This window comes from Melanerpes formicivorus, unplaced genomic scaffold, assembly GCF_026170545.1.
Source record: "Melanerpes formicivorus ecotype bairdi unplaced genomic scaffold, bMelFor1.0.p_v2 SCAF_1, whole genome shotgun sequence".
Taxonomy (NCBI): domain Eukaryota; kingdom Metazoa; phylum Chordata; class Aves; order Piciformes; family Picidae; genus Melanerpes; species Melanerpes formicivorus.
This window is the reverse complement of record NW_027142353.1, coordinates 17,266,545-17,338,633: the sequence shown is the minus strand read 5'-3', so window position 1 is coordinate 17,338,633 and position 72,089 is coordinate 17,266,545. Positions and strand designations below refer to the sequence as shown.

Here is a 72,089-nt window from a genome sequence, read left to right as displayed (position 1 = left end):
GCTCTGCCTCTTGCCAGTACTGCCACAAAGTTAGCTGACAGCTAGCAGCATCACTACTTGTTGGCTCAGAGTCAAAGGTCAGTGCTGAAGCCTCAAGTAACTTTATATGGATGCTACAGGACCATGCCTATGATGAGGGAACGTATCAAGCCCATGATCCCTAAATAGTGCTGTTGGTATTTAACTGTTGTATCTTTAGGCTTGTATGGACAACCCACAAGATTCTTTCAGCAATACAGGATTGCAGGCAAAGAAAAGCGTAGCTCACCCTCCCTGTTTCCATGCCCCCAAACTGGACATTTATACCAAGCCATTTCAGAAAGACATTTCTCTCACCTGGCCTGTAGTGATGGGCATACCACAACACCCCTCACCCAGGCACTCACTGAGTTCCTTCCTGTGACCGTTTGAGGCGGTGCCTTTAACAAAGAGACACCATGGCCGAATGTTTTATCAACAAGACAGGTCTAAACTAATTTCATTGGTGGAAAAGCAAAGCACTGCCTTCAGTTTTGATTCCCAGTGGGACTTGCCTCAGTCTTGCACTTTCTCCTTTCTGCAGCTCGCAGCTTCTGGGCTTTCGGCCAGGCTGACCTTGGAACAGATAAGGCCTCTACTAACACATATAAATGCTTTTACTTAACAACTGCTCTTTTTCTCTCTTTCTACCCCTCTCTGGGGAAAAGGGGGAGAGAAGGGGGTACAGGGGTGGGGAACCCTCCTCAGCGGAGGAGGGAATCTCGTTCCTGTGTGACTTTGTTGTATATTTCTGTGTATATATTATAAATACTGTAAATTCTGTATATAAACCTGCATTCCCTAAACTGCTTTGTAAATACAGCACACAATCCTTTGCTAATCTGGCTGTGGTTTGGTTTTTTTTTTCCCTTTCATTTTTCTTTCCCTTTACTTACGGGGTGGGGGGAAGGAGGCCTTGAGGCTTTCCCCCTCAACCCTCGACACTTCCCTAACACTTAAAAATTATTTTGCCTACATGTAGCTCACTTAAGGTCACTTCTGTGTGCTTCATCCAGATGTCTCTATCTTCAGCCATGCAGGAACCTCCAAGGACTGCTTTAAAAGGCAGTGTGACATGATGCCTCCCAGTGACTGGCACATGTCCCTGCTCTGCCCCACTGCTTCTCTTGTCTCTCCATTCCCTGAGCCCCACAGCCCCATATTGCTGCCAAGTTAGTGGCACATGCCAGGCCCAGCCAGAGCAGGGAGCAGGGCCAGTAATTGGAAAGGGGAATTGTTAAGCACCAAAGCTTATCAGCAGGCAGCAGGGGAGAGTTCAACAGCTATCCTAGTGGGCCTGCCTGAGGTCTGGAGGGGGTCGGCATCTTTTTTACCAGTGGCACAGGGCAGACATGCATGGCTGCTCTGCTTGGAGTGGGCACCATCAATACCAAAGCAGTGGGACAGATGGCTTTCCACTGTGGCTGCTGAGGACAGAGAGAGACAAGTGGGAGCAGAAAACCAGCACAGAACAGCGCTTGAGGTGCCTACACTCAGCTGGCTCTTATGAGGTAGCCTTACACACAGCTTCTGGGTGTCTGAATTGCCATCAAGTGCTGTCACTATGGACACAGAAGTAGCAGCTCCTTTGTCATATATCTATTACTCATTAACTGAATAGTCTAAATATAGCCCTGACTAGCACTAGCAAGAGATGATAGGTGCTCTCTCTGGTCAGGACTTTGCTGCCTGCCTACCTGCAGAGCTGGTTTTCTGCACCGGATCCTTCACTGTGCCACATCAGGTGGTCTCTGCACCTGGGGGGCAGGTGGATAATTTATATTACAGGATGCTACCACATGCACAGGCAAAGCATGCAGCCTCAGGAACAAAGCCAGCTCATCTCATGCTCCAGCCAGCCTGCCCTGCCATGTCTGGTCCTCCCCTCCACCCTGCATTGACTCCTGACCAGATGATATTGCTCTTATCTGCATGTTCTGATAAAGCAGGCTCTTGATGCAGCTGACATGGGTAAAACTCAGGAGTTCAAAGCCCCTCTCCTTCTGCAAGAGTTGTTCTCACTCATTACCTATGATGGGTCTATCAAGAGCTCCCCAGCCCCAGCAGAGGAAGGATATAATCATAGTATGGTTTGAGTTGGAAAGGACCTTAAAGATCATCTATTTCCTAACCCCCTGCCATGACCAGGTTGCTCACAGTCCCATACAAGCTGGCCTTGAACACTTAGGGATGGGACATCCACAATTTCTCTGGGCAACCTATTCCACTGCCTCACCACCCTCACACTAAATAACTTCTTCTTTATATCAAATCTTAATCTATGTTTTTTTTGTTTGAAACCATTAGCCCTCATCCTGTCACTACAGTCCCTGATAAAAACTCCCTCCTCATCTTTCCCATAGGCCTCCTTTATGGTGTCCCCATAATCTTAACAAGGAGGTAAAATGCAAAATACTGCCTTTGCTGGGGGCTGGGAAATGTTCAAAACACATCAGGTATGTCTGATGTGTTCATAGTCTGTGTTTCCAACATCAGCCTCAGCTTGATGACAAGGAGTAGGTATCTCTATACCTGTCAACCACTCACTGCCAGCCAACACTTACCCCCTCACCAGTCAATTTATTCAAAATAGTGGACAAGTGGAGACAAAGGAAGGCACCTCAAATCCCAGCATGGATTTTAGCTTGCCTCCCAACTGTAGCTTCTGCAGGGGTTACATGTGTCCATCCCTTTTCCCAGTTCTGTAAGAATTGAAAAAGATGGGCAAGGGACAAAAAAAAATAATGCATGTTTGCACTTTGTCTGACAAAGGAAAAGGTTAAGGATGTCTAAAGGTCTGTTGCCATGTTCTATGTAAAGGAATATGTGATCTCCTGCATGTTAAAATAAGCTGTCACTTGACAACCTGTTATTGATTTCACTTTTTGACCTTTCCTAACAAAATAGGCTTTTCAATGCAGTAAAAAATTAAATAGTCCCCAAAACTCCTCAAGGAAGCAGCCTACCACAAGACTTTGTAATTTCTCTATGGCAATTCCTCAGCTCATCTGTCTCAGCACGATTTCCTTGGAGTAAATGGAAGATCACACTTCCCTACTTCTTGAATTCCTTCCATTATAATACTTGAAGCTGCACAGCATTTTATAGAGAGACAAAAGCTTGTAAGTGGCACAAGATCCCCATGAGAAGTAAGCTACCTTTTAGTGAATGGTCTCTCAACCATCCTTCCTTGCCCATAGACATTTTCCCCAGTAGCTGTAAAATCTAACTCTCCTTTTCTTCTCTTGGGATAACAGTATGGGGGAAAAAAAGATGCTGGTGAGCAAATATTTATTGGGGAAGCTGAAGGAATCATGTTCTTTTGAGACAAAACTCTTTTTACTTACAGCTGAGTAGACAGAAATTAAGTTATAAGGAATCTGGGCTCCTTGCCAGTTTATCCCCATCTGCTTGTTAGAAAAAAATGGTTTGTTATTTGGCTTGGTGAGGGAGCAAAGAGCAGGAGAGAGGGCAGTGGGTCATGGCCATACCATCTTGCAGGCAATTCCTCAAGCACAGGAGCTGCTTTTGCTTGCAACCTCCAGTGCTAATGCTCCATGCTAGTGACAGAGATAGGGCCAGGGCTGACTTGCCAGCAGAGGTGGGCACCACTGAGTCAAAAAGCCATCTGGATAGAATATAAATTAATGAAGACAGATATAGGAGGCATAGGAAAAACACAGGAATGTGTCAAAAATCAAGAAAGACAAAAAGAAGAGAGATTTTCAGTGTCCCTGTGAGATCAAAATAGGTCACATCACAGAGATAGGGGCTGAAAGACTACTGGAGGCTGTAAGTGATGAATCAGTTAGTAGTTCACAGAGCTGTGTTACTGTGTCACCAGTATATTGTGACAAATATGAAAAATTACTAGTCCAGGGACTATGTAATCTTACCACAGCAGCAACATCAGCCTCTTTCTGAACCAGCATATACCAAAAAGCAAACTGAAATGGTAAGAAGACTCGAGTGACTGGCAAAATGCTGCATGACACCTGCACTTGGGAGCTGAGGAAGTGTGGGACAGATGTCTGATGGATGGTCTGATGCGTGCTACACTGTCGGGTGATTTGAAACTCACTTGAACCACAGGGCAGTGATCAACATCATGATGCTCATTTGGTAGGTAGTAACAAGTAGAGTGCCCCAGGGGCTGATAATGGTGCCAGTATCATTCCTTATTCTCATCAAAGACATGAATGAGGAGGCAGAATGAAGAAATGTAAAGCTGTCATCATCAAACAAATCCGTGGAGACTGATAAGCTAAGGGGGTGACTGATAAGCTGAATGGTAGAGCATCAGTACATAAAAACCTAAGGACTATGCCAGTAGAAATCCCATGAAGCTCAGCAAGGAGATGTGTGAAGTTTTGTGGCTAAGACAGAATAACTCCAAGTTGGGAAGTAACAGCTCTGCTGAAAAGGACCTGGGGGCTATGGTAGGTGACAAGAAGAATATGAAACTATGGTATGATCTCATTGCAAAAACTGCAAATTGCATGTTCAGCATCGTTGGGAGAAGAATGGCCAGCAGATTGAACTGGACATCTGCATGGCACTGGTAGTTCTGCAGTTGGTCTACAGCATCCTCTACTGAGAGCCCTGCCTCAAGGGGGATGTGGAAAAACTGAAGAGGTCCAGCTAAGGGCTGCCACCATGGTCTGGGATCTGGAGTGCAGATGCAATGAGGGAGAGGTGGAAGGAGCTGGGCTGAAGAGGAGCCCAAAAGGGTGATGGATCAACAGCCATCAGCTGCCTCAAGAGCAGGTACAAAGACAACAGAGCCAAATTCTTCTAGGTGTGTGAGAGGACGTAAGAAGGGGCAATGGCCACATGTGGTGGATGGAGAGATTCAGGCTGGCCGTTAGGAAAACCTTCTCCAGGGAGTGCTCCAGAGCAGTTGGTGTCAGCTCCTTCCTTGAAGGCTTTTTACACTTTGGCTGGATAAAGGTGCAGCTGACCTAATCATGTAACGTTGGTGGTGGTCTTGAGTGGGGTGATCTTGAGCGTCTCATCCAACCAACATTTCTGTGATTCTACAGCCTCATTTCTTTAGGTAAAATCTATCACTGTAGGTACTGGCCTACTTCACTAGCACAGATGAAATTTCAGAGAAGATGCAAACAATCAATGACCACATACATGAACAGACACATAACTTGCTGCAGTCTGAACACACCGCCCAGCTCATGGCAATGAATGCAGAGGCTGCATATTCAGCAGCATGTATTTTCCATACAGCGTTTCCCAGTGCACCAGAGGTGCTGAGGCACTGGCAGACTCAGCTGTTGATTGTCTGTAATCACTTCCAGATTCACCATTCTTGGCAGACCAAGCCATTACAGACTGTTCTTCCTATTTTTTCTTTTGGCCTGCAAAATTCCGTGACCAGGCAATGTCTCCAAGCACAAATACAGCACCAAAGGGCTCTACAGTGCATATGAATCCACAGACTGCACTGTCCTATGAATGTCAACCTGACAGACAACCATTCTGCACTCACTCATCAGTATGAAGGAGGGACAGTACAGAAGCTCAGCCAAGCTGGAGCAGCATTGTCAAACATCCACATACAACATACTGGCCAGTGCACCTAGTGTGATCATCTGTGAATACATCAGAATAGTGATCACCCTTTCCATGCTTCAATTTCTTATTATTTTCATTCAGGACTACAAGTGTTCTGCGCATTACAAAGTCATACTATTTAGGAGACCACCTAACCTGAAAGAAACACTGACTTTCAAAAACCTTGGCCTTCACAGATTTTGGGTTGTGCTACCTTTCTATTTTCTCAGCAGCACTGCACTGTGTTCCTTCTCATCCAAATCCCAGAACAGCAAACGCCTCTTTCTGAGCTGTGCAAAGTAACCTTTGCAGACCTATCCATCACATAGGAGTGTTTATACAGGATTTTCCTTTTCAGTATCCTGAGATTTGCCTCATTAGAAAACTCACACATCAGGTGAGATTCTTTTCACTACAGCCTCTAGTTTCTATTCGTGCTTATCTGTGCAGTGATCATGAACAGCATGGCAAGTGATCCTCCCAGGGAAAGTACTGTAATTTCAAGAGAAAAAAGTCACTGAGAGAGACATCATCATCTTTTCACTGTAACTTTCCAAGCATTTCTGCCTCTTTTCTGTGTAAATAACATGCATGTATTTTTTTTCAGATCTGATCAACCTTCTTCACACCAATGGTAAATTAAGGAGTTTGTTTTGTGTTCATCTGTAATCTTACATAATCATAATATCTTTGGCAAGATATGGAAGACATAAATCAGAATACAATGTAAAATTTCCAGCAGTAGTTTAAAATTAATTTATAACATAGAATAACAGTGATAATCTCCTAGCTAATGTTTTACATCAACTTTGGACATCCCAATCACATTGATTGTTAATTTAATTAAGTTTTAGACTAAGCTCCATCCTGTTACTGATTGGGACATATTGACAGGCATTTCTAAAGCGTGTGAAATAATGCTTTAAAAAAGACCCCAGCAGAAATCTTACAAAAATCAGTAGGAGGACCCTCAGCTCCTGGTGAACTCCTTCCCCCAAATTCTCTAAGTGTTCCTAACAAGTCACTTTGCAAAGGACTACTGGGACACCTAAGAAAGAAGTTTAATTGCAAATGAGAGCAAATAATAGTACTAAAACTGTTTGTGGGTGGGAGCTGGTAAAACTACCTCTTGTAGTCTACCCATTAGAAAAACATGTCTCTTCTCATTCAAATCGAGTACTTATTGACCCAGCCCTCTAGAATATAAAAAGGGATTATGGGAAGAGTTACAGCAGGTTTGCTTGCTGATTTTTTTCCCTCATTTGAGAAAACAAAAAGCTTCATGCAAAGGATCTTAATATTTTTGTCAGCATAGGGCAGGTCTGCAATTACTGACCTGGCAAATCAGGTTCTATTTACAGTCACACATCACTGCTATGAAGACAAAGGCATGTGCATGAAACTATAACACTAGATGGGTAATACTGTGTTGGAGTTTTATTTTGGAACTTTTCTTGTTATTCCCAGAGGAAAACACTACCCCATTTTGTGACTTCTTTATTCTCCACACCTCTTTCTTCCTCTTCTGTCTTAGCACACGCTTACCTCATCCCTTGCCCCCTTTTTATTCCACTTTACAGTAGTTTAGTCAAGACCACATGTCCCTCTTTTGCCCATGAGACTTTCATATGGGACAGCATCAGAAGGTTTTTTGGTACTGCCTGCCTGTAATACAACCTTTTTTGACAGTCATTTTCCTAGGTGGCCACACTGGTTTCTCCTGGATCTTGCTGTGAGCCTCCTCTATCAGGGCGGTTTGTCAATGCATCTTCGGTGCCTCTTTTAGGAGCAGAGTTCTCCTGGGCTCCCTTTCCCATTAAAATTCCTTTCCACAAGACTGCATTTACCAATTCTTTGAGCAAGCTTAAGTCTTCTGGTTTAAGTTCATTAGTCCAACACTTTTTGCTCCTTCCTTTCCTGACGCTCAAGAGCTCTGCTGATTTGTGTTCTTTTCCACCTAGATCACCTTCCTCCAGCAGCAGTCTCTTCAACCAGTTTTCCCATGCCAACCAGCAGCAAACCACAAGCCACCAGGTTAGAGTTGCATATACCTCATGTCACTGAAGCAAAAAGATGCTCTTTATTCCCATAATTTCGGGGACAGGCTATGCAGGTGGCTGCCTCCTGAACACATACCTAGGATGGAATTTTGGCTGCTGTAGGATGTATCCTACAGGAGATAGTATACTGCCTGCGGAGACCTGGTTCAAGGTATCAGTTCACTGTGGCTTAAGTGGAATGCTTGTGGCTCTGCAATCAGCCTCCTGGTCTCCATGCAAGCAACTGCACTAGGAGCAGGGAACCAGCTCAAATGCTTCATCTCTGTGCTGTTCTCCGCTCTGTATGAACCCCAGGATGTAACTGGCAGGAAAGAGATGGATCTGTGCCCTTTAAAGCTGTGTTGACATTCCTGTCTGCTTCTTTTCCCTGTAGCAGGCAGTCAGATGTTCAGATGGAGTTACTAATTTTGCACAGTTCTTGGATGCTGAATGTCTCTCTGAAGTCAAGGGAAGTGGCATCAGGCACCAAGCAACACTACAAGTCACACATAAGTTGTCTTAAGAAAGGGCAAAAAACCCCCTCAAAAAAAAACCCCAAGGCAACTAAATCTGAAATGCAAACTTTAGATTAATAGGGAAAAAATATTTTGGTGTGGATTTCTCCCAGAAACAGCCACTATAATTGTCTGTTAGCCTGAAGATCAAGAAAATAATCTTTTAGTTTTATCCACACCATCTTACATAGTATTTTAAACATAATATCTTTCACCATAATTTCCACTTCTAATTGGAGAAATCTTTTAATTCTTTTACTTCTATGTGTCCAATTCCCCCAGAGTTAGAGGGCTAGATGCACTAAATTACTACTATTTAACACATATCCTGCTTCTCACCATTCTCTGTCCTGCTTTTGCTTTTCACCAGCCATTTATTGCCTTCTTTCCTTTCCCCTTTCCATTTCAGGCTTTCAAGGAGAGAGCAGAGTCCAACTCCTGCAATGAAATGCTTCACCTGCAGAGCCTGCTGAGAGAGAAATTGATAAAGGACAACACCAGGCCAGGCAATTTCACTCACAGCGGGCACATGCAGGTGAAGCACTACCATAAAATGGAGCAAGGTTACTCACCCGCTGCCTCCCAGCACAAGTCACCAGCTGATAGCTGCTTCTTTCACGATCTTTTCACCCGTCTCCTGCCAGGCACCACTTGCTTTGTCCCTGACACAAGCGGTGGGAGTCGGACACATAGACTAGTGAGTGCTAGTGGGGGTATGAGCCCAAGTAAGTTCTCCAAAGGTTGAACACATAGCTGAAATGTGGCCCAGCCACAGGGCCACTAGAGGCCTTCCTCAGGCCACCTTGTCACTGGTGGCATCGCAGGCAGGATGCCCACAGTCGCACCCACCTCACTGCATGCAACAGTCTCATAGAGCTGTCCCCACTGCCACTGCCTGATGAGACAAAAGCCCCTTGTAGCATGTGATAAGGGTACCAGCCTGATGCTCAGCATAACTTAGGATGATCTATAGATCATTTCAGTGGTGGCTCCTGTAAATCTATTTCAGCACAAGTTAGGCCTCAAGGGATAAGGACACTATCACTCCAGCATCGCTTTGCCCCAATCCCATTTTCTCTGCTGTGCAAAAATCTCATTTAGTAGGAGACACCTTTTCACCAGCTTAACAGACACCAGGGCTGAGATTTTTCCCTCAGGCAGGTTAACATAAAGACTAGTCTTGAAAGAAGTTTGGTAAGGCAGGGTAGGGAACCTGGCTGTTGCCATCTACCCCTTTTTTCAACACTGGGAGTAGGGAATGAAAGAAATCTGATCTAGTTAAAGATATCCTTGCTGACTGCACAGGGTTTGGACAAGATGACCTCCAAGGGTTCCTTCCAATCTGATGCATTCTATGATAATTTGTCAAGCAAAGATACACTATGACATAGAATCATAGAACACTTTAAGCAGGAAAAGGCCTTTAATATCAAGACCACACATTAACCTAACTCTCCCAAGTCCACTGCTAAACCATGTGCCTAAGCACCACATCTACACATATTTTAAATACCTCTAGCAATGATGATTCAATGACTTCCCTGAGCAGCCTGTTTCAGTGCTTGACAACCTTTTTACTGATGAAATTTTTCATAATATCCAACCTACTCCAGTGCAACTTGAGGCCATTTTCTTTTGTTCTGTCACTAGTTACTTGAGAGAACAGACCAATACCCACCTCACTACAACCTCTCCTTTCAGGTAGTTATGGAGTAGTCTCTCCTCAGCCTCCTTTTCTCCAGACTAAACAACTCCTGTTGCCTCTGCTGGCCCTCTCATAGGACTTTTTCTCTAGACCTTTTACCAGCTCTGTTGCTCTTTTCTGGACCTCCTCTGACACATTGACGTCTTTCTGGTAGTGTGGGGCCCAAAAGTGTACATAGCATTCATGGTGTGATTTCACAGAATCACAGAATGATAGTGGTTGGAAGGGACCTCTGGAGAACATCTAGTCCAACTCTGATGCCAGAGCAGATTGACCTAAAACAGGTTGCACAAGATGGCATCCAGGCGGGCTTTGAATGACTACAGAGATGGAGACTCCACCACTCCTCTAGGCAGCCTGTTCCAGTGCTCTACCACCCTCAAAGTAAAGAAGTTCCACCTCCTGTTTAGATGGAACTTCCTATGTTCAAGTTTGTGCCCATTACCTCTTGTCCTGTCACTGGGCATCACTGAAAAAAGCTCAGCCCCATCCTCCTGGCATCAACCCTTTAAGTGTTTATGAGCACTGATAAGATTCTCGCCCCGTGTTCTCTAGGCTAAAAAGCCGCAAGTCCCTCTGCCTTTCTTCATAAGAGAGATGTCCTAGCCCCTTACTCACCAGTTTCACCAGTGTCAAGTAAAGGGGAACAATCATAACTAAGACCAAAATAATTTGAAATCTAAAAAGGCCTAAGCCTTTAAGGGGAACAGTCATGGTTGAAGATAGATCACAGTGACGTAGCAGGATAAAAAGTTACAACAGATAACCTTTCTCATACTTCAGGGTATAAAACTCCAGGAACTGAAGGGATTATTGAGAAACTCCCTTTCTAAACAGTGCTTCTTAAGGAGTACTCTGTAGCCCTTGTTAGAGATCTGAACACCAGGCAGTGCCAGATGTCTGGTAAAGCAACTCCTGACAAACAGACTAAGTGACCATGAGATAGTGGAGTTTTCAATATGCAGGGAGATAGGGAGAAGCAGTAACAGAACCCTCACTTCGGACTTCCAGAAAGCAAGCTTCAACTTGTTTAAGCAATTTATTCGAAGAGTACCCTGGGCAGCAGCCCTTAAGAACCAAGGGGTCCAGGACGGTTGGACCTACTTCAAACAGAAGCTCTTGAAGGCACAGGAACTGGCAGTTCCCACGTGCCGGAAGATGAGCCGGCGGGGAAGGCGACCGGCCTGGATGAGCAAGCAGCTCCTGGAGGAATTAAGGCAGAAAAAGAGGATGTATTGCCTTTGGAAAGGGGGGAGGCAACTAGTGATAAGTTTAAGGATGTTGTTAGATCATGTAGGAGAAAAATTAGAGTGACAAAAGCCCAGTTAGAGCTTAAGCTGGCCACTGCTGTGAAAGACAGTAAAAAGCATTTTTATAAATATATTAATGCTAAACAGAGGGGCAAGAAGAACTTCCAATCCTTATTGGACCTGGAGGGTAATATTGTAACTAAACATGAGGAAAAGGCTGAGGTTCTAAATACCTTCTTTGCCTCAATTTTCAATAGTAAGGCAGAAGGACTCCAGGATACCTGGCCCCCTGAACTGGTTGATGGGGTCAGGGAGCAGTGTAGTACCCCTGAAATCCATGAGGAATTAGTTTGGGACTTGCTGAGCCACTTGAATACTCACAAGTCCGTGGGACCAGATGGGATCCATCCTAGGGTGCTGAGAGAGCTGGCAGATGAGCTGGCCAAGCCACTCTCCATCATTTTTCAACAGTCCTGGCTCACTGGAGAGGTCCCAGATGACTGGAAGCTGACCAATGTGATGCCCATCCACAAGAAGGGCCGGAAGGAGGAACCAGGGAATTACAGACCTGTCAGCCTGACCTCAGTGCCAGGCAAGATTATGGAGCAGATCATCTTGAGGGTAATCACACAGCACTTACAGGATGGCCAAGGGATCAGGCCCAGCCAGCATGGATTCAGGAAGGGCACGTCCTGCCTGACCAGTTTGATCTCCTTCTATGATCAGGTGACTGTCTGGTGGATGTGGGGAAGGCTGTGGATGTAGTCTATCTGGACTTCAGCAAGGTCTTTGACACCATCCCCTAAAGCAAACTCCTGGCCAAGCTGTCAGCTTGTGGCTTGGATGGCAGCACTCTGTGCTGGGTTAGGAACTGGCTGGAGGGCTGAGCCCAGAGAGTGGTAGTGAATGGTGCCACATCCAACTGGAGGCCAGTCATAGTGGTGCCCCCAGGGATCAGTGCTGGGGCCCATCCTATTCAATATCTTTATTGATGTGGACAAGGGGAATGAGTCAGTCATCAGTAAATTTGCAGATGACACCAAGCTGGAGGCAGGTGTTGACCTGTTAGAGGGTAGAAGGGCTCTGCAGAGGGACCTTGACAGGCTGGACAGATGGGCAGAGTCCAACATGATGGCATTCAACAAGTCCAAGTTCTGGTGCTGCACTCTGGCCACAACAACCCCATGCAGTGCTACAGGCTGGGGTCAGAGTGGCTGGAGAATGGCCAGGCAGAAAGGGACCTGGGGGCACTGACTGACAGCTGGCTGAACATGAGCCAGCACTATGCCCAGGTGACCAAGAAGGCCAATGGCATCCTGGACCGGATCAGCAATAGTGTGGCCAGCAGGAGCAGGGAAGTCATTCTGCCCCTGTACTCAGCACTGGTTAGGCAACACCATGAGTCCCGTGTCCAGTTCTGAGCCCCTCAATTTAAGAAGGACATTGAGACTCTTGAACGTGTCCAGAGAAGAGCAACAAGGCTGGTGAGAGGCCTTGAGCATAAGCCCTGTGAGGAGAGGCTGAGGGAGCTGGGGTTGTTTATCCTGGAGGAGGGTCAGTCTCTCCTCTCCAGGCAACCAGCACTATAACAAAAGGACACAGTCTCAAGCTGCACCAGGGGAAGTTTAGGCTCGAGGTGAGGAGAAAGGTCTTCACCGAGCGAGTCGTTCATCATTGGAATGTGCTGCCCAGGGAGGTGGTGGAGTCACCATCCCTGGAGGTGTTCAAGAGGGATTGAACGTGGCACTTGGTGCCATGGTTTAGTAGTCCTGAGGTCTTGGGTGACAGGTTGGACTTGATGATCTTTGAGGTCTTTTCCGACCTTATTGATTCTATGATTCTAAGTCAAAAACACCCAACATACCGTATACAAAATTCAAGGACTGAAATCAAGACCTAAGATGCACAGTGCAAACTCCATGTACATAAACACTTGACTCCTCGTTTGGCACATGATTTCCAATTGAAATCAGTGGGGAAACTGAAGCCTCAAAAGGATATAATTGCTTCAATACCTTCATAGTTTTTGTCTAGATTTTCAGCAGCTGCATCCCAAAGCAGCTCTACAGCCTTTACCACATTGTTCCATTGTTCTCCAAAATCTAGTTTAACTCTGGCCAAAGATCCTGAACAGTCTCTTCTTCAAGGGGAAAAAAAATACAGATAATTCTTGTTCCCCGTTGATAGAAAACAGTGATCACCAAGAGTGGTATTTAAGCTTAGAAACTTGGATAAACTTGTTTATTTAAGATTACAGTGAAACTATTAATTACTGACCACACTCACTGCTGAACAGGTAACTAGCTCAATTGATGTGGGGCTCATAGAGCAATAAAAAACCCCAAACATTCCCCTTTGTTTTATCCACAAACATATTCCTGTATAAAGGTTTATTTCTTCCCAATCCCTATAACTGGTACTAATGGGGACAGTGTTATTACACACTGAGGGCTGAACAAAATAATTGGCATACCCTGAACCAAACCTGCTCCAATCATGGGAGACGTGAGCCAGGCCAGCAGCTACCTTCCCACACTTTCTTTTGTGCTTGTTTAAAATTCACCAGAGATCTCACAGAAATCTTTCCAATAGCAACTGCTGAAGAGAGTCATAAATGCAGCTGCTCCCAGGGCTGTTAGTGCTCAGGCTGCACTAGCTGCTGCCACATGTCCCCTCTCCCCCCTGGAGGAGTCTGGTTTGTGTTTGCTGCAAAGGCACCACTGCCTCCTTCTTGGTGCACTCATTTCTTAAAAGGTTCTGCCCCATTGTTTAGGCAAAGGAGTCAGCAGAGCTGAGTTTAGCTTTAGATATACAGTGATGGCTGTAAACTCGTCTCAGCATTTCCTTTTTTCAATACAATTCAGCAGTGGTTTTTACCTGACAGAGTTCTTTTTTTGCCTATTTTATTCAGTCACTCCTTTCTCTTTTTAATTTGGCGGGTCAGGTATCAGACTCATTGAATCTTTCTAGCAACATATGAAACAGGAGGGCAAAGGACATAAGCCTCTATTGTAGAGCAAAAGCCTGAAAGGATTTTTTTGTTGTTGTTAAATATTAATTTGAATCCAGTTATGAAGTAGCAGGAGGTGCTGGATCTAATGCCTGAGCAAAGATTTAAAGGGAGAAAAAAAGCCCCCATATCAAACAGACTTGTAAGTCATAAAACCAAAGACAGCAGTGGCGCAGATTAGTTTCTACACACTGTGCAACTAGTCCAAACACTGCACTGTTTACTTAGGTAGTGAACTGGCTGCTGTTCAAAAGGATAGGCTTTTCCTGGAACACTCTGGCTCTACTTTGACCCGAAAGAGAAGCACACCTCATGTGCCATCAAGCCCCGCAGAGTATTCGGAACTTGCAACACAGCTGCCACAATGTTCCCAAGCTGCTGGAGGCAAATGTCTACCCACTGGATGACTGTGTCTTGGGAAAGAAGGAAATGGGCAAGATCTCTGCCCCAGTGCTTCAAGATGGTGCTGTCATTCATCTGCATGGGCTGAGGGGTGCTCATGACATGCTTCCACTTCCACAAGTCCCACAGGTAACATGGTCAATGACACATTGCTCTTGCCAAGGAAGCCTTGCATCCACAAGAGAACTAGGGCACGTGATGTGCTTCACTTCCACCTCAGGCACAGAGCCATAGCCCTTCTGTAACCCTGCCCTGCTGTCATCCCTGAGAAGGCATTCTGCCCCCTTCATTTTTAGGCTTAAAGTTCCCTAAAGGTTGTCTTCCAATCAATTGTAGACATACCTTACCTTACCAGGACTGCAGTGCTCAAATTTCCTCTGCCAAAGTAGCATTAATCTTCACAAAATCTTCACCTGTTTCATCCACAAGAATTTCTCAGACATACTTGATACTCCTTTTGGGGGGGAAATTGTTACCAGTAATCACTGTTAGTGCAGCCATCTGGTACTTCAGAACCATTGAATGATTTTGGTTGGAAGAAACCTTTAAGATCATCAAGTCCAACTGTTAACCTAGCACTGTCCAAACCACTACTAAATTGCACCCCTCAGCACCACATCTCTACATTTTTTTAATACCCCAAAAAATGATGATTCTACCATTTCCTGTTCCAGTGTTTACTACCCTTTCAGTGAATAATTTTCCAGTTCAATTCAGCTTCCACCTCCACTCGAAGAGGTCCTCACTTATACTTTTTGCTTTCTAGAAAAATGACCAAACTGCCAGCCCAGAGGATTTTCCCCAAATATGAAAATTGTAACTCAGTTACTAGTGCTGGTTTTCACGGGAGGGAAAAAGAAATCACTCCTTTACAAATGTCTGTATTTTGATTGTGAGGAGAATTCATCTGCAAGAAGGCAGATTTGGGTTCCAGGCTGCAAACACACAGTTTGTGTTAAATGTTTTTAAAAGAGAAAGTGTTGAAATGACTACTAGCAATACAATGGATATTAGTTGTATCTGGTTAGCACCCTAAACACTGAGTGCGCCTTCAGCAAGTTTGCAGATGACACCAAGCGGTGGGGCCTGGTTGACAGGCTGGAAGGAAGAGATGCCATCCAGAGGGATCTGGAGAGGCTTGAAAGCTAGGCCCATGACAACCTCATGAAGTTCAACAAAGATAAGTGCAAGGCCCTGCACCTGGGTCATGGCAATCTCAAGCACAAATACAGCTGGGCAGAGAATGGCTTGAGAGTGGTCTTGAGAAGGAGGTCTTGGGGGTGTTGGTTGATGAAAAACTCAACATGAACCGGCAATGTGTGCTTGTAGCACAGGCAGCCAACCATACCCTGGCCTGAATCAAAAGAAGTGTGACCAGCAGGACAAGTGATGTGATTCTGCCCCTCTGCTCCTGAGAGACCCCACCTGGAATACCATGTAAAATTCTGGGTCCCCAAACAGAAGAAGGACATCAAACTGTTGGAGTGGGTCCAGAGGAGGGCCATGAAGATGATCAGAGGGCTGGAGAAACTCCACTAAGGGTACAAGCTGAGTTGGGGCTGTTCAGCCTGAAGAACAGAAGTCTCCAGGGAGACCTTACAGCAGCCTTCCAGCACCTTAAAGGGGCCTATAAGAAAGTTAGAGAGGGACTTTTTACATAGGCTTGTAGTGATAGGATGAGGGTGAATGGCTTTGAGCGAAGAGGGTAGATTTAGACTGAATATTAAGAAGAAATTCTTTACAATGAGGGTGGTGAGACACTGGAACAGGGTGTCCAGGGAAGCTGTATATTCCACTTTCCTGGAAGTGTTCCAAGGCCAGGTTGGATAGGGCCTTGAGTAGCTTGGGCTAGTGGAAGGTGTTCCTGCCCATGGCAGGGGGGTTGGAACTGGATGATCTTTAAGGTCCCTTCCAACCAAACCCATTCTATGATTATTCTTCTTTTCTGGCACTAAAATAATACCCACTGAATTGTAACCTGTGTCTGTAAAACCTTTAGTGGGGAAAACAACTGTGTGCTTGCAAGGAGTCTTTATCTGTTCTGTGGCAACTAAAACACCTTCAGGGTTTGGCTTGCAAGGCACTATAGTGAGAAAAGCAGGTCCTGGTATCCTTGGGCAAGGGAGGGAAAATGTTGGGAGGAGGTACTAACTGAGCTATAGGATACATGGGTATTTTAAGAATTTGTTTCTGAAATGAAGAGCTACATTATGAGAGCTGTGAATCCCCCAAAGAAGGAGGCACCCTTCACAGCCCAGTCATAAGCAGCAAAAGGTGACAATGCCACAATAAAGTTTTTCACAACAGTTTCTGATAACAAAAAGAGCTGTAATGTTTTTCTAGGAGTGACACACATTTTCTGAGCAGTTTCTGACTACTCTATATTCTTAGCTTTTTATTTTCTAATTACAAGAATTTCTCAGGAACACACACACACAGAGGCTGTTCTTTTGTTTTAGCTTCTTTTGGTTCATATGAAACAGTACTTTTTCCTGTGTTTTATTTCACAGTCTTGCATAATCTTTGAGTTTCTGGTGATAAAGCCTGTGATACTCGTTCTTCTGGTATTAAAACCACACACCCTTAATTGTAAGCTATGGCTATAAAACCTGTAGCAGGGGAATTTAAGAAGAGAAATTACTAAGCAAATTCCCATGGAAGTTCTCATTAAATTACAGACAATGGGTTTTGCCCAGGCTGGAACTGGATCTCAAGGACCATGGCCATTCCTGGAATTATAACCCATGGTTAGAGCTGCTCTAAAAGAGTTTCTATACTAAACTAATAACACAGCCTACAAACCTTTGTAAAGCAGAAAGGAGGAAGCATCATCACATAAGTTATCACATCTGCATCTGCTGAAAGGCTTTTTGGACCAACTAGCCAAACACCTCTTAAAATCATTCAGAATCAGCAGGCTTTCTAGTCATGAAGACAGAGGATGATGAGGGATTTAAGCAGATCACAAAGCACACCACAACTCCTACTCACCATGCAGCTTGTGGAGTGTTCTCAAGGCAGATGAGGATTAAATGGGCAAAGGCTTTTAAATAGTCTCTCATGTGAAGGAATGGAATTAGGCCCACAAAAGTAATTTGCTTGTAATATTAACTTGGGATGTGGGAGATATGTTTGAACTCCCTTGTGGCAGAAGAGAAGCTGAACTTGGGTCATTTACAACCTGATTACCCTAACTATGAGTAATTTTAAATAAAAAGAGGGAACTGGGATTTCTTCTCCAGCTGCTCTTGTCACAGGGTTTGATATTATAATAGGATATCTACAGGATGAGACAAGTAGGAATTAGACATAGGAATGAAAACAGGGAATGAACAACTTAAATTTTAAATATAGAGGGTTAAAAAAAAACCCTAATGTATACAATATGTTGGAAATTAGCATGCTATGTAGAAAATTGCTTATGCAATTGCTTATGCAATGTAGAAAATACATAAAAATACCCTAAAATAGCCTTACCTGAGGCCTATGTGCTTAGGTGCTCAACCCTGTATCTGGTCAGATGCTGCGCTAATTAACCCTGCTGGAGCTCCATGCTGACATAGGCGGGTATTTCTTGCTTTTTTATGCAGCAGTACATCATGTTGCAGGATAGAGCACAGATATCCCTTCAGACAGCCCTGCTCATTCCTTATGGACCTTACGCAGCATGTTAGCTGCCCAAAGACCTTGGCTACAGATAGGATTGTATGAGCAACAGGTGTACCCCCAAACTCTGCAAGAAATAGAAGGTCTTGTGAGAACCAAGGAAATCAGTGGAAATGCTGCAACTTCTGTAAACACAGTTTTTCATCAGAGGCTGTTGTTTGGAGTTTCTAAAGCTGCACAACCCCAAGAGGCTGGAAAATATTAGGAAACAGGGAAAGGTAAAATGAGATCATAAGATGGTTTGGATTGGAAAGGACTTTACAGATCATTGAGTTCCAATTCCCCTACCATGGGCAGGAACACTTTCCACTAAATCAGATTGCTCAAAGCCCCACCCAACCTGGCCTTGAACATTTCCTGGTATGTGGCATCCACAACTTATCTGGGCAACTTGTTCCCATGTCTCACCACCCTCACAGTGAAGAACTTCTTCCTTACATCCAAACTAAATCAACTCTCCTACTGTTCAAAATTGCTACCACTCATCCTATCGCTACACACCCTGACAAAATGAGTCCTTCCACATCTTTCCTGTAAAGCCCCATTTAAGTACTCGAAGGCTGATAGAAGGTCTGAGAACCAGCTCTTCCCCAGGGTGAATAGCCCCAACTCTCACAGCCTGTCCTCACAGGAGATGTGTTCCAGTTTCCTGACCAATTTTGTGGCCTCCTCTGGACCTGCTCCCACAGGTCTATCTGGGCACCCTGGAGGTGAATGCACTACTCCAGGCAGGGTCCCACGCGAGCAGAGCAGAGGGAAAGAATCACCTCCCTTGACCTGCTGCAAGCACGTTGTGTCTCATATTCAGTTTTTTATCCACTGACACTCCCATCTCCTTCTCCACAGGGCTGCTTTCAATTCAGTCATTGTCCTGTTTGTGCTCAGGATTGCCCTGATCCAAGTGCAGGACCCTGCACTTGGTCTTGATGAACTTCTTGAAGGTTGCACAGGCCCACATTTAAAGCCTATCTAGGTCCTTCTGGATGGCATGCCATCCTTTTAGCACACCAATTGCACCACACAGCTTGGTGCTGTCAGCAAACTTCCTCAGGGTCCACTCAATCCCATTGTCCATGTTGCCAGCAAGAATGTTAAACAGCACCGGACCCAAGACAGGCACCTGAGGAACTCAATGTCTTTTCCTACACTATTGGCAAGAACAGACTTTTTAATGTCTGCTGCATTTTGTGGTGATTTTTTTTTCTTTTTTTTCTGGTAGATCATGTCACTTGACAGCAGCCATCAGTGATACACAAGAAACGTGGATCCAGGTGTTCTGAATGTTGAGCTGTAACACATTCACCACTGATGACATCTGTCTGTCTGTCCACTCCCCAGCTCCAGCAGGTCTCGCTCCACGTTCAGTTTGCAAACAGTGAAAGCTGGTCATTTAAAAAAAAAAAAAAATAAAAAAAAAAAAAGGGCTACAAAATAGCTTTCAGAAAGAGCAAGCTCTGACAAACATCCGTCAAACCAGCAACATCCATGAAACCAGCGCAGCCTGACCGGGACCCAACGGGCGGGGGTCCTAAACAGCCGCTGCGTCTCTTCCATTGCCCGTGAACATTCGCCCGCTATTCATCGCGCACTCGCCGAGGGCTAGGCTCGGTGGGCAGGAGCGGGGACGGACCGGGCGCCGTGGCTCCACCCTCCCACGCCTCTCGCAGAGGGGGGCGCCTGGCTGCCATGGTAACCGGGGCAGGCGGGACGCTACCTCGGAAGCAAACGCGACGAGGCCCGGTCCGGCTAGTCGCGTGCGTCGGCCCCGCCCCCTCGCGCTCATCAGGCAGCCCGCGCGGGCTGACGTGTCGCGCGCTCGAGAAGCCGGAAGTGGCGGCCGTCAGGGCGGGGGGGAGACGAAGCCGTCACTGTTGCCGCCGCGGGCGCGCGCAAGAGGCGCCCAGAGACCCTCCGCTTCCCCCCCTCCCCGCCACAGGCCGCCGCGCTCCTCCGCCCCGGTTCGTGCCGTCGCTGTTCCTTCACGTCCCGTCGTCCCGCTATGGCTCTGCGGCGGCTCCTCATCGCCGTGGCACTAGCGGCGGCCGCGCTCCCCGCCGCCGCCTTCTACCTGCCGGGCCTGGCGCCCGTCAATTTCTGCGAGGCTGGCAAGGAGAAGCCCGAGTGCAAAGTAAGCCTGGGGGAGAGGACTGGGGCCCCAGGTCCGCCAAACTGAGGGGAAGTCGCGGCGTGGCCTGACTTTTATCCTTCTCCTGTGGGGCTGGGGGAGCGGGGAGCAGGTGGTGGTTTGTTTTTTTCCCCGGTGATTTTTGAGGCTGCCTCGTCGTAACGCTCCAGACGTCTCTGGGGGCCCACGGGCCATTGCTGCAGGGACTTCCCATATTCTACTGGAATCGCCCATGGTGAGGTGTCCGCGGTCCCTCTCGCTGGGAAGGGAAGAGCTATCTGTTCGTCTTGTGACTTATGGTCACGTTGCGGAAATAGGAAGCCGCGGCAGCTGATCTCTCGGCTCCATCTAAACACTTGTAAAGCTGCAGAAAGTAAGAATCGCAGTGACAAGTCGTGCTGGGGCTGTGCCTGCGATTCTTGGCAGGAGCGAGCAGCTGACGGCTGCAAGCAGGTACAAAACCAAGGCAAGTGACGCTTTCCTTGCTGTGTCTTCCTATCTGCAAGAAACACAAATGTAGGGGCTTATAGACCTGGAGTCTCAAGTGACGCTTGAACTTACCTTCATGCCTACGTAAGTGGCAGGCAAAGTTCACATAGTGAAATTACTTATTTCTAAGGGTGTGGCTGTTAGGGCTTCTGTACTTAAAATAGTCTTTATTGCTTTGGTTGAGCTCTAGGCACTGTTTGATGCTGCCATGGTGGAGATTATGCCAGACCATACTTTAAGACCTGAATGAGAATGTTCAAGACCAGTTGCTTTTATGATCCATTTTCTTACTATTATTGAAAGGGTTTTTTACAGTTTGTTATCTCTCAGGTTCTATATTACATGAAACATGGGGCTATGATTTTTCACAAGAATCTATTTAAACTGTATGGTTTTAGGGAATACCTTGCACTTACTATCTGTTAGCCATCACAAATCAGTAGAACAGGTAATAAGCCAAAAGTGTAATGATGGAATAGTTGCTCCTGAATCTTGCATGTAACACGTAGCTGTGGATTTTTTCACTTTCATTTCCATGGTACTTCTGTTGTAGTAGTAAAACATTCCATGGACATTGTTTTATAGGATCATAAAAACAGTGTTCAGAAGAGACCTCAAGAGGTCGGATAGTCCAAACTTATGCTTGAATCACAACTACTGGCAACTGTAGGTCAGCTCAGCTCCACTTTTGTTTCAGCAAGCCTTGAAAACATCCAAACGTGGAGCATCTGTCACCTCCCTGGGTGGCCTGTTACAAAGCTGTAATACCCTCTTAAAGAATTTTTTCTTCTTCAAATATAGGCTAGGACTTTCAAACTGCAGTTTATAGTGTTTTGCAACATCCCTGAAAACCATGTCTGTGCTTGAATTATTCGTGCTAGGACTTGGCAGAAAGGTTTATTTTATTTTATTTTAAAAATATTTTTTAAGTCAAGTAAACCAAGTTGCCTACTGTCTTTTATAACCAGCCTGAGACATTTATGGGGTGATGTTTCTCAGATGTACACATACAAGGGGAAAAAACAGACGCAAAATGTTTGTCTCCACATCCTGATAATTTATGATTTTGTAAATGTGAAGTGAGGTGCTTATGTAATGTAAATCTACCACCACTGCCTACCTAATATATTAGGACAACCTCAACAGGAGTTTTATTCCAAAAATCTGTTTCTGAAACTAGCCACCTCTTATTTCTCTACCTCATGCCAGCCACTTTACATACAGAGTCAAACATATGGCGAAGTCTAAATCACTCTTCACATCTTATTCTCTCCATGTATGCTGCAACTGAATCTAGTCCAGTCCTTGGTGAGGAGAAACAGTATGTGATCAGATAATGGCTATATTGTAGTTACTTAAGTGGGTAAAACTAAGCTTCCCCGGATAACCTTAATTTTTTTACCATGTTCTTTCAGACTTCATTAAAGTGGCACAGTTCATTATGATGTCATTAATAATATTGTTCTCTGCCTCACTGATTTAGATCCATAGACTGACTCTCTAAATGACACTGTTATATCTGCTAATTTGTATGGGCACAATCAGTTTTGCTGCTTTTCCTGTTTCTGGTTGGAATATCATCAGAAATGTAATGTGGTCTGTGCAGACTTAAACAGTAGTAACTCTTGCCTGAACATTATGAATCCTTAGTTTAGACAAATACTGATGGCTCCAAGGGGAACTTGCTGTTGTATGGGAAATTGTTTACCAAAGATGGTGATTTGCAGTAATGCATATGCGTCTTATGGAAAATTGGAGTGTTCAGGTAAAGCTCCTCCAATGGAAAATAGTTATGGCCATGGTTGTGTGACCAGCTGAGGCAGTCTTAATTTCTTGCTGCTTGCAGTCAGATTTCATTCTTGTCTTCTGGGCAGTGTGTTCTTGTCCTCTGTATCATCTCAGCTGTGCTATTTGTTAAATCCTTCTCTGAACTTATTAACATGCCGGGAATCTATCCAGCTTTTTGCCAGACTAGTTTTTATTCTGCACTGAGTTAAAGTGCCTTACAGAATTACAAGAAGTGTGCTCTACCCAGAGGTAAGCTGCAGGTCTGCATGGTTTAGGGTAGAGGAAAGAGGGGTAATAATATGTCTTCACTTAGTGAGCTGTGTCCTGACTTGAACATGAACAGCTGCACTATATCATTAAGATACAGTATCTAACTTAAGTATCTGAACTACAGATGCTTGTGAACAGTTCCATCTTTTTCGTTTTTTTCCTTTAGAGTTTCTTGGTTTGGCTAAACTTGAATGCATTTTCATAGGGAGGAGAAGCTCTTCTGTTGATTTATGGTGAGAAAATAGATGGCTTGCTGTTGAAAGTAGGAGGTGTTGTTCCAGAAAGCACTCACCTTCTTCTTGCTGTCTCCAGCTCCTGATTGCACAGGATGACAGTTCAATTTTCTATGCAGCTGAAAACTGCTCCTTAAACATTTTGGGGGTAAATATTTTGCTGGTTTACCCAGTTGAATTGATTTACTGTGCAAGCAGTTAACTATTGAAAACAGCATAAGGTACACACTTGAGAAGCATTGGAACTGCAGGACTAGAATAAGAGAAGGGATTTTGAGACTCAGAGGGAAGAGTGAGAGACCTCTCCTTCTCTGTAGCAGTAATCTACCCCATCTGTAATTAATATATATAGACAAAACACGTGTGAAACCACAGCAGGCTGAATTTCAGGTTCCTACTTCACAGTTGCTACAGTTCTTGATAAACTTAAAAGGTGGTAAATGTCAATACCCTTGCCTTTGCTTTTTGAAGAGCTTTTGTTCAAATTTAAAATGGTATATCAGTCTGAGTACATTGTTTAAATCCTTAGAGTTCAGTTTTCAGTTGCTGCATAGATGAAACTGTTGAGCAGCTTAATTATAGGGAAAAGTACTGATCTGATGTGTACTTTTATTCGTGTTCTTTCAAGACTTTTATTACACAAAAGTTGTGGTGATGACTAATATGGCTTTAACTTGGTACATCAAATTAATATACTGGCAGCTGGTAATTGTATTATTCTTGTGTATGATCTCTTGTGATTGTGTAGTTTGAATAATGTTAGCCTTAAAGTGGTTTTGTCTTTTGGTTCCTGTTTTTGTGATTGCTATAGTGGCTGGCTTACGCTCTCAACAGATAAAGTTCATTTTACAACATTCTGTGCTTCAGGATGTGTAATTATACAAATCTTACATTTTTGGCTTTCCTTTACCATGCTCAAACAAATATATGTCATTTTTCTATATAAATAATTAAACAAGTACTTTATTGTAACTGCTGATTATCTCCACTCTTTCAGTCTGGAATAGAGCTGTTTGTGAACAGACTTGACTCTGTGGAGTCTGTCCTTCCCTATGAGTACACTGCGTAAGTATTTTCCACTGTTTATGTAATTTATTCAGCGTTTCTCCCAAAAAGTTGAGTTCAATTTGTCTCATAATTTTAACTGCATCTTATTACAGTAGTTTGCTAGTGAAGAATGTCTGGTTTGCTAACATAAGTTTACAAATTGTGCTAGTTTGATACAGTATTTTCCCTACAACACAGAAGTGAGGGAAAGACAGACACACAAAAAACCCGTCCAGGTTGAGATAAAGAGTTGAGACCAGAGTTTAATATGAGATAGCATAATGCACAATTACCTTAGCCTGTTTGCAGAAAAAGCGCAGCAGAAAGCAGCATCAAATAGAAAGCCAGTGAGCTAAAAACCCAAACCAAGGAGCTGTTCCTGCATCCCTCCCCATCCAGCTGCCATTCCAGTGTAAGAGAGTTAACACCCAAAAATCTGGAGCCCAAGAGCAGCAACTAGAACAGGAATCATCTCATGTCACAATATGAACTTCAAGCCTCATAATACTTTGCTCCAGCCAGCACTTCTATTTTGGAGCTGGCATGAGGCAGGATGGTGTGAATAGCAGCAGATTAAAACTCAACCTATGAGACAAATACAGAACTTTCAACCAGCATATGGGTGTGTACATTGCTTTCTTCCCTGTTGGCTTTGCTTATGCTTTAGGAGCAATGCATGGATTTATAGAGACTCACATAGGTTGAATCACTGCTTTAGAGAAACTTCAGGTTAGAATGTGTATATGTGTAATATTTACTGTTCTGCACTAGTTGTCATTTTATAGATCAAAGTATTACTGCTGTCTTTAGTAGCTTGTAGCTAGATGAGTTAAAGTGATACTGAGATGTTAAATAACTTCCCATCAGTTATCATAATAAGGTGTTAAATGAAACTAATTACTTACAGAAACTTTTACGCTACCATGTTAATATAATCTGAGTTCTGAAGCAGCTGATCAAGATATTTGTTAGATTTTTTGTCAAAATGAGATTTTTCACACTTCACAGTTAAAAGAAACAAACTTTTCTAGAAGGAAAGTAGTATAGCTCTGTTACTTGTGGTGGGTGTTGATTTGGGAGCACTGTTTGAGGTCTGATATTTGCAGCTAAGAATGTTTCATTAACTTTTTGTAACTTTCCTTTAATTCAGGTTTGATTTTTGTCAAGCAGAAGGAAAGAAGCGTCCCTCAGAAAATCTTGGCCAAGTGCTGTTCGGAGAGAGGATAGAACCATCTCCTTACAGGGTTTGTTCTCTGACAAGGGCTGTTCAATAATGCCTATATTCAGATGTAAACAAAGGTGATCAGAATCTCAGAAGTCCTCTTCCCAAGGGCTTTATCAAAATATTAAATTCCACATAATAGATATCTGTCAGTACATAATAGATATCTGTCAGTTTAACCTAATTATGGCTGTGCACGTTGTATCATGAAGCTGTAGCTTGTAATGCTATGGAAGTTGTCTTCTCTCTTTTGAACTTGCCAAAACCTGATTCTTGCTCCTCAGCTCTCATTGTTAGAGGAAATTGAGTACTTCTATCTGAAAATTACTACAGCTGTAAAATTAGACAATTGGAAATGGTGTTAACCATTCCTGCTGACTGTTTTGCCTTCTCTGTACATATATGTAATAGAAGAGAAAGTTATCAATTGAATCTACCTGGGACAGCCTAGCTGCTGTGAGGTCAAATGACTTGTTTGGTAAATCATTGCAGAAAACCAGTTCTAATCAGTAATAAGGACCTCTTAGTGTAGGGCTCCTACAATGAGCACAGGAGGTTTTTATAGCACAGACCACTATATAAACCTCCTCTGGAGGGTTAATATATGTAGTCTTGCTAATTTGTGAGGTGTTCTTACTATAAGAGTATAGGCAATTATAAATGCATAGAGGAAGCTTGTTAAATACTGAAGTTACACAACATTTGTTACAAACTTTTTTTGTCATATGTCTTTCGTTTTTCTTAGTTCACATTCAACAAGAAGGAGACATGTAAATCTGTTTGTACAAAAACATATGATACCAGAAAGCCAGAAGACAAACTGAAATTAGACTTTTTGAAAAAAAGTATGCTACTGAATTATCAACATCATTGGTAAGTTGATATCAAGATTCATAGATTATTTAGTCTGGTATGTTGGTGCTCATTTAGTTTATCATTTTGTATTTACAAGCTAGTAGAGGTTGAACACTAGGTATTTGCACTGAATCCGTTCCCTTGCTGGTTTTGCAAAAGATACTACATTGCTTGTCTTACAAAAAAAATTGTTTGCTCCAAGGATAAGCACTGAGTATAATGGAAATAGTCTGTTTCCAAAATGTGGATTTTGTGTTGCCTCTGTGCTTACTGTAGAATACTAGAAGTTAACCTAGAAGTTAATCTTGCCCTAGCATGAGTAAAGTCTTAAGGGACCTTAGGAAGCTCTTCATTATGAGGGTAGAGAAATTTTGAAACAGGTTGCCAAGGGAGGTGGTGAAGGTCCCATCCATAGAGACATTCAAGGTCACACTTGATGGGGTTCAGAGCAATCCAGTGTAGCTGGGGATGTCCCTGTGCAGTGCAGGGTGATCGGACTAGATGACCTTAAAAGGTTCCTTCCAACCCAATGCATTATGTGACCTTCATTCTATCGCTGCATCCCCTTTGTTTTTTCTTGAGTGTCTTTGCACTTCTCTTCTTGTGTCCAGGAGATAGGATCAACAGTTCTGAAAGTTTTATGCCAAATGTGCTTGGCCTACAGGGTGTGAAAGTGAAAAGTGGCCAATAAAAATGAATTAATTTTGAGAAAGGCATAAACACTTGGTCCTTTCCTGGTCTCTGAGTTGCTCTATAACTGAGTCATCTTGGAGCATCCTGGCCCTCTTTCAGCTTGCGTATTGAGGTTCTCTTTGGAATGGCATTAAGGGTAGGGCAGGGCTGAATATGTACCTGGAATTTTGTGCTGATTTTCAGTTACTGTATAACCATGCTCTGCGCCCATATCCAGGAGCTGGGAAATGTTAATCAGGGGGCTCCATCTTGACATTGGAAGTACCCAGCCACACTATTGGTCTTTGTACAGTGCTTGTATGTTAGTCTGCTGTCCCAACAGCAGCCTTTGGGTTCAAGGGTAGAAGCAACAGCTTGGACATGGAGTTGGCAGGGTGCCTGTGGTGTGCCATCACAAGTAATGTGTGAGCATAATGAACCAACGTTGTCCATGTGATTCCAACTATGAGCTCCTTGCTTCATAGAAACAGATGTTTTGGTTGTCATCTAATTAGATTCAAGCTTTCTGGACATAATAGTAAAAATGCAGGTGAAATGTTGAGTGTCAACTGTCACTAATATGTAACGTCACATTTAATTTCTACAGTTCTGAAACAGCTACTTGTGCTGGAAAAGACAATGACTGCATTTCCACCTCCCTGTGGGAATCAATAGGGGATATCCCTTTTTAGAGATAAACTGTGGCTCACTGTTGTAGACCTTTCTGGGATCCTCTTGAAAATTAGCATAGTTACAAACTGATAGAGTAGGTCAGAGGGTTCACAGGCAATAGCCATATGTTACATGTGTGTGAACCAGGAACTAATAAAGAAGCCCTGAAAGGCACAGCTACTTTTGCAGAGATTCAAAGTGTATATGCCTAATGCTGATATAAGTAGAGCTTCAAACATGCTGGATTTGGTTATATTAATATTAAATACTGCATATACTTACATTATTTACGATTTACACCACTTTGAATTTCACTAATGCATAGCTGTAAAGCTTCAGCTTTAATGGTTTGTGTTTATTTTAGTGTATAAATTAAAAAGTTTCCCAATGCTGTGATTCTGTCACACTTTGAAATATTTTTTATTATTATTATTTTTAAGAAAGCCCAAAACTTAAGCTGACAAACTTAAACAGAACTGTTTTAGTTTCAGTTTATGAACTAATCACACAGAAAATTACTTTAAACTGGTGTTTCCCCCCCCCAAATTGTTTTACAAATATACTTACTGTATTTCAGTCTATTTTTAGCCTATACAACTAACTAGATAAGACTCTTCAGATTTCAGTGAGATGTAGTTTTGGTTTTCAATGTGAAACTTCCCTTTAAATTTAGGGTGCTTCTGATATTAGTACTTTTAATGGTGCTTCCTACTATTTTTTTTGCTAGGCCTACTGCCTTAAAACTTTAGAAGCATGAAGAATCTCTTTTTATGCCTGTAGGGTAATGATAGTCTTCCTCAGCTGGAGCTTCACAAAGTGGAAGTGGGTAGATCATTGTGGTGAATGATGCATGGTCCAAGGGTACCATTGTACAGGAATCAACAAGGTAGTGTAAGTGAGGATTTAATAGAGATTTATTATCCAGCTTCAATTTATCATAAAATTCCTGGGGACACAGATGGTGCAAAGTAATTTTAAGGTTTTAAAAGCCACTTAATAAGATTAGGAATTGCCATACTGAATTGGACTCAACAGCTATGCTGCTATCTTGACTGACAACGTTCATCACCAGATGTTCTTGAGAGATGTGTAAGAACACTGTTGTATAGCATATTTGCCCCACATTGCATAATCTCTTCAAGTCATTTTAAATTTGAAGATTAACTGTGAAAAATTAGTTGCTTCTTAAACTGTCAAGTTGCTCCAGCAGTGCTGCTTGAAGGAAGCTCAGTATGCCTTTGGAGCAGAAGGGGCAAGGGAGAGTCTTTACCGTAAACAAATTCATTTACAATAGGTTAATCCTTTACCTGGTTTTGATAGTAAAATTTAAATACTAACAAAGGCAGGAGGTATCTCTACCATGCATTATATGAGTAAAATTCCAAATATTATCTAAGTGTAATGGATCTGCTCCTCATTATCGACTTAACTGTACCCCATAGTTAACACTGTGAAGTGAGTGGGATTTAATTGGTGCTGCCCACTGCTTGCTACTGTGATAGTCTTTGGAATGTCCTGAGAACCTGAGAGTGTGGTTTTGGAGGGCCTGTCTTCACCTATTCCACTGTGTTAATAGAGCCAATAATATTCCTACTAAATTTAGTCTGGTAGCTAATGGTGGGCATGATGTGAATCTTTGTAGTGTGAACAAAGGCAGCACATCCTTCTTTTTCTCCCATATGTTAATGTGCTTTAAAAAGTGGTGCTAATTTAGAGATCGTTAAAATACACAACAGTCTAAATCATGCTTTGGTTTTGTTGTCTGAATTCATAATTCTTGAGTTTAGTTAGGTAGTAAAAGGGCCTAATGAGGTAGTAACAGGTATCTGATAACATTAGTAGCTTACTGATTACATTAGACATTTAATTGTAAAGATTATTCAGTAGCTTGACAGGATTTACAAAAATCTCTATTATTAACTTCTAGCAGGATGTCTCTGGTTTTTTGGTCTAGTGAATACACAAAAAGCAGCTGTTGTCTCATGACTTTCTGTGAACTTCGTTAATAAACCCTTAAAAACGTACTTTGTAGCAGTTAATGGTGCTCTGAGGGCAGCTACTGAATTTTAAAAGTATTCTTTCAGTGACTTTCTTTTGGGATTTATTTTTCATCTAGTTAAGATTTCATAACATAAAGAAACAGGTTGAGTTGCTGGGGATTTTAATGTTTCTTTTTTCCTCTAACAAAAGGACAGATCACCATGCTGGGTATCTTTCTCTGTGTTTAAAAGTATTTTTAGTTTTGACCTTTGTACTGTTAGTAACATATTGGATACTGGTTGTGTCTTACTGTCTTAATATTTCTGCAACTGTTCATGGGGATGTGGGATTCCCACAAAAGTTTTTGATTGAAAATGGACTATAAACCTCCTGGGCTCAGATCTTTTTTTAGGTACATACATGAATATAAATCTTCTATGGCAATAATGTAGAAGAAGCAGGTAGACAGTGGAGGGAGGTTTGAAAGTGATTACCTTCCCAACTGTCTGGTGGCTTATAATTTTTTTGTTCATGTAAACTGTCTAGTTAAAAATACCCCATACTTTTAGGGACCTACAGCTGAGGTCAGTGATCAGGAATTCGCTTACATAGAGAAAAACAAACAAAACCAACTTGCACTTTACTGCAAAATAAAAGTTTAAAGAGTGCCATAAAAATGTATTTAGCAGTGAGGAAGCTGCATAACACAAGTGTGTAGGGATTTTTTTTTTTTTTCACTTTTATGTTCTGTCTTAAATTTGAAATTGTTAAGTTAATTGTAGCTGGTTTAGTGATGATAAAGACAAAGCAATGAAATGTGCAATTGTTATGCCTTTGTAGTTTTATGTATTGAACTGTGCTTGTGAGGGGACTTCAGAAATCAGTGCAGTGACCAGAATGTTTTGGTGGTCACTGAGCAAGTCTCTGACTTCCAAGACATGTTCTTAAGAAATAGATTTTATTTTTTGGAAAAAAAAAATAAGGAATTCTAGAAAAAGATAGCTTCAGTTGAAGAGCTACATGCTTATATCTCCTGGATTGGATTGGCAGTTAGTGCAATCCCATGGGTTATGATCCAAAAGAAGTATTATTTTTGTAATTAATTTTATAATTATTCCTATAATAAAGTTAGATTAATAGTAGTTTGGGTTTGTTTCCATTTTGAAAAGTTGTGAAATGCCACTGTGCCATTTACAGGATTGTGGACAACATGCCTGTGACCTGGTGTTACGATGTTGAAGATGGCCAGAGGTTCTGCAATCCTGGTTTTCCTATTGGCTGTTACATTACAGAAGATGGTCGGCCCAAAGATGCCTGTGTTATTAATGTATGTTTATGCAATTATTTTCTTAATAATCTGTGATGGGTTATGGCCAACCCCCTCCCCACCATGGGCAAAAATGAGACTCAGACAAGCGGATTGCAAAAGTGATGTAAAGTTTAAATGGAAAGCGGTGAATATTTACAGAAAGCCAGAAGCACAGTGACAAAAGAGATCCCAAAGCACAGCCAGAAACATCCCATCCCCACCTGAGGGTACACCCAAAGCTCCTCAGGGCTCTTTCTTCACCCCGCCTCCTCTACTGCTAGGCTAGTCTCAGCTGGCCAGATCTGAGACTGCCCATCCCCCCGGCCTTGGGCCTAGCCAGGCCCAAAAGGCCGTGAGACATCTCCCCCCAGTTACCAAGCGGCAGCGAGGGAAGAAAAGAGGCAGTGCCAGGACCCTGCTGAGATCTTATAGGGGAGCAGGGTATTATGGGATGAAATACCTAGCTTCCTGTGTCCACCCACTGGGCTGGATTCCTTCAGGATACACAAACCGTTCCTCATGTGGACATAGCAGGGGGCACCCAGCCCAAACTGCTACATAGTCCCTTTTTACTAATTTAAAGACTTGCATTTCTCCTTTGCCATGTTTCTGTGGTGAAAAACTGGGTTGTTGCCTAAAGCCTGATGTTTTGATATCTCCACAACTGGCACAATTGGAAGCCTCATCTAAGCATAAAAACTTTGTCTTTTGTGTTGCAAAAAGCGCTCTAAAAGATGAACATGCATAGCACTTAGTACATGTAAGGGGTGAAGAAAAATGTCTTCATTGCCTAAGAAGTGTAAACATTTGAAGGCTTTAACTTCATGTTTTTGTGGAATACAATTGTTTTCATGGAAGCAGGTTTGCATGGACATGTTTATCCCTTTCTGGGGAAATTAGTACTTCTTGAAGTACCTTAAACTGTGGGCAAATAAAAGAAAGAGAATCTTAAGATTTCTGAGTGAAAAAAATTTTTCCTAATTGTAGTGGTTTGAGCCTTAACTGGGAGTTAAGAGCTCAGATGGGGGCAAGACTGAGAATCTCTCCCCTGCTCTCCCCTTCTCACTCCCAACAGAAAGGGGAAAAAAAAAAAAAAAAGGAAAGGGAGGGAGCAAATCCACCAAGCAATAATTTGGAGTCAGCCTGGAAGTAGAGAGGTAAAGAGTTTTCTTTAAGCAATATATATGTAACAGTAACAGGTAAGGTTCACAAGGGCAAGGAACAAGGATGGATGGGAGGAAGGAAAAAAACAAACAAAAAAACCCAAGAATACAAAACCAGTCTCTCTCTTTCTGAAGAGGCACGGAGGCAGCAGGGAGAAGGATCAGGCCCGACCATGTGGCAGAAGAGCAGGAAGGCAGCTGCAGTAGCTCTTGTCCAGGAGAGGCAGGAGCCAAAAAGGACACCTAATGACTGCAATGCCCTCCCTTTTATACCCTCGCTGGGCAGGGAGGGGGGAGTGGAACAGACTCAGTTTCCCAGGGGGAAAACGCCCTGCAGGGAGGGCACAGCACTTGCAAGCCCTCCACCCTGTTTTCAGAATGGGCGTTAACCCACCACACTGTGAGAAATGGAACTATTGGATTAACTAGTGGAGGTCCAAATAAATGCACTGTAAGACTGCAGTAGAAAGTCCAGGATGTCTTTAGATTACCACAGACCTCTTCTATGGAGAGGTCACTAAAACCCTGGAGCAGGTCTTTTGTTTTTTCCAAATGGTTTGTTTTACTTAATGTATCATACCAAACACAGTAGTTTCTGACGTTTCTAGTTTTGTGTCCTTTCCTCCATAATGAATTGGTTTCAGAGGCTCCTTATGAACAGTTGCATTTATAGTCAATTATACCAACTGGCAATATTTTTTTAATCTTGTTTAAATACTTGTTTTTAATAAAAGTAAAATAACTGCTGATGGAGTAATGGAAAGACTGTTGAAGAACACTTTTTAAACATAACTATTCTTACAATTAGGGTGGTTTATAGAAAGGGGTGATGATAGAACCCTGAAGAAGTACTGAACTTTGGTAGACATAATGCTTGTGATTTAATGACCTCTTAAACTGTCTACTAAATTCCAAGCCGATGATTCCCTTCACCTGAGATTTGTTTTCAGCAATCTTGGATGCTACTGCACTTCATCTCCATGCAATTTTAGTTTCAAATGTCAAGGTGGCTCAGTCACAGAGAGCAATTATTTGCCTTGTTAGTCTCAGAAGGTTCTGTTTAATCTGTGAAAACTATGCATGTTATTTTAAAATAGGCAATGTTTATGAAATGCTTTTGATATGAAAGTTGCCACATACCTATTCAGTTTAGTACTTCAATTAAATAAGATGAGGCATCTTCAGTTACCAAAATACTTTAAGAAATATATCTGTATTTACATATTTTATATTTAAATACATTTTTGTATTTTTCAACTGTAGTAAGACAGTTCTTAGCATTAACTTTTCTAGTTTGGGTTTTTAATGCAAGGCTTTAATGCAAAGACTTTACCATTCCTAGAATCTCACATTCATCTTGTAGAACTTTGTGGCAGTCTAAGATTCCGTTAGGTAAGCTTCTGACTGAAGCTTTTAGAGGTCTTTATCTTTTTGATTGCTTAACATCGTCTTTTATCATTGCAGTCAGAATTTCATGAAAAAGATACTTTTTATATCTTCAACCACGTTGACATAAAAATATACTACCATGTTGTGGAAAATGAAGCTCTGGGAGCAAGACTAGTGGCTGCTAAACTTGAACCAAAAAGGTTAGTACTTGAAAGTGACTTGTCATCACACAAAATAATCTCCATCCCAAGTTACTTGCTTCAATTTGGGGGCCTGCTGCTAGTCAGAAATATTTTCAGATCTGTGACCTGCTTGAGCAGGTTTCATTGATGCAGTGCAGGGCACTCTAATGTATCTTGTTCTAAACTCAGTAGATCTTTGTGCGCTGTTTTCTGGGCCAAAAAAGGTTAAAGTAAAACCCAGAAGCAGTGTGTGCTCAGTGAAGCAACTCTCATTTCCCTGCTGGGGAACAGTTTGTCTTGCGACAAAATAGGCCACTGGTGCCTGAGATAGGACTAACAGGAGTGCAGCATATGTCGTCTTCATCAATCAGGAAACTGATGCTTTTGTAAGATGAATTAATTATTTCCTAAGAGTGGTGTCAGTGAAGCAGCTTTCATTCTGTGTTTTTTCTCCCCACAGTTACAAACACACTCATCCAGACAACCCTGATTGCTCTGGAGTACCTATGGATATAAGTAACAAGGCTAACGGAGAAGTCAAAATTGCTTACACATACTCAGTTTCTTTTGAAGTGAGTATTAAGCATTCTGTGATAGTTACCTCTTCATTCTGGTGACAAGCAAGAGATTTTTTTTTTTTTTTTTTTTAAATAGAGTTTACTGGACAAACTGTTTGCCAAACTTTTACTATTAGTCTAAGACCTTAAAATACAAGAGTAATACAGGAGGAAGTAGTTAGAGACCTGCTCAGCCACTTGGATCCCCACAAGTCCATGGGACTTGATGGGATCCATCCTAGGGTGCTGAGAGAGCTGGCAGATGAGCTGGCCAAGCCACACTCCATCATTTTTCAACAGTCCTGGCTCACTGGAGAGGTCCCAGATGACTGGAAGCGGGCCAACATGATGCCTATCCACAAGAAGGGCTGGAAGGAGGAACCAGGGAATTATAGACCTGTCAGCCTGACCTCAGTGCCAGGCAAGATTATGGAACAGGTCATCTTAAGGGCAGTCACACAACACTTACAGGATGGCCAAGGGATCAGGCCCAGCCAGCATGGATTTAGGAAGGGCAGGTCCTGCCTGACCAACCTGATCTCCTTCTATGATCAGGTGACCCACCTGGTGGATGTGGGGCAGGCTGTGGATGTAGTCAACCTGGACTTCAGCAAGGCCTTTGACACCATCCCCCATAGTCAAGTCCTGGCCAAGCTGTCAGCCTGTGGCTTGGACAGCAGCACTCTGTGCTGGGTTAGGAACTGGCCGGAGGGCCGAGCCCCCGGAGAGTGATGGTGAATGGTGCCACATCCACCTAGTAGCCAGTCACTAGTGGTGTCCCCCAGGGGTCAGTGCTGGGCCCCATCCTGTTCAATATCTTTATTGATGATCTGGATGAGGGGATTGAGTCTATCATCAGTAAATTTGCAGACTACACCAAGCTGGGGGCAGGAGTTGATCTGTTAGAGGGTAGGAGAGTTCTGCAGAGGGACCTTGACAGGCTGGACAGATGGGCAGAGTCCAACGGCATGAGATGTAACACATCCAAGTGCTGGGTTCTGCACGTTGGCCACAACAACCCCATGCAGAGCTACAGGCTGGGGTCAGAGTGGCTGGAGAGCAGCCTGGCAGAAAGAGACCTGTGAGTACTGGGTGATAGTAGGCTGAACATGAGCCAGCAGTGTGTCCAGGTGGCCAAGAAGGCCAATGGCATCCTGGCCTGTATCAGGAATAGTGTGGCCAGCAGGAGCAGGGAAGTCATTGTGCCCCTGGACTCAGCCCTGGTTAGGCCCCACCTTGAGTCCTGTGTCCAGTTCTGGGCCCCTCAGTTTAGGAAAGATGTTGAGTTGCTGGAACGAGTCCAGAGAGGGACAACAAAGCTGGAGAGGGGTTTGGAGCACAGCCCTATGAGGAGAGGCTGAGGGAGCTGGGATTGTTCAGCCTGGAGAAGAGGAGGCTCAGGGGAGAGCTCATTGCTTTCTACAACTACCTGAAGGGAGGTTGTAGCCACGTGGGGGTTGTTCTCTTCTCCCAGGCAAGCAGCACCAGAACAAGAGGACACAGTCTCAAGCTGTGCCAGGGGAAGTTTAGGCTGGATGTTAGGAAGAAGTCCTTCATAGAAGGAGTGATTTGTCATTGAAATGGGCTGCCCAGGGAGGCGTTGGAGTCACCATCACTGGAGGTGTTTAGGAAGAGATTGGATGGGGCACCTGGTGCCATGGTTTAGTTGACTAGGTAGTGTTGGGTGATAGGGGTGACTCGATAATCTTGAAGGTCTTTTCCAACCTAGTTAATTCTATTCTATACTTAATAAAAACAGTGCAGATTATAACTAATTTGTTTTCTTGATTCCTTGTGTATGTATTGAGGGGACAGCTGATACAGCATTTCATATTTTCAGTGTCAAGAATTCTGTGGTTATTCTGGATACAAGGGGTTTTACTCTTTGTTCTTTGTCATTATGGACTTTTGGACTAGTAACAGGTTAAAAAATAGCAATAAGGCAGATTTGGTTTTGCTTAACCTTGCTCTGATTGTAAGGTCAGTAGTGGCTTTAAAAATTATAGGCCATTGTCATGTCAAGGCTGTCCATATGTCTGTCTTAGTTCCAGACTTAACAGCCTGCTGTAGGATTCGGTTAAACTGTGGTGAGACTGAACAGTTGGTCTTTAACTAGTTGGAGGGTATCACTGAGTTAAGGGTGTGGGTGACCTTATTGTAGTCTTTCAGTGTTTGCAAACTATGAGAAAGTATTTTCAGCCAGGCCCGTTGCAACAGTACAAGGGGTAATGGTCTTAAACTAAAAAGGCGTAGAGTTAGACTAGAAGACATTTTTACAATGAGGGTGCTGAAACACTGGAACAGGTTGCCCAGAGAGGTGGCAGAAGCCCCTTGCCTGGAAACATTTGAGGTCAGGTTGGACAGGGCTCTGAGCAACCTGATATAGTGAAAGATGTCCCTGCTTACTGCAGGGAGTTGAACTAGATGATTTTTGAATGTCCCTTCCAATCCCAAACCATTCTCTGGGTGTGTGATCCATAGCCACTGTCCAAGAAGTACACAGTGAAGCACTGGTCTTACAGTATTGTGACATTACCATAGTGTCTCAGGCATGAATCTTTTATGTCTCTTAAGTCAGTATAGTGGTGTTTGTAGAATTGCCATGGTAGTTCTTTAGTAATGTACTAGATTACCTGGTAAAATTCACGATGCAATGAAGAGTGTAAGAAAATGATGCAGAGGGGATTATATTATGTATGCTGTAATAACTGATACAATTTCTCATGAATTTGTATAGGGAAAAGCAAATACTTTTGGAAACATATGAGAAGTTAGTAATTAAGAATTACATTAGTTCCATGCAATTTTATAGTTTCTTTGAAAAACGACATGCCCGGCTGTGTGTTTGTGTGCGCAACATGACGTCACTTTGAGGTTGTCTTTGGAAATTCCATTGGGTTGCAGCTCAAGTCATTTCAGACAGAAAAAGTCAGTGTAGGTATGGGAAAATGTCTGATTCTATCCTAGAATCATTCATAGTGGTCTAGAAACTTACTGTTTGCTTTGAGACCTGGTTTTACTACCTCAATGAGCTACGTATTTGATCTTGGCTAGATTGTTTTTTGTTTTCAAAATCAGGCTGTACTGGAAAGTACTCTTACACATGTATGTTATAAATTGCTGAAATAATATCCTGTCAGAAAAGCACCTAACTGCTTTTATTAATTAATACTCATGTTTATGGTTTATTTAATATCAGTCTTTGAGTCGATTATAGCACCATTCATTCATATTTATGTTTACTCTGCAAAATGAAACAAAGAAATGTTCTTTTTGAAATGTTTCCAATCAGTGAATGTTCAGTCTGAATAAGTATAACCCCTTGAAATGCCTGAAGGAATAATTTATTTCTTTCTACTAACAATGCGAGTTCTGTATCTGTCTCCCCATCTGTCTCACAGTATAAGATGAATGCAACTGGATTGGTAGCTGGTATTGAAACAAGGTTGTATAAAAGGAAAGGATAACCTGGACAGAGATCTAACTAGAAAGTGGAATATTATGCTGGGAAACACATAGCAGAGTTTAGTTTCTCAGTGTCTGTGATGTTGACTAACATACAATAAAAGATACATGTTCTTTCATTATTGTGCTAGTCATCTGAATTCCAGATGAGTGAATGTACTTCTGGAAGGGAGGAAGTACAGTTAAATTAATTTGATTTGCCATTATGTCTTACAAAAACATGAGTGCTTAGTACTACTCAGAAAATATATTAGGTTTAGGTTCTGTAATCAAATCTTAGGTTTGTTTTAGGTAGTTATTATTAAACTATTCCCTTTAACTCATACAACACATTTCCAATTTGTCATGAGATTTAAGATTGCTTTGCAGAATCATCAACTTGTCATTTAACAAGATGGATACTGATTGTATCTGGAACTGATGTGTTTATTCTTTCAGGAAGAAAAAAGTATAAGATGGGCATCAAGATGGGATTATATTTTGGAATCCATGCCACACACTCACATTCAATGGTTTAGGTGAGAACAAAGTTTGTCTTCACAAATGTACTGTACTGTGTGCTGTGCAGTTTTGGTAGCAGAAGGGCAGGCTACAGGGGTGGCATGTATGATAAACTGCTAGAAGCTTTCCCAGCTCCAAGTTGGACCTGCTGCTGGCGAAGCAAATAGGTGAGAAGAGGTAGCACTCATGTGATAACATTTAGCAAGGGAGGGAAAAAAACTGCTGAGGAACAGCAGCCAGAAGAGAAGAGTGAGAAACAACCCTGCAGATACCATGGATAGTGAAGAAGGAGGGGAAGGAGGTGCTGTAGGCACCAGAGGAGATATTCCTGTTCAGCCTGTGGTGAAACCCATGATAAGTCAGGCTATTTCACTGCAACCCATGGAGGTTAACAGTGGAACAGATCTCCACCTGCAGCTCATAGAGAATCACGTACTAGAGCAGATGGCTGTATGGAAAGAAGGCTATGACCCCATGGGAGAAGCCTTTTCCTGAAGGTCTGCACCTCATGGAAGGAACCAACACTGAAGATGTTGGTGAAGAACTGCAGTCTGTTGGAAGTCTCAAATTGGAGAAGTTTTATGAGGATTGCCTCCCGTGGAAGGGACCTCATGCTGGAGCAGGGGAAAAGGGTGAGGAGTCTTGCCCTTGAGGATGAAGGAACAGTGGAGATGTATGATGAAGTGACCACAAGAGAGAGTGCTGCTGAGAGTGGGGATTTAGAGAAAATCAGGAGTGAAATTTGGCCTGGGACGAAGGAAGGAGTCCAAGGAAAGATGTTTTTAGGATTTGGGTATTATTTCTCATTAGCCTACTCTGATTTGATTGATAACAAATTGATATTGATTTCTCTTTTTTTTCCCCATCCCTAAGTTGTGTCTGTTTTGCCCATGACCGTAATTGGTATGTCATCCCTCCCTATCTTTGTCTTGACCCACTAACCTTTTGTTATACCTTCTCCTGCCTATTCCACTGGATGCTTAGTTAACTGGTTCTTATTTGCAGGCTAGGCCTAAACTATGATGTGTTTACATTGAAATTATAACTTCTTTTTTTTTTATAAATTCAGTATTATGAATTCCTTGGTGATTGTCCTCTTTCTGTCTGGAATGGTAGCTATGATTATGCTGAGGACACTGCATAAAGACATTGCAAGATACAATCAGATGGATTCCACTGTAAGTCTAAAACCTAACTCCTAACATTTATTTGGAATGTAATTATTTTCAGAGAAATGTATTTATGTAATAAGCTATATAAATAGCTATCCACTGTAGTAAAATAGGTGTATTTCCTTTACAGGAAGATGCTCAAGAAGAATTTGGCTGGAAGCTAGTTCATGGTGATATTTTCAGGCCCCCAAGAAAAGGAATGCTGTTGTCCGTTTTTCTAGGCTCTGGCACGCAGATCTTAATAATGACTTTTGTTACCCTGTGTAAGTAATAATATGGGTAGGAATTAGTTGAGTACGGGCAATTTTTGGCTGCTAATTGCATGTTACTAGCAAAAACAGCCATGTATTTTTTTATCTGGGAATTTCTTAAAAGTCTCCAAGTTAGAAACAATTGAGCTGACATAGTATATGCAACCTAGTATGCACAGATTTTAAGGGAACACAAGCCTTATGAGGAGAGACTGAGGGAGCTGGGGTTGCTTAGCCTGGAGAGGAGGAGACTCAGGGGTGACCTTATTGCTGTCTACAACTACCTTAAGGGAGGTTGTAGACAGGCAGACGTTGGTCTCTTCTCCCAGGCAGCCAGTACCAGCACAAGAGGACACAGTCTCAGGCTGTGCCAGGGGAGGTTTAGGTTGGATGTTAGGAAGAAATTCTACACAGAGAGAGTGATTGCCCATTGGAATGGGCTGCCCGGGAAGGTGGTGGAGTCACTATCATTGGAGGTGTTCAGGAGGAGACTTGATGGGGTGCTTGGTGCCATGGTTTAGTTGATTAGGTGGTGTTGGATGATAGGTTGGACACGATGATCTTGAAGGTCTCTTCCAACCTGGTCTGGTCTATTCTGTTAAGTCAAATGCATACTTAACTTTCTCAAATTGTGTGTCTCTACTTTGTAGTTTTTGCTTGCCTGGGATTTTTGTCACCTGCTAACCGAGGAGCTCTAATGACTTGTGCTGTAGTATTGTGGGTACTGCTTGGAACTCCAGCTGGTTATGTTGCTGCCAGATTCTACAAATGTGAGTAGAAGTTATTTAAAATGACAAGGCTTAAGTTCATTAAATGACATTATCATCGCAGAACTGATTTTTTAATTTTGCAGTACTGTTGTAGTTTCCCTCAGGGCAAGATGGAGAAATGTACTTACCTTAACAATAGAAAATACATATGGAATACTGACATGGGTATGTTGGTTTTGATTAGATTGTGCCTAAAGACCCTAAATTGCTCCTGCAATTTATGGAATTGGGAAGCAAATTCCATTTTTCTAGTACTGAGCTCATTGCATCAAACAGTTTTGTGTTTCTGTTTCCTACAGCTGAGAGTGGTGGTACCAGTGTGCATTTAGTTTTAGCCATCTATGTTACTTAGTAATGTTTGTTTTTTTTTTTCAAATTTCCCATATCCCACCCCCCACCTTCCCACCAATTATGAATCTCTTTCACTAGATCCTAGGTCTTTGAGAGAGTGATCCTTATAAGAGTGTGGCAGGGGCCGAGGGGAAAGGACTACTGGGCGTTCTGTAGTAGTGCAAATCAGCCCCGTGTTGTTGGAGCACCTCAAAGTCACTACTGTTTTCCTTTATTTGCCCCAGCTAGCTGTTGTTTCAAGGCCTGTCTATCGACTTGAGATGGTTTTGCCTTCTACTCTCAGATGTATTTTACAGTGAAGTGTACTATTCTGCATACAGCTTTTAGTTACTTTACTCAAGGTAAAAGACTTTATAACTGAGCAAGCTGGGTATTTTGGACTATTTCAGTTTTGAGCGTACAGGGCTAGAGAAGTTAATTTCTGAACTTCAGCCTGGCAGTAGTAGGCATTGGAGTTTTCTCTGAACTAGTTTGTGATTTTTCACAGGAAGAGAATTGTTAGGGGAAGGATATTTGTATTTTTTAAGGAGTTTTTCCACAACAGTAGTAACATGGTAGTGAACTAGTCCTTTTCCTAATTTTTAGGGCCAATTAGACTTAAATGGAAGAAGACTTCAGGACAAAAAACACAACTGAGGACAGAATTATTCTTTATATATATCATGCCATTTCTTTCTTTTAAGGATATTCTGAAGTGTATAGATGATAAATTCAGTCTTTTATCTTTGATGGAGATGTATCTAATAATTACAGTTTATATTGTGCTTATTGGGAATCATTTAGTTTATACTTAAATGTAGTATTAATCTACTATCAGTTTAACTCACTGTCAGTAACTGATCCAGATACTTTTGTTATGACACGAGGTGGTTCGTATCCTGTATAGAGCATGTAAACATGAATATTTCTCCTTATAGTATACAAATGTGAGACAAAAAAAGAAAAAAAGGCAGCTGAAATGTATATCCACTATTAAAAGGGTTTTTTCAACATTGCATTTGAAAAGTGAATCTTGAGTTGAAATTAAATGGTTAATCTTAATAACCGGTACTGTGTTCTTCCAAGGTTTTATGAAGAAATAGAAACTTAATTAAAATCACTCTAACCATAATCACTTCTGACTCAAAGTAAAGAGGCATGTCATTATGGCAGTGCTCAGATGAAATTGTCGGCTTCACTGAATTCCAGCAGGATATTTTCATTTGAAAGTATGCTGACCAGAATTTTTATCAGCATAGTGCAAGTTCATATTTTATTTAATAAAGCTATTTTTGGTCTTCTGGTATCCCCACTGCCTAATGCAGTTAAGAGAACATCCCCACTTCCTGTAAGGGTGTTAGTCCTGACTTTCTTGTCTGATTTGTAGACAAGAATTATTTCCCAAGACACCTCTTAAGCTTACTTTTTACATTTATGTTATTTTTTTTCCCCTACTGAAACCTGCAGTTAAACACTAAAAAGCTTAAACTACTTAATCACTCCAGGTTTAAACTGTTTGTTTAAGACTTAAAAGTAGTGCAAATCTGCTCTCTCCTTTTAGCAGATAAGGTGGCCAGAGACCCAGTTTACTTAACTGGACATTTCATGACCTTGGTCTGAGGCTCTTCTTTGCTTTGAAGCTCTGTGATTAAGCAGTATGATGAGGGAATTCAGTCTGATTACTGAAGGTTTACTGTTTTAAACTTGGGCACGATAACATGTTATTTTGAGTATTTGCAAGCTAAATATAACAAGTAAATGGACTGGAAAATTAATAGTTGTGAGCTTAATGCATGATTTGATGACTGTCAAATGTTTTAATACAGCATTTGGAGGTGAGAAATGGAAAACAAATGTCCTGCTGACATCGTTCCTTTGTCCTGGGTAAGTTGAGAATATCACTCTGATTAAAAGAATTAAATTGCTTCTCTGACATGCATAGCTAATTTTTAAGTTTTGGCTATATAAGTATATCTTATTACATTGTCCCTTTATTCCAGAAGCTAGAAGTTAAATCTAGGAATATCACAATACTTCTGACAAAGATAAACATACTAATGGTGTATCATCTTTAGATTTATTTCTTTTTTTCCCAGTAAGCATTTGTTTAATCTTACCACATGAAAAGATTGATTAAGAAAGAGCATTATGATACTAGTATGTTTTAGACAGGCACACTTCTCAACTGCTTTCTTTTACTCTCTAGGCTGTTTCTCTGACCACACTGTAGTTGGTCTTACATAGTGTCATGTACAGTATAACCGCTGTGATAAATGTTTCTACTTCATCACAGCAAGCAGTCTTACCCTGAAGTATAGTTAAGACAAGCATATATTTGAAATTGCTTAGTTGGAATGTCAGCTCCTGCAGGAGTTCAATCCCACCAGATTAACAAAGAAGTGCTTGTTTGACCTCTTCATTTTGATATTTTTCTGTGTGTCATTTGACTTTAACAGATTTGCACTAAAATCTTAATGCGGTGCTATTGCTTTGTTAGCATTTTTTAATGTCTCTTAAAGGTATTTTTGTGCTTTCAGTATGTTATGTATTTTTCAGAATTGTATTTGCAGATTTTTTTATCATGAACCTCATTCTCTGGGGAGAAGGCTCTTCAGCAGCTATTCCGTTTGGTACTTTGGTTGCTATTCTGGCACTCTGGTTTTGCATATCTGTACCACTGACGTTTATTGGTGCCTATTTTGGTTTTAAGAAACATGTAAGTGCTTTTGAAAATTGTTTTGTAACTGTGTATACACATAGAGGTTTTTCACTGTGTAGACTGACTAAGGTAGCATCTAAGCTAGCTGCATTGTCAGATCGGTTTCTGTGTTCTGCATCAGGTATCTGAGCTTGGGATTCTGAGACTTCAACATCTAGTTGGTTGTTGGTGATGATATTTCTCTGCATTGATTAGGGTTTTCATTGTATTTAAGTATTTAATTGCTCCAGATAAAAACAGCAATTTAGACACTTTTATTTTAATTCACATCTCTTTCATTATAACAAAACAAAACCAAAAACCAACCAAAAAACCCCACACACGAACAGTTGACCCAGCTGAGCATAAGGACAAGCAACTTTGCATTTCTGGTTTTCTCCCATTTTTTTTTGTTAATGTCCACCCTCTACACTGAGGATATTTTCTGATCAAATTGCTAGAGTTCTCATGAAGTCTCTTTGTGTAAGTGTTCTGATAACCATCCCTGCTTGATAAACATGAATTGGGATTTACTCCTAAGATGATCACTTTTACTTATTTATAGGAGGGCTCTTTGTGACACTGGTGACCAAACCTTAAATAATTAAATCAGTTCTCCTTTTTGCTTAAAAAGTGGTTTGCAGTGCCCCACAAATGTAAAGATCTATAAATTATTACATTTTGTGGTTGTTGGGTTTTTTTTTTCCTCTATATAAGAAGCCAGAGTTCTAGCTCTATGTAGCTCTCATGGAACACCTTCAGAGAATATTTTAAGTATTTTAGAAGGCACTCTTTATGTTGATTTTTAATTATTCCATTTTCCTTAATCACAATTCAGTGGGTTTTTTTTTCTGATAACTGTGTTGAAATTCCAGTAACTCCCCCCTGAATTACACAGAGAGAATTCTTTTAAGAAAGGAGGATTTGATGAACTCTAAGGTAGTGTGACAGGTGTCACAAATACATTTGAATCAGAAAGCAAGTACATAGCAAGTATCTATTGATGCTTTTGAGGTAATGCTTATGAAAAGGGAAAGGTGGCAAAGTGCATTTATCTGCCTTAAATTTTTTCTCTACCTATGCATGCATCTTAAATGAGGATTCAGTTGCTGGAGTAAATCCTCTCAGTTTGTAAATTTAATGTAACGTGATTCTTCGAGGAAATCCTGAAAAGTAACATCCAGGGAATTTTAGAAGGGGAAAGCAACAGTGTGTACCACCACTACCCCCCATCTTAAAAAAAACCCACAAAAATCAGCTCAGTCTCTGTAACAGATCATAGACAGATAATCTTAAACAGGGAAATCCAAAATAACGGTTGCTGTCTTTTCAGTAAGAGTTGTCTTTTAGCTTGTTTGCCTACCAAATACTGGTACCTAGGCTGGTAGCAAAAACAGATGTAGTGGTAGCTGGATATGTGTGTGCTCAAAACAAATGGTAGATTTTTGCCACCACTTCTTTCAGAAAGAAAGCAGAAGTATAATGATGTAGTTTAACATTTTATTTAGCAGTTCCTGTTTTTTTTTGTCTGAAGGCTATTGAACATCCTGTTCGCACAAATCAAATCCCTCGTCAGATTCCTGAGCAGTCGTTCTATACTAAGCCATTACCTGGCATTATCATGGGAGGGATTCTACCTTTTGGATGTATCTTTATACAGCTGTTCTTTATTCTCAATAGTATTTGGTAAGTTAAACGTTTTCTCTGTCATAAAAGGTGGTCATTTCTTTGGGAAAGTTTTTGTTCAAAGTGTTTTGGCTGATTTTTGTTGATGCAGGGTTACCAGAATACAGATTCAATTGAAATCTGAATGTTAACATTTCTTGAATATTTTGTGATTTAGAGGATACTTGGTGCCTGTTTTGCTTGTTCAGGTGTGTAGAGAGGTGGCTGTGATATGCTTAGCGATTTACAGCTGACCTGTGATACTCAGCTAGTTTTCTCGTGCTACTCCTGACCTCATATGGTAGTGGCTCTGAAGCTGACATAAAACACATAACTTGAAAGTAGTAAGTAAATAAAATTGACTTAAGATTTTTTTTTTTTTTGTAGTTGTTGTTGGACTAGCAAAATAAAACTACTCTTGGGGGGGGGGGGTGGGGAAAGCATCAAGGACAAATGTTGTGAAATTTTTATAAAGGAAGGCACCGGAATTGTGGTTGTGGAGTCTCCTCTGGAGACTCTCAGGACCTGCTGAATGCGTTCCTGTGCGAACTACCCTGGGTGATCCTGTTTTTGGCAGGGGGGTTGGACTTTGATCTCTGGAAGTACCTTCCAACCTCTAACATTCTGTGAAAAGTAAAGAATCAAAGACTAGCCCAGTGTAAGTGAATTCTGATGTGCACTCATAGCACACTGACAAACTAACCTACTGTGAAAGATTTGTCTTCCTGTGACACAACTTAGTTATTGGATCTCTTTAAACTGTTTCTGAACCTTGACTAGGTGCAGAAATGTCTACCCAGTGTAGACAGCGACAACATTTGACATTTCTTGTTATTTTGCAGTTCTGCCTCTCTGATTGAAATGTGAGATGAAATACAAGATCTGCTGAAGTCAGTGGAAGAGGTCACACTGACTTCACTGTAACCATAATTTCACTTGTTATGTCTAGTCAGTTCTTTTCCTAAAACCCCAGCCAGGACTGAGCTTTGAGCTTGCTCTCTTGCTGTTTTCAGTCTGAGCTGCTGAGGCTGCTGTTCTTCAGCTAAAAACCAAATTGGCCAGTCGTATGGTCATGCAACTGGCAATGCCTCAGAAAGGAAGGGAAATACTTAAGGTTTAGGTGATAGTACTGTATATGAAGAAATAATATCAGTAGCACTGTGTCCATTTTAATATGGGAATTTTTTTTAAACTCCCTTTTATAGGTCTCACCAGATGTATTACATGTTTGGCTTCCTGTTTCTGGTATTCATTATTTTGGTTATTACATGTTCTGAGGCCACAATACTGCTCTGCTACTTCCATCTATGTGCAGAGGTAAGAACTTTTCTTTAGTATTTATATTTGACGATGTTTTAAGGATGCTTCCAAGAAATTCTAAGGCTTCTGTAATCAAAAAGAAGTATTCCAGAGTTCAACAAAAGCACCATCACTCAATATCCTTAAACCATGTCTTGCAGAAGTGAAGCAGACCTCTTTTAGCAAAACTTATAACAAATACTGAAACGCTGCTCTGACTACCCCTAAGTGACAAATGGAGTCCCTCAGGGATCAGTTCTGGGACCAGTCTTGTTCAACATCTTTGGTGCCATGGACAGTGGCACTGAGTGCACCCTCAGCAAGTTTGCTGATGACACCAAGCTGTGTGGTGCAGCAGACATGCTGGAGGGAAGGGAAGCCATCCAGAGGGACCTTGACAGGCTGGAGAGGTGGGCACAAGCCAACCTCATGAGGTTCAACAAGACCAAGTGCAGGGTCCTGCATCTGGGTCAAGGCAATCCCAGGCACAAATACAGGCTGGGCAGTGACTGGCTGGAAAGCAGCCCTGAAGAGAGGGACTTGGGGGTGCTGGTGGATGAGAAGCTCAACATGAGCTCTCAATGTGCACTTGCAGCCTGGAAAGGCTGTCAGATCCTGGGCTGCATGAGGAGAAGTGTGGCCAGCAGGTCAAGGGAGGTGATCCTCCCCCTCTACTCAGCCCTGGTGAGACCCCACCTGGAGTACTGCATCCAGTTCTGGAGCCCCTATTAAAAGAGGGATATGGACATGCTGGAATGTGTCCAGAGAAGGGCCACGAGGATGATCAGAGGGCTGGAGCACCTCTCCTATGAGGACAGACTGAAGGAGTTGGGGCTGTTCAGTCCAGAGAAGAGAAGGCTCTGAGGTGACCTAATTGTGGCCTTCCAGTATCTGAAGGGGGCCTACAGGAAGGCTGGGGAGGGACTTTGCAGGATATCAGGGGGAATGGAATGAAGCTGGAGGTGGGGAGATTCAGGCTGCACATAAGGAGGAAGTTCTTCACCATGAGAGTGGTGAAGCCCTGGAATGGGTTGTCCAGGGAGGTGGTTGAAGCCCTGTCCCTGGAGGTGTTTAAGTCCAGGCTGGATGAGGCTCTGGCCAGCCTGATCTAGTGTGGGGTGTCCCTGCCCATGGCAGGGGGGTTGGAACTAGATGATCCTTGTGGTCCCTTCCAACCCTGACTGATACTATGATACTAAGTCTTTTAAAAGTTTAAGAACTGCATGTGTTCTGAAAATGCTAAACTAATCCATTAACTGTATTTAATCAAGTGCACTTTGCCATGCCCAGCCTTGGGGGGGAAAAAAGTCTCTGTGGCTCACAACAGATGATCTGCCTTATTTGGGTTGTTAGAATTTTGCAGTTTGATACTGATCTTTCCTATATCTAATTGCGAATGGTGTGGTTAAAGCAGTATTGGTTTTTTGGTTTGTTGTGGTTTTCTTTTTTTTAATGTACAGTAAAAAAAAACTTTATAAAAACTCTCTTTTGAGATAAAATGATGATCGAAAGAAGTAGCTCTTCATCTAGTGACAGGGTCAGTGTGTTAGAGGTGGGTTGAATGTTACTTATCACTTCTTTCTTTTTCTCCCTTACCCCTTCTAGGACTATCACTGGCAGTGGCGTTCATTCCTCACAAGTGGTTTCACTGCAGTATATTTCCTAATATATGCAATACATTATTTTTTTTCCAAACTGCAAATCACTGGAACAGCTAGCACCATTTTATATTTTGGTTATACCATGATTATGGTTTTGATCTTCTTCCTTTTCACAGGTGAGTATATCGAACCTTCATTTTACATTTTGAGTCTGCTGTTAGCTTTGCACAGTAGAATCTACTGCAAAACTTACCTTGAGATGGGATTTATGCGTTCGTTATTTTTCCAGGTAGTTATGTTACATTTTGTAACTGTGATCTGCTAATTTGAGGTGCAATCTATAATTAGATCTTCAAATACAACACCTTAAACCTAATAAATACCTCTCCAGATTTCAGTTCTCTCCTAGCCATGTGACAAACTCAAAATTTTTTTTATTATCTTTAGAGAAGCGTGCTTCAAATCACATGCAACATTAGGGGAGAAATATGCAGCTTGCTTTTGTCAGTTGCTTCTGTAATTTCTTTACCTTCTTTTGCCATTGCGTTGAAGTGGCACAAAAGGCAGAAAGAATTTCTTAATCATGTTTTGATTCAGTCTGGTTAAAACCTCGTCATCTTTGAGGTCTTTTCCAACCTTATTGATTCTATGATCTTTACTAAAGAGCTTTTAGAGAAACACCTATCTTAAATGGTGCATTTCAAGTTCCTCTTCAGTAAATGAGATGAGGTCACAAAATCTTCGGTACTCTGAAGGAATCTTCAGTCACACATCCCTTGTTTGGAGTGGAAAACTAGTGGTGAAAGTGCAAGAAGTCTCCATTCAAACTCTCATGCAAGAAGACTGCAACTGCTAACCTCTCAAAAAGCTTGTAAACACTGAATTCTGTTCCAGCAGACTGTAATCTGTCTGTATGGGCTTTGCCCTACAGAGCAATATTTTTTTAAACTATTTTGTCATGATCAATGCTTTAAATAATTCCAGACTTCATATTTACAGTTAAGTTCAATAATTTGTAAGACTTACAGATGTATTTATGTGCACAGCTATACAGGCTAAATTTTGAGACCTCCTAGAAAACAAGTGGCTTGTCATTAGAGCTTTTAATGCACATCTCAGTAGAAGCAGAATTTTCATTTCCACTTAACATAGGAGAACAAAAAATGGTGCGTGAAAAGAACCAGCACTTGAGGATGGAGTTCATTTTAAGTGTGAACAGAAAATTTCCAAGACATGACCACTTCATCTTAGGAAATATTAAAGCTGCTTGTGCACCACAACTGAATGCAGATGACGATGAGCAGGAGCAAGAGCCTGCAAGGAGTTTCTTAGGTCATTGTCTGTTAAAAGGAAGGAATGTACTTAAGTATATTATATAATCTCTTTGAAAAGTGATCAAGCTGTGTTCCAAAAGTGGTTAGTTTTATCTTCCTTCCTTCTTTTTAAGTCTAACGTGTTTTGGCATTGCTTGCGGATATTTTGTAATTTACACATCATCTCTACTTTTGTTTATATTTTGTGTATTGGTTAGCAAATCATTCTGAATGCGTAGATCCAAGATTCTGCCTCCCCTTCTCACTGTGTCTTACTTCTCACCCTGTCTTTCTCTTCATCTTCGTTTCTGATTTGGGTTTGCTAGTAGTCTTATTGAACTAAAGAATTTAAGAGTGCATGGTTGTTCAGCTAGAATTGAATGTGTACTACTGTACCTAGATCAATTTTAAATGCAGTGCAAACTCACAGAGCAGCATGAAAATATAATTAGCCTTTCTGTGAGTGTAAGGGCAGCTAATTTATTTTCACTAGCTTTCCCAACAGATATTCAGCATGTCTGCCTTTAATAGTAAATGGTTTTGGCCAAAACCAGAATTATGTTTGCCATATTTTCTTTGTTCAGTCTATTACTTCGGTTGCATGCAGTAATTCTGGCATGCATACATTCAAGATAAAGGGGATTTACACTAAATTTTCTGTGCTGAGACTTAGCTTAGCTAAGGTACTCATACAATTTCCATCTTTTGCCCTTGTTCTTTGAAGTCAATCACGTTACATGACATTGTCTAGAGATACTGAGATGTGTCCAGTGCATCCTCCCTTTTCCTTTGCTCACTCACGTGTTCACTTTCCATTGACCAGTTTGCTGTGCAGTAGTGCCTGCCAGCAACTTTGGGGAGTCCTTCTGAGGGTGGGTTCAGAAGTACACAAAGAAGAAATGTTTTACACTCAGAGCTCTTCAGATGCTTTCTGTTGTAGTCAATTTGTATGGAATTGGGACAGTGGAAATGTGAGTTATGCTGTGCAACGTGAACCAGACTTTCACATTTGTATGCTTTTGGTTCATAGTTTCTAAACTGAGGATAGGAGAATACATGTGAAGTTAACTGAATGGTTAGAAGGTTGAAACATCATGTGCTTAGTGGTTTTTTTTGTTTGTTTTTTTTAATATAGTTCCCACAAGATTAAGTGCAAATAATGCTTTAATTTGAGGGAATAGTCTCTTTCCTGCTCTGGCAGGGGATTTGGACTAGATGATCTCTCCAGGTCCCTTCCAACCCCTAACATTCTGTGATTCTGAGTGATTCTTAACATTTAGGAAAAATTTTGTCCATTGAGGTTGATCTGCGTTAAAAGGTAGCTGTTCTCAGAGATTTACTGAAGTGCTTTGAGATAAGGCTTTACAGAAAACATGAGAGGCGGGGTAAAGGGACAGGCAGTTCTCTAGTTTCTTACATGAAAAGGCTTATTAGCGATTTAGCAAATCTACTCCTGAAGGCAACTGACTTCGTGTGTCAGGATAATAAAGAAGCTAAAAAGAGAAAATCATAATTGTTATATCAAAACTATTCTACTGCTGCTTACTCATCTGTTAAAAATGGTCCATATCATGAAGGGTTTTGACGGTGCCCTGCTGCTATGTCAGCGTAACACATGCTTCAGGCACTTGCATCCATACTGCATTCCGGGTCATTGATCAGGCTCAGCAGGCAAAATACCGGGAGCTACATGACAAATCTTTGATTCACAGCTGGGACCATAACTACGTATCATAGTAAATGAGTCAGTTAAACATCAGTAGTTTAGCAAGCGTGAAGGGGAAAAAAACCCAAATGTTACTGGGGTATCATTCATGGTTCCTTCTAAGCTTGAATAGTGAATGAGTTGGCACACAACTTTCAGATCTCTCTTATCAGATCTAGAAAAAAAGGCTGGGTTGTTTATTTTTTTAAAAGTGCTTATTAGAGCTATTATTTTATAAGAGGTACTGAGGCAAAAACCAGATAATCTTCAGGGCTTTATTCCTGTCCTAATTTGTGTGGGAAATGAAGGTTCCCGTAACAGTTGTTCTGAGGTGCTGTTGAGTCCATTGTCAGTCTGATTGAGTCTGCATTTTGAAATAATAGAGTTAGACTAACAAAGTGCAACTGCATTGACTGTTTTATGTTCAAGAGATTAGTTTTGTTGAAAACTTCTCTTAAGAGTTTTACAGAGGGAAGGGGTGGAGCTATTTATTTTTCCTCGTGTAAAAGGCCTGTAAGTTATCAAAGAAACAGTCTTTGTCCTAAATTTCATTCAAGTTTGCTTACATCTTTCAGCTGCATTAAATATTTTAGAGGTGTTTGAGGTATCTAACACATTTTCAGTAGGAAGTACAAGTTGCATAGTAACTACACTATGGTTTGAAATTTGTATTCACTTGATGTACACAGAAATAAAGATAGTGCTGTAATTGTCTAGAACCATGAAGTACAACTAAGAAATGAAAACTGATTATGATGTTGTCAATCTAACTTGGTTTATTAAATATAATAGCGACATTCTGACCAGCTGTGCAGATCATATAAAGTGTGTGTGACTAGTCATTGAAGAAGGGTGAAACAGAGCAGTGTGAAGGAGTTGGACTGGGGAATAATGAAGCAACAAAGCATAAATGTGTAAGAGAAGGCTCCGAGGTGACCTAATTGTGGCCTTCCAGTATCTGAAGGGGGCCTACAGGAAGGCTGGGGAGGGACTTCTCAGGATATCAGGTAGTAATAGGACCGGGGGAATGGAATGAAGCTGGAGGTGGGGAGATTCAGGCTGGATGTGAGGAGGAAGTTCTTCACCATGAGAGTGGTGAAGCACTGGAACAGGTTGTCCAGGGAGGTGGTTGAGGCCCCGTCCCTGGCGATGTTTAAGCCCAGGCTGGATGAGGCTCTGGCCAGGCTGATCTAGTGTGGGGTGTCCCTGCCCATGGCAGGGGGGTTGGAACTAGATGATCCTTGTGGTCCCTTCCAACCCTCACTGATACTATGATACTAAGAGGAGGAAAAAACACAGCAACATTCTAAAATGTCTCCTGCATGATCAGCTCTGTCTTTGTAAAAATAATGAAATACTTTTATATATAGTTGATGCCTATAAATACCAGGTCCTGCCTGCAGCTTTACATTATCTGATCTGATGGATGCACTTGAGACTAAAGATAGCAGGTTGCTTGCACATATGTCCTGGTTTATGAACTGTGCATGGAAGTTAATGTCTTACGTGTCCCTCTTCCTAATATGTAACTTTCTTTCTTTTTAGGGACAATCGGATTCTTTGCATGCTTCTGGTTTGTAACCAAAATATACAGCGTGGTAAAAGTTGACTGAAGAAACCAATGTAAAGAATTAACACAGAAGAGATTTAATCTTCATTAACCTAAATTAAAGACCTGGTCTTGACCCTGAACTTGAGCTTTATCAGAAGTATTGGCTTCCTGTTCTTTGAGAGCGATCCAGAACACGCAGCTGCCCCAAATACTTTTTTCCACTAACACGTTTGTGTTGTGACTTAACAACCCGATTTCATGCAGATCTTGCTGAAGATCAGAGTTAGGATATTTATGCATTTGTAAATACAACTATACTCTAAAAGAAGTGTTAAATTCTAATCGCAGAGTAGAAGTGGCTGTCTTACACTACTTAATGATACTTCTGATCAAAGTACAACTGTAAATAGGTTTTTCTAGATGGGTAGGTGGGATGAATTATTTTTCTTTGAGGGAAATGAGAACTTTTTATGATGCTAACTTTGAAGGATAATTCTTAAGAAGTGTTGCTTTTAGTTTGGGTGTGATTTTTATTTTTTACTGATGTTACGTCCATGAATATTCTGATTTCTGTGACTCCCTTGGGTTCGGTGTTCCTGGCCTTTTAAACTACGTGCCTCTGAGTCCTTGAATTTATAAATCTAATAAATATTGTAAAAATGTCTTCAGTGGCTTATTACAAGTTCATACAAATCTGTAAATACGATTATATTGAAGACAGATGCTTAAACACTGCGTAGAGTATTTTACAGCTTTTTCTATGGTTTGATGTATATTTCCACACCCTCAGATCTGCAAGAAGTGTTCTCTCTGCTACGTGGCTGTAACATGGAAACGTGATTGTGGCACGTGAGAATGGGTTCCACACACATTCAACAGAACCACTCTGCAGCATTAGTTCAGTCCTTAACCCAGTTACATTTTCAGAGACTGCTATGGAATTGTTGGTATGTTGAGAAGATCTTGTAACGCAGGACTCGGCATTCTCTGTTGGTCTTGCTTTCAAAAGATCCCAATGATGCATATTCTATATGGCAACCATTGCTGATTGTACTTAATGCAGGTTGAAAAATAAAACAAACCAAACTATTTTTTGCCTTATATTAAGAGACTAATGTTGATTTTTGGATGACTAGCATTAAAACTATATTTGATTTTTTATTTTTTTTTTCAAAATTGAGTATTTTGTTCACATTTTCTCAAGTAATTTTATACTCTTAACACAGTGTGGCTTCTGCCACGTTTTCAGGAGCCTGATACAATTTTATTTTAAATTAAACTCCTTCTACCCATTACCGTTCACGAAGTTGGGGTGGTGTTTTCTTGACAGTTTACTGTCTAGAAATCCTTAAGTTGGTGATGCTTGAATATTGAACCCAATATATCTTTGGTTACGGCAACTTGTCGTCATTAAAAGCCAGCTTTTGGGAAGTTAAAGGGCTTCAGATGACATTTCTTCAGTTGCTGTGCCCCACAACCCCACCCAGATGAACCACACCAGTTTTGTGCTCTACCTGTCCCCAGCCACAGCTCTGCTCAGATGTTACGGACGGGTTCATTCTTCTGCCACTCCCCACACGCAGTTGCTAGGAAATGCTGATTTCAGATAAATCTTTGGTTCAGATAAACCATGCTCAAAGATACAGTAAGATTTAAGGCCAAGCGTGGTGCTTGTTCTTTCCCAATGCGCTGAGCTGTAGTGTGACACGATGTAAATGTTAAACTGAATATTCTGAATATCCCTGGCATTTGTGATCACCTACTGTGTGCATGGCCACTGCTCAAAAGTCATCAGGAGTTGTTATACAAATGAGGATGTTTAGTTTAAGAAACACTAATCTGTTGTCTGCTGTTGAAATAGGAATGTAGAATTTCAGTGTAGTGATGTGAAAACAGACTTTTGTGATGTATTCATAACTGCTGTTTAAAAATCAGGTTAACAGTGAGACACAGCCACTGTGGTATGTATATGGGTTTGGAACTGATGGGTTTATTTCCCTCTTTTTATCTTCTACAGACAAGTGGACAAGTCATCACAGCTTCTCAGGTATCTTATCTTCACCTTTAAAGGCAGTTTATGAAGCATGTCACTATCTTCTGGAATCTAAACCTACTGCATATGCAAATTTTCAAGCAGCCTTACCTTGTAATCATGGTAGCTGTTTTGGAATTTGACATGGTTAGTTTTTAGTGTGCGGTATTGGGGACAATTCAGAAATACATCACAGATTTTGCAAGGAGCTATTCTGAAGTTGTCCTCTCTCTTGAAACCTGTTACTGCTTCAGATAATTGTAGAGGCTTTTTCAGCCTCATTCAGGCTTCTGGTGTATCTTAGGGCATCCAGATGTTCTACTGTGTACCATACTTACTCTTCAGCAGTCTTGGGAGGCTTGGGCTTTCATCTAAACTTTCCAAATACTAACCTCTTCCAAAAATCTTTCTGTACTACTACATTTTTTTAAAATGCACTTAACTGCACAGATAGCTGAGAAAATTAAGTTAATAGGGTGATTAAGTGGTAGAAACAAATTGCTGAGTTGCATAAAGACAGAGCAAATTCAGATAAACTATAATACTTCATACCAGTGTCATTTTTTTGTTAGCTGGTAAACAGTGGTTCTTCAGAGTCTGAAAAAAATTGGACTATCGCTGCCAAATTTAGTCTGAAAGTGATCCTCAGGCCAAACAGTGTTCTGAAAATACAATATGGAAGTTTGTGGTTTATTTTTCTTTCCCTAAGGAAGAAGAAATAAAAGCAGTTCTACAATAAGCTCGCTCTCTCATGGAAAGCTCCCAGTCCATCTTTAGCCTGGTAGCCTGGTGCTTCACTTCTTAATGAAATAGTTAGCTGTGTTTGAACAGCCATAAGAGTTCTTGGATTTTTGCTGTCATAGATCACATGTGGCCTCAGCTGCTTTGCTGAAGCCATGCAGCCATATCACAAACGTGAGCTGACTGTGAGCTAGTCACAGACAGTATTTTTACAGGCTTCGTGCCAGGCATAAGGCAGTGAGGGATGAGCGGGAAAGGCTAAGGTCATTAGTTCAACCTCCTGCTTGCCTTTCTCCCATTTTGCAGCTCACTTAGGGTTGCTTGAAAATAGATTTACTGTTGTTTCAACCCTCTGTCATGCCCATGAGTGCAAAGAGTAGTGATTACCCTATCTAGCACTTGCAAATCCTCCAGCACAATCCTTCCCTATTTGCAAACTCAGCTACCCAGAATGTGTGTGGTTACAGCTATGATGGAGATGTCGACAGGCCTTGTGAAAGCTGTAGTTGTATTCTCTTGTTCTTGTAATGCCACTAACTGTCCCTTTGTGGCTTGAGACTTCAGAGTTGCGGCATCCCACTGAGGTCTATCAGTGTTTGTCAAGGGAGGAGAAAGCCTGTCCTGTGTGGGATGGTGAGTACTAGTAGCTGAGCTTGTTTCCTTGTTGGATATGGAGGTGAAAGGTAACTGGAGTTTCTCCAGATTGCCTGAAAAATGCTTGAAGGGGGGACTAGTCCTGTCAAGGAGACCAGACAACATCTGTCCTTCAGGCAACGTAGGCATGGAGTGAAAGAACAGAGACCTTGATAGGGAGTGGGTTTGGTCTATCTGACTTCAGTCAGCAGAGAAGGAAATGGTGGACAGGTATTTCCACAAGGTTTTGTGGGATTGCTGGGGAGGGGTTGCTGCAGCCAACCCTGACTACATTAGCAGTGCATGGCAAGTAAAACCAGATTGCTCGGTGAATTGTTGTTACTCAACCCATGGACAGCTTGAGTTTCATAGGTAAGGAGTAAGTTAACATGCAAACCTGGAAGTATGATAAATGTATCTGATGATTGTCTTAAATGTGATTTTTATTATTGTTTGGTTTTGTTGGGTTTTTTAATGGAATGTTACTGCAGTGTTTGGTTTAGTTTTCCTGCTCCAGGAATACATGAGCTAGAACTTTGATAAGCTTAGCTGGTTTGGAACATGTGACCATGACTTTTTGCCATGAAGTTACATGCTATCCCCTTTCTGTGCCTTACCAGTTTAGGTAACAGCTTGTGCAGGCTGCTCCATCTCCACCTCCCAGAGCACATCACAACCAAGTATTTTCTTCAAGGCAAGAAAACTACTTGTGCAAAGACATTTGAGTCTCCTCCAAGACAGACCATTTTCTACAACTCACCTCTAAATTAACGTGGTTTTTTTAATCCTCAGTATCCCATTGTTTCTTCTTATGTCAGATAGTTAATAGTGGTCTACTTATTTATGTATCTCCAGAAGTCTCCTGAAATACTTCTCCTGTTACCTCATATCACAGTATTGCCAAGGTTGGAAGAGACCTTGAGGATCATCGAGTCCAACCTGTCACCACAGACCTCATGACTAGACCATGGCACCAAGTGCCACGTCCAGTCTCCTCTTGAACACTTCCAGGTATGGTGGCTCCACCACCTCCCTGGTCAGCACATTCCAATGACCAATGACTCACTCGGTGAAGAACTTTCTCCTCACCTCGAGTCTAAACCTCCCCTGGCGCAGCTTGAGACTGTGTCCCCTATATTGACTTTGGTACATGTGCAGAGGTAAATGTGACACTTCAGACTAAAACACACGTTTTCAGGGACTACTGAAAGACTTGACTTTATCAGGTGATTGTTGTATAGCTGCCATCATGCTCTTTTTACCTTGAAACATCTGGAACTCACTGCTGATGAGTAGTTAACTGCTTGTAACTCAGATATGCCAGAAGGTTACAAATCAAACCAGTCACATTTGGCTGATGGCACATTCTTGATGCTTCACAAGATCCCAACACTACCAGTGAAAATGCAGTTTAGATCCTTCCTTCCCTCAAAGGTATTTTAGCATCACCTGCTGGTCACACTGCATAAACTTACACAGTGAGGAGCAGTTACAAAGGCTTTCCCAAAGTAGGCTACGGGAGGGGCTTAGCCTTTACATTGTATCTTTACATTTTATGCTAATTTGAAGGTTTCTGGAAGTAGGTAGCCAAAAGTTAGGGCAAAGAACAATAACATATACAAATAATTTATTCATGAGGGTGCTAAAAACATTTCCTGTGTCTAGCTAGTATGGACACACAATGAGTAAGGGTCCTCTGATACCTTGAAACAAATTTTTGAAGATCACTGAAAAAGAGATGCTTCAGAGGAGGCCCCACAGAGTAGCCTGAAAAGCTGAGACAGGCCTAAAGCTGTGTCCTCCCAGCTTTGTACTTTCAACATTGTGAAGTCCTTGTTTCTGAACAGCATGGCCATTGTTTTGCCACTGCTGATGCAAGATCTACTTCGCCTTGTGTGGGAGTTTTGGAGGAATTTTTGGTTGTTGGTTTGTTTTTTTCTTTGGTTGTTTTTAATTGATCATATCAAGCAAATTGATCATAGCAAGATGTAATTTTGGGGAAACTATTAACACAGAGAAAACATTCTTGGTATTTCCCCTAAACTTGCCATGAATACTGCATCTAGTTCTGGTGTCCCTGCCATAAGGAGGACAGGGATCTGTTGGAACAAATCCAAATCAGGGCCCCAAAGATGATCTAGGGGCTGGAACACCTCTGCTATGAGGATAGGCCAAGAAAACTGAGATTTTTGATACTGGAGAAGAGAAGACAGGGGTGGGACCTTATAATTGCCTTCAAATACCTGAAGGGCATCTCCAGGAAGGGTGGAGGGAGTGGTGGAGAGAGTGTCCACCACTAGGACAAGGGGAAATTGATTTAAACTGAATAAGTTTAAACTGGATCTTAGGAAGGACTCTGAAATGGATTACCCAGAGAGGCTGTGGATGCACCCTCTCTGTAGATGTTGAAGGCCAGGTTGAATGGGGCCTTGAGTAACCTGGTCTAGTTGAGACATCCCTGCCCATGGCAGAGAGGTTGGATGAGATGATCTCTAAGGTCTCTTCCAGCCTGAGCTCTTCTATGATTATGTGATCTTCAGTTGTTCACAATTTCCTATTCAGTTGAGGCCTGTAGAATCATAGAATACTGATTCAACTATGACTATGCAAGGAAAAAGTGCACATAGTGACCTCTGAACATGGCTGGCATGCACATATACACAGTCCAATCCCTGCTTGCCCTCAGAACTACTGAAGACAAACTTCTCATTCACTGGAGGATGGTGGAGACATGTGCGCCATATGCTGCTCCCACCTGTTGGGTGCACTATGAATAAGTCACTGTGTTATTACTAAGTCAGTGGGCTGGTGGAGAGGCTGATCCCTCTCCCACCATGGCACAAAGATACAAAAGGCAGCAGGTTGTGACATTTCTTCTCCAGCCTTACTTAGGAGTTAAAAAATGGATCAAGCAGAAGGCTCAGACTTGTTTCCTGCATTTTTCTGCAAGTTCCTACAAGGAGTCCTAACCACTCTTCCCCTTGAAACTGCGTGCCCGTGGTAGCAAGGCTAGTGATGGAGCTGAGAAGGAAGGGACGTTTTGTGCTGTCATTCTTTCCTGCCTGATGCCAGACCATAGTGACAGCAAGGGAGCTAAATCACACAATTGTGTACATTCTGCTACGTGATGTCGGATCAGTGCAGCCCTGAGGCAGGTGGAGTGCACAGCAAAGGGAAGCAGCAGGTGCCCTTACATTTACTGTTAATCCTAGAAAGCAGGGTGACTGTAGTAACTCTGGACCAAAAGTGCAGAGGACAGAATAGGCTTCCTTCCATAATATGCAGACCTGTGGGGACAAAGCCCAATCAAAGAATTGATTCATGTACCAGGAATATGCTTGTGTATCAAACCTGAGTCTTTTCTGTCAGTTTGCTACCAGTTTCAAGGGAGGTGTTTTGCTGGGGGAAATATCTTTGATCCAAAACTGAATTTCTGCAAGGAGCAAGACAGACCAATGAAGGCAGATTAGGAATATGACTCCAAATTCCTGGAGATTTTCTTCACCAGTGGATTATTTTAGGGTTAATAAGTCTATCTTTCTGTCTTTTTGTGGTGGGTTGACGTTTCCCCCAGCATTAACTTTTAGCCAGACTAACTCAGAAGCAAATGAAGCTGTATTTACAAGCAAAAAACTACACTCTACAATGGAATGCAATAAATATGTACAAAATATACAGTATTTACAGTATTAGGTATTTACAATTAGCAAACAACACGAAACACCCCCCCCCCCCCATCCCTGGTCAAAAAATACAAGACCAGGGAAGCTGCTCCACTCACACCCACAAACCTCCCAGACCCCCCTGTACCAAGAGAGAGAAGCTGAGAGAAAAGCAGTGGGTTAGGCTTATCTCAAGGTCAGCCAGAAGCACTGTTATCTCCCAAGGTGAAGCAATGATAGCCCAGATTGGAAGAGAAGAAGAAAGGAATGGCAATGGAAATGAAATGTGAAGAATCGTTATGGTACAGCTCCTTTTACCCCACACATTTATCCAATTAATTTGCTTAGAACAATATTTTGCTTTCCTTCTTACACCCAATAGTGATTTATTTATACTTTTCTACTTTTCTGCTCAAAATATGCAGCTAATTTTTAAAGGCAGAGCCTAGAACTACCACACTTTTGAAATAGCTTTACTGACAGAGGTTTGTGAAGACTGTTGCTGCACAGAATGAGACACAACTTGGAAACTCAGTGTTTTGTTGGATAGGGCACCATCTCCTGTTCTACTCATCCCTGACCCTTCAGAGGACTGCTAGTAGTATAACCTGAGCATGCCATCTCCCATGCAATTCAATGCAGAAATACAGTTCTTCATGCTCTCAGAGGAGTCCCAATGCACAATGTCCAACAAACAGAATCAGGCGGAGCCCCTACAGACAGAGGCAGTCTGATAGACTATCTTTGTGCAAGGTCAGGAAGGGGAAACTGTAGCTTTGCAGTCCTCAGTGAAAACACTGCCTAAAGGGATAAACAGGAAACACACTGCATGAAAAATGCTAAAAGTTCTAGGGCTGCAAATAGATGACAACAAAGATAAGTACTTACTCTTGCATTGTTAATCAGCTTTGAATCTCAGAGCCTGAGCAAATGCAGAGAAAGCTGCGAGTTCCCATATGGTATATAGCAGAAGTACATTGAAGCTGGAACCAGTCACACCAAAGCAAGTTCATTGGAGAACTGTCAGTGACACAGCAGGATGGAGTAGGGTAATGGCTTTAAACAGGAAAAGCACATATTTAGATTAGACATCATGAAGAAATCCTTCACTCTGATGGTAGTGAGACACTGGAACAGGTTGCCCAGAGAAGTTGTGGATGCCCCCTCCCTGAAAGTGTTCAAGGTCCAGTTGAATGGAGCTTTGAGCAATGTAGTCTAGTGGAAGGTGTCCCTGCCCATGGCAGGCAGATTGAAACTAGATGGTTTTTAAGGCCCTTTCCAATCCAAACCATTCTAAGATTCAGAGGGTGAGCTACTACTTACAAAGTAGCCAAGGCTAGCAGATCCTGAACTACACCTGTTGCTAGGTGTTGACCAGAGGGCCTGCTTTGATATGGGCATGTTCCCAATCTTCACATTTATTCATGTGGATGCAAACATGTATTTATTCCTTTTATTTTTTAACAAAACATCAAGGCAGTTGCTGTGTATCAATGAGTGGAGGCAATGGAATGGAATGGAATGGAATGGAATGGAATGGAATGGAATGGAATGGAATGGAATGGAATGGAATGGAATGGAATGGAATGGAACAGACCAGGTTGGAAGAGACCTTTGAGATCATCGAGTCCAACCTGTCATTCAACACCATCTAATCAACTAAACCATGGCAACAAGCACCCCATCCAGTCTCTTCCTAAATACCTCCAGTGATGGTGACTCCACCACCTCCCTGGGCAGTCCATTCCAATGGCAAATAACTCTTTCTATGAAGAACTTCTTCATAACATCCAGCCTAAATCTCCCCTGGCACAGCTTGAGACTGTGTCCTCTTGTTCTGGTGCTGGTTCCCTGGGAGAAGAGACCAACCCCCACCTGGCTACACCCTCCCTTCAGGAAGAGCCATGTGTTTGCCAGCACATCTTGCCAGCAGTGGAACATCTACAGCAGAGGTAGAAGAGATTAAATAAGGCTAACAAATTAGAGAGCAGTAATTATAACCCACCCCTTTCATTATAATGTGGGTCATTTTTTTCCCCATCATTCCACTGCCTGTCCTGAGTATACATCTGGGGGAGGGGAAGTTGGGGTTTTTACACTCCCTGTTAGCTGATGCTCGCTGACACACAAACTCCCAGAGCTGCTTCCCAAAATTGTGGTTAAACTCTGCAGGTTGGTATTAGCATCTATCAGTCTTTGGGAAGCCACATGGAAGTCTAGTAGAGAATCATGGAATGGTGTCATGCAGCTACCTTTGGAGGGGCCAGGTTTATTTCTGTAGATGAACACTTGTATGATTTTTACATGTAGAAGAGGCTGAATTCCTACTATGACCACCGAGTATGGCAGTTCCACATTCAACTATTCTATTAAAAACTGAGCAACTAAAGGCTACTCCTAAATATCCCAAAGCCACAACAGTTAATCAGGCCAACTGTTGTTATCTGGGGGATATACAGGTGGCTGCCATAGTAGGCACCACTCACAGCATCACTAAGTATAAATCACAGCGTTAAAACAACAAACAGAAGAGGGAAGCTAGGCTGCAGAAGGATTATCCTGGGTTCTGTCATACTGAAAACTCCACATGACCTTCTTCACAAAACAGTAGTCAATCACTTGGTTGTGTAGCAGTGTGCCTTCCCCTGGTGACACTCTGGAAAGCAGCCTTCTCAAAAACACCCCTGCTAGAAATTTTCCTTGTACACTTGGCACACAGATTTCTCTTGACAGTTTGCTTCAGTATTCTGAAGACGGTGATCTTTTTTTTTCTGAAGACTGCATGTTTCCACTATGGATGATAATGGCTTTCTGTGTGGGATGTGTTATGCATCTACTAGCCACAATTATTTGTAATTTTTACTTTCAGTTTAACTTAGGTTTAATTGTCTCTCTTTAAGCCTCTTGCGCTAACACTAAGCTGCTTTTGTTTTTACTTTGGATCCAATAATTTTAATGTTTCCTCCATATGGCAGTGGGTTTTCAAAGGAAAAAAACAAAACAACCACAAGGTCTGAGATGGAATTATTTGAATGGATTGAAATTAAGAAAGTGAAACTAAAAATACAGATAGGAAATATCTGGCTGTTGTGGTATATACGTAGGCAATTCCTGCATGATATAAACATGCTAAAATAACTGATAGTTTTTCATGTCTTACATCCAGCCCTTCTCTATCTTCAGTGCTGGATAAGCAGCACAGCTACTCATGTGCAGTGAGTGCCAGACAACAGCAGTTACAAAATACATTTCAGTGATATTAAACAATAAATTACACTTCCTTGTCAAAAGTATTTTTGTCAAGCGTAACTGGGCTGTGGGCTTATGCTGTGGGGTGTACTTTGTTAGCCACATTTCCTTTACAATCAGTTGGATTATTAGCACAGGGAGAAGTACAGGTCTGCTGATGCAGTTTTTCAGTCTAACAGGAGAAGGTCCTGCAAGTAGCAGTACGTCACTTACACACACTGATGTGAATCCAGCTGAAAGAGTCTCTGCATGGCTTTATTTAATGCACAGCTTTCTTTTCCTTGTAAAGAAGATACAAGATAAAGGAGGTGGCTAGCTGGCACACTGTGCATCTGCTAGCATTCTTCTATTTGCATTGAAGTTGTTGGACACTGTCCACAGCTGTGGCTCTAAGGTTGGAAGATTTTCAGTTCTTGGCTAATCCAAAAGCAGCTTAAATTTTTTTGATAGCCATAGGCAATCTCTGTGAAATGACTGATGATCCTGGTCTACTTGAAGGCAGAAAATGTTTGCATGTCAATACAATCATTGTGACAACCATTACTTTTCACCACATCAGTCAGAAAACCAAAGGTTAAAGGGGAAGTGTATTTGCAATATACTCCTGTAACGGTAACTGTGAGGCTGCTAAGATTGCAAGGGCTGTTGGGCCTGTTAAATGTGGGTGACAGTCAGTCAGTCAGTCTTCTGAGAGCTTCCAGACCGATTCTGTTGTAGTGAGTGCACTGAGTACATACAAGTCAGTGAGGGGGCTACCTGCATTTTTATCTCTCAAGCCCAAGGAAATAAACAAAAGAAGTTCCCCAAAAGAGGGGGAAAGAAAATCCAGTCTTTAAAATCCTCACCAAGATAGAACATGGGATGCAAACTGCTTCTGTGCATTTGCAAGGGATTCCAGGTTTTCTCAGAGACCAGAGCCCACTTGAGCCTGGAGCCTGACAGAGTTCCGCTGTCAGCAGTAACAGTCTGTGCTTAAGGACAGGAATATAACATAATAACATCCCACTGTTCATCTGATGAAGGGTCTCTGTTGTGGAGATGCTGGGGTACCAAAGTTATTTGAGGAAAACAAAATCACTTCACTTGATGTTTCCTGTGTTGAAAACACTCAGGGACCCTTGCTGAATTCTTTTGTTCTCTTTATAAAAAATGAGACATTTACCTCATTGAAGCCGTGTGAGGCGCTAGCCTTTGGATTTTTAATGCTCTTTGTAAAAGTATATTATTTTGAGATACATTGCTTTTTTGACATGGCAGAAAGCACCAGCATCTAAATGATGTTTCAGAGTCTATAAACAGAATAATATATTCAGAGTATGCAGTGTATTCAGAACACATGTTCTTACCTTCTTGATCTCAGCAAATGTACTGGTTTGATAAAACCTTAATGGAAACCATTGAAAGCCCTGTTTTCTGGCTTTCTTTTTCTACATTTTTTTTTCCCTTTCAGCACTAAAGGATTATGTACTACATACAGTCTTGTACATAGGGACATGTTAAAACATTATAGGAAGTCTGTTAAAGTGATAGGCAGGTAGATTTAACTTCTCCGTGACTTCTTTAAATGCTCCTTTTATCTGTTGTTGCAGTGGAGCATAGCTTCTGAAGCTAGCAGTAATCTAAGCCAAATTGCCTAGTACTGCAAGGCTAAGTTATAAAAGACTTTTTAGCTAAGGAGAAGTAAGAGCTAAATTGTACAAAGCCTTAGTTTAGGATTAGATAAAAATTGGACATTCCTTACACATTGGCTCACAGGGAGCTGTGTGGGAAAATCGATCATCAAAGCTTACCAGCCTTTTCTATTTTTTTTTCCTAGCTATCTTTCCCTCCAGTTTCTCAGTGCTGATTCCCCAGTTATTTAGCCACAACTGTTCTGTTGGGGCTGTGCTGAAAGGCTGGCAAAGTTCCATCTTTTCTTTCACACTGTTTCAGGCAATACTTTTTAGTTTGATGTTTCCACCTGCACTGCCCTGGGCAGAAGCATCACTGCCTACAAGTACAGTTACAACAGCCTTCCCTATGCTCCACTTGTGCACTCCCAGAGCAATGCTTTTGTGGATGCTTTGTACTGATACTCCATTTGCTATGCCTTTCAGCATGGGGACTGATAAGATTTATTACAAACCACAACATTGTATGTCCAGGGGCTGCACACATGCAGGAAGTGGATCTGATGGATCTGCTGAATCTCCAGCATAGCATGCTTGCAGAATTTAAACATACTTGATATGGTAGTGTCTGAACCTCCATTCAGAAACATCCCAAGTATCCTGCAAAGTACAACAGGGACCTAGACTAGAAACAACAGGATTTAAAACCAAACCAAACCAACCAACAATAAACAAACAAAACAAACACACAGAAAACCAAAACAGCCACACACACACAAAATAAAGCTGGGATTAGGGAAAAAATGCTAATATGACCTGGAGTATAACTGAAATTGGGTACAAAGAGGTTCCACCTTGGGAAAAAATGGCTCTGTTCTACTTACCTTGTAGTAAATATCATACAATATCTACACACAATTTTTTTTTCTCATGTTGGCACTTCACTACTGAAATTATATTTTGCCTACTTGCAAACAAGAGTCAAACAGTTCATCAGAGAGTGAGCCTTAAAGACAACGGCCTGTGGCAGGCACACAAACTAACCCAAGAGTCTCTGCCTTTGAAACAATTCTATTTCCCTCCCCCTTTCAGCCAGTAAACAGCTTCTGGCTGCAGATTTGGTCCTTTATAGGAGAGATTTTTAAGATATCAGCTGACCTGTCCCGCAGCCTGGTAATCCTCAAATCATCTGCTTGCCGTGCTCATGTGGAGACGTCACTGAAAAGGCTTGTTGACAACCTTCTGTTGCATTAAAGATAAGTCTGTAAAACTACACTGTCTTACTCAGCTCAACTTTACCATGTGGTTGAATAAAACCTTCCCTTCTGACAAAATCAGAAAGACTCCTGATAGAAGAAAATAGTATGGAAAAAATACTTCTGATTTCCAGTTAACTTTGACTTATTGACACTGATCTGTATAACAGCTTGCAAAGTCTTAAAATATATATATATATATACACACACACATATATATATACACTTAATGTTACTGTTTCAGAAGTCTGAATGCCCCTTCATGCATATTCTCACACAAAGCATTTTAAACCATCTAAATACCACAACTGATATTAGTATGAGTTTAAAATATATTCTGTAGTAATGTATTTCTGTCAGTTACTCAGTTTTCAGTTTTTCACATGAAGTGATTCATTTATTCTCAGGTCTTCACAAGAATTTGTATGGCAAAATGTTACAAATTTAGTAACCAAATACACATTGCGATATTATAAGGATCTATGGATTCATCAATCAATTTTTTGCATTGAGTAATAAATACTAATCTCAGCTAAACTGTTTTGTTACATATACAGCATGCTCTGATCCCAAACAACTCCTTAATCCACTATTTTAATAATAGTCTATGGATTAAGGGAGCTATACTGTATACTAACACAATGTATTGAGTTCAAGTTCTATAGATGAACATTTCTGTGATCCATTTTAATGGCATACAAACCATCACAGCATTATGGTGTCAACAGCCTGCAGATTATCTACTGTCTTTCAAAGCATCTTGCAGAAAAGCAAGTTTAATGAACCTCCATAAAGGTGAAAACACTATCAAACATATGGGGAGAGAGGGCTTTGAAATAAAAGTATAGAATATATAAATACCAACATGCATTGATATATATAAACAGCTGTAAGACATGCAGAACATTTTGAGTTGGAAGTCTGTCAAAATAACAATTTTAAGTAGAGCAGTTTGCTTTCTTTGCCCCCTCCTCATCCATTCGTGCATCACACTTCTCTCCTAGGATGCACATTTTGCTCTCACAGCTTGACAGTGTTTCTTGCAGGAAACCCATCATGATGGGTTTCACTTTTTGCTAAATAAATTTGCTCCAGATAGCTCTATGTCTGTCATATTCCTGCTTCTGAACTATAGCATTGTCTGACATTCAGTAAGTAAAACCACTAGTGGGTTGGCAGCTGGGTCTCTCCAGCGCCATGTAAGGCAGGGAACAGTCCCCACCACCCACCTTCACCTCACACCCACACTAAACATCTGCAGTTACTCAGTTACTTTTCCTGAGCTCTGCCTGTAGTCAGGATAAGGACGTGCACGTCTAGACAGCAATTGAGGTAGGTGTCACTGTCGCTCTGAGGTGCCCTCTTCTCTAGGGTGGAAGGTGTTAAGTGGGCTGCCTCTTGGACTGGAGTCAGTGCCCATACACAGCACTGCATCCTCCAGAAGTGGCATCGGCCCTGCCCACAGGTCCCACTTGGGGAGAGGGCAGTGGGACTCTCTCTCCCCAGCAGCAGAGTGAGCACCACATTAGCAAGCCCAAAGTAACACACATATGGGCGAAAGCATCTTGAACCATTCCCATGTGCCATCCATCATGATGTGACCAGCTAACGCTTAGGAAAAAGCCCCACTCCAGACCAGGGAGCTCATCTGCTCAATGTATAGCACCAAATGAGATGTTGGGATGTGTAAGGAACAAAGGAGAAATTCAATACCAAACCCATCAACTTTTTGTAATAGATCATCTGCTCCCATGGAGGACTGGCAAGCTCTTCAAACCCTCTGTTTTCCAGTTGTTTCCCACTTTTATTTTTCCCACTACGATTTCTCTCAGCCACAGTATAGAGCACATGGGGGGTGTGCTGCTTCCTAGAATGAAAATATTTCAACTTTTCTGAATTCTAGTGATTTCACACAGCCATGTTTCAGTAGTCTTCTTTCAGAGTTGCACAGTACATAATGGTGTCCAAACTGGATGGCAATGAAATCGCTGTAATGTTCTCCTGATGTCTGAAATGGGGCCTCAAATTCTTTGATTTATGGCTAGACTTTCTTGTAGTTTCTATTTCCTACAGCTTCACCTCATCTACTGGCTCAGGTTCATTTTTTCCAGATGTTTCTCCCTTTTTTGACCTTTTTGTTCACCCTGTTGGTGATACTCACCAACAGCTCTCCTGGGGAAGGGAAGGGTTTGATTTCAAAGGTTGAGAACTGGACTTGGTGTGGTGGGTTGAAGTTTCCCATCCAACATTAGCTCAGACAGACTAACTCAGTTAGAAGCAAATGAAAGCTGTATTTGCAAGCAAAACCTACACTCTACAATGGAATGCAATTAATATATACACAATATACAGTATTTACAATGTTACATGGATATTTACAATTAGCAAACAACACAGAAACCCCTCTGGCCCCCAAAAGAGACCAGGGAAGCTGGTCCCCCTCAAAACCTCCTCCCCCCTTCCCTTGGTACCAGAGAGAGAAAAGAGGAGTTGAGAGAAAAACAGGTTACCTTATCTTCTCACAGAATTCACAGAATCAGAATTCACAGAATCAAGGTTGGAAAAGACCTTTGAGATCATCGAGTCCAACCTATCACCCAGCACTATCTAATCAACCAAACCATGGCACTAAATGCCTCATCCAGATCTTTCCCTACTCAAATTTGGATCTGTTGCCCAGGTACTAGGACCAGAGAACCACTCATGGTAGAGCAGTGCAGCTCTCCTGCTGGAAGAACTCTCTCTTCTCTTTACTGTTCTTTGCAACTCATGCACTTGTGCCTGGAGAACAAGAGGTTTCCATCTCATGCTCCTATTATCTCCATACTCACACAGGAGAGACCACAGGGGTCATCGTGGCATGGGCTGTTCCTATATCTATAGGAGAGTTCAACTCTGCTAGTTAAACCCATTGTCTCCTCTTCAGCCCAGCAGTGTCCTGGCTTCACACAGCCTGCTCTCAGAAGCAAGCTCCTTCCCCCACACACAGATGGGTGGGAAAATGACCCCAAAAAAACCCCTCTGGGCTGAGATCAAGAGCTTGCTGAAATGGTAGTTATACAATTACCTTAGCAGAAGCTGTGTGGGTTTTTTTGTTTATTGAACTTAATACTGGCCTATCAAAATCATGTTTGGGTTTGTCAATAAATTAGCTAATATCCAAGAGTAGTGGAGCATCCTGAAAGGAGCCATATTAACCCTCTAGCAATCACTAAAAGTTCAGTAATTCCTATTTGAATTTTATTTTAATCTCCATTCTTTCTCAACAACACTGGTTTCAGAGTCTGCCCCTTTTCCACCCCACCCACCTCATTTTCCCCCTATTTGCCCTCAAATCCCATACCACCTGGGCTCTGTTGGAGTCTCCTCCCACCCCAAGTGTGGCCACTTTGCCCTCCCCACCCACCTCCCTATTTAATCCCCACCAGGAAAGGCAGCAGCCCTAAGCTGAGCCCATCTGGGCTGAGGATCCTCCTCTCATCACTGGTGAGTGCCCATGGTGCACACTGGGTGTTGGCAGTGGTGACAACAAAGGCCGGGGGGCCTGGTGGCCCCCCGGTTGTTAGGGCCAACATTGATGATTACTCCAATATCCTCCCTGGGTGCTGGCTGTGCCTCCTCACTGGGGCTGGGCTCCTCTTGGCTGGTTGTGGGTGTGGTGGGTTGAAATTTCCCCCCTGCATTAACTTTGCCAGACCAGCTCAGTATGCAAGTGGAAGCTGTTTAGGACTATCTTTAGTTTTCCTTCTTACACCCAACAGTGATTTATTTATATTTTTCAACTTTTCTGCTCAAAATCTCTAACAACATTTTAAAGGCATAGCTTAAAACCACCACAGAGGGTCTTGCTCCTGGCTCTGAGATGGGTGCAAAAGTGGTGGTGGTGGAGCAGGAGCTGTTCAGGCAGGGTGGAGGATGGTGTTAAGAGGGAACAGAAGCTGCCTTGAGAAGATGAAGGGGGGGGGGGGGGGGGTGGAGGAGGAGGAGGCAGGGGGGTTTAGCTAGATGAACTTTATAGAGGCCATTTCCACCTCTGATGATTCCATGGTTCTGTGACTCTATTATCTACTAGACACATGGCAGATGGACAACATCCCTGATGCTGTGACCAGGCACTTCCAGAGAAAGAGTGAACAACAAGACTCCCCAGTTTCCAGAGGTCACTTCCAACTTTTATCATTCTGTGATGCTTTACTGCCTGGGCAGTCACCTGGTTGCTGCTGTATGGAGAGGACCTCCATACATCACCTTTCTGAGACCTGTTACAGAACAGATTCATAAAATCATAGAAAGAGAATTGTTTCAGTTGGAAATGACCTCCAAGATATTCGAGTCCAACCATCAGCCTAAGACCATCATGGCCATTAAACCATGTCCCAAAGTGTCATGTCTACATGTTTCTTTAAAACCCCCAGGAACAGTGGATGCTTATTGTAAGGCTGGGTCCAGTTATGGTATCCATGTTCTGAAAGGAGATTGAGACATGGAGATGTCTGCAGAGAGCTGAGATCAGAGGGTTCCTCTACACAGAGACACTAAAAGCATTCAGGTGCATCGGGACTTAGCTTTGAGCACAACCATTTAAAGGATCCATGAAACTTTCCTCCTCCTGGGCAGCTCTTTAATTACTACTCTGAAGACAATTACTATAAATAAAAGCCATGAGAGCTGTAGTGGTGGGAAAGGTACCAGTGATCCTAGTTGTATTTTCCTTCTCCATTTTTTGCTTTAATGAGGATTTTGGAAAAGCTGAGGAATGGATGTAACCAGATCTTCACAGCCTCCAAGCTCCCAAGAGTCAGGGCTCAAGGCCAGCCAGAAGCATTGTTATCTCCCGAGCGAAGCAGAACAGCCAAGAAGAGAAAAGAAAGGGAACGGAAGTGAAATATTGTTATGACACAGCTTCTTTTATCCCACACATTTTGTCCAATTAATTTGTTTAGAATAACCTTTTGTTTTCCTTTTTACACCCAATAGTGATTTATTTCTATTTTTCTACGTTTCTGCTCGAAATCTGCAATTAAATTTTAAGGGCATAGCCTAAAACTGCCACACTTAGACAAGCAACCTCTAAAAAGGGCCTCTGGTGAAGAGGTTGGGACAGACAAGGAATATTTACCTATCCCAAGGTGCTTCCTGTGATCTGAAGAGGATCTGTGAAGAGGACTGTGGATTTCTCCTAGCTCAAATAGACAGTGTAGCAGGGCTCCCTGCCACCCCCGGCAGAAGGAAGTGGCTGCCCAAGCTATGCTTTTGAGGTGGTTGAGAATGGGAAGATGTGGCATTTTAGGCCATTCCAGACTGCAGAGAGAGCTTTTCTTGACAAAATGATCCTCTTTCAATATGCCAGGGCTATTCAGCCCATTTCCACTAAATCCACTTTCCATCACACTAAATGCAAAGGCTCTACATGGATTTACAGTGGATTAAAGCACTATGCACTGCTGGGGTATGACATGCACTGCAATCCTGTTAAATGGAACGGTGCAGTGCAGAGACATTGGAACATGCATTTTGCACCCATGAAAGTTTTTCAGTGTCTGCTGACTTAGTAGCAGCCTTACACCAATACAGTTTCAGGGGAGGTTCACCAACAGTTTTTTGTTGCTGGAAAGCAAGTTCTGTATTGGACTATCTTCTCCTACAAGAGAAGCCAAATCACCCCAGCAGCTCCCCAGGCACAGCTGTGTCCCTGCACTTGATTCTGTGCGGAGTAGCAGGCCAGGACAGTTTTCCCAGGAGACAGGCACACACATGACAGCCAGGAGCTGTGAGAAACATTGCACTGAGCATATGTGGTCCTGGCACCTGCTCCATCAGGGAGTCAGGTGCTACTATGCACATCAGTGGTGGTAAAGGATGAGGATACTGTCTGGCACAGAAGCACTAGAGTCCAGCTCAGCTTTCCAGACTACCAGTAAGAATAATGAGGTCTTGGGTAAGGAGGGCTGCCAGCTCCATTTGGTGGCCTGTCAGTAGGTGTCCAGTGAGATGCTCTTAGTACATAGTTGAAAAGATGCTGGGGCTCGGGAAGGGTCTGAGTCCTGTGATGTATCTGCTGCCTGGTGCACATGTCTCACATGGAACTTAAGGGTTTACATTTAAGTGTCTGGATTGAGCTCTCCATGAATGTTATAACTTGTGTGAGCTCCAGGCATCGTTTATAGTAATCTGAACCCAAGGAAGGCTTTGTTGTCTTGGGCTGTGTCTACACCACCAGTAGGTCCAAAGCAGTGGTGTGGTTTCAAAGTAAAAGCCAACACTGTATTTACTGTGCCCTGGGCAGTAAGTGCCTCAAAGCATCTGTGAAGTTCAGGAATTGGATGGGTTTTGAAAGAAACTGAGACAGAAGCTGTGCTCCAGTGCCCCCTAGGGACAGCAAGGTCCAGGGTCTAGGACAAGGCTGAACTACAGCATCATGAGGTCTCCTAACACAGAGATGTGTTAGGAGATGACAG

At 42.1% G+C, this 72,089-nt stretch overlaps 1 protein-coding gene across 1 annotated transcript; it reads left to right on the top strand.

The window, feature by feature from the left end:
* Window positions 1–19,984: 19,984 nt before the first annotated feature.
* Window positions 19,985–53,549, top strand: TM9SF2 (transmembrane 9 superfamily member 2). Its single transcript, XM_068164883.1, has 17 exons — window positions 19,985–20,301; window positions 24,076–24,143; window positions 25,276–25,369; window positions 26,093–26,220; window positions 30,724–30,853; window positions 33,463–33,587; window positions 34,030–34,141; window positions 38,030–38,109; window positions 39,162–39,270; window positions 39,395–39,527; window positions 40,166–40,285; window positions 42,442–42,499; window positions 43,172–43,331; window positions 44,848–44,999; window positions 46,184–46,295; window positions 47,883–48,054; window positions 52,442–53,549. The coding sequence occupies exons 1-17, from the start codon at window positions 20,173–20,175 to the stop codon at window positions 52,507–52,509; spliced, it is 1,950 nt and encodes a 649-aa protein (XP_068020984.1). The 5' UTR covers window positions 19,985–20,172; the 3' UTR covers window positions 52,510–53,549.
* Window positions 53,550–72,089: the final 18,540 nt, after the last annotated feature.

Bases quoted from the DNA above. Each gene is read 5' to 3' on its own strand.
- TM9SF2 (XM_068164883.1), top strand. From the start codon at position 20,173: ATGGCTCTGCGGCGGCTCCTCATCGCCGTGGCACTAGCGGCGGCCGCG. The intron at 26,221-30,723 runs GTAAGTTGATAT...TGCCATTTACAG, and splicing joins CTGAATTATCAACATCATTG to GATTGTGGACAACATGCCTG. The intron at 40,286-42,441 runs GTGAGTAGAAGT...GTTTTAATACAG, and splicing joins TGCTGCCAGATTCTACAAAT to CATTTGGAGGTGAGAAATGG.